The following is a 72,089-nucleotide window of genomic DNA, read 5'->3' on the forward strand; positions in this document are numbered from 1 at the left end:
AATGACCAAATGACTGGACGATGACTCAGCATTTCCTACCACTTCAATAGGCCAGGTCGGCTTGGGTACCACGAGCACTTGGGCCAAGATCGAGGTCCGAGAATCTTGTGATGGATTGACCTGCCAAGGTGCCACATAGCCCACTTCTAGAAGCTAGCTAGTTGTCGCCGATCTTTTCGGGATCAAACCGCATGCCTGCGTACCTTATCCTTATCCCGCCCAAATCGGATGGACTCGATAAGGCTTATCAGCTCACACGAAGTCCATCTCCAGGTGTGAAGGGAACTCTTGGTAATGTGGGCCGATAATCTTGGAGGTGTTTCATGAGGCCTACGGCAGCTCGCCTATATAAGGGCTTTACTTCCAACCTTAGAAGTTGCGCGCGATATTGTCTCTCTAACTCTCTCGTTTACAAAGCCCTTTAGCTCACACAACACTCTTCGCTAACTTAAGCATCGGAGTGACCACACCGAGTAAGCCACCCCAGGTCCTCTGGTCGTGTTCTCTTGTAGTTTGACCAGCCAGTTAAGCAGACTGACGTACGAGATGCCACCTAGGTAGGAGCGATAAGACCAAGAAGCTTTAAGCATATGGGCAGTTCGAGTGCATCTTTATTTATGCCTTGTTGGCGCATAGGCAATTCAGGTTATATCCCTTACCGTGCCTAGTCGCCTCAACTCACATTCACTCAGGGTTACCTCATACAGTGGCATTATCCTTGGCTTCATCGGTCTCCATGGGCTCCTTGGTAGCAGTAATTGGGTTGTCTTTCCCCACAGCGCCCTAGTCAAGATTGCCATCCTCCTCCTCAGAGTCAGGGTCCTCATCTGCCTTATCCAGCATGGCCAATCACAGGTAGAGCTTGAGAAACACCTGCCTTGACATCCACCGGCAGAGCTTGAAGCCCTTGCAAAACTCTATGGTGCCTAGGGTCTGCCTCTCCTCGTGAAATTCTGGTGAAGACTTGTATTTCTTAACATCCAACACCTTGGCATTTTTTATCCCCTTAAGGAGGATAGCCTCGTGCTCAATAAAGGCAAACTTCTCCTCCTTAGCTTCTTTCTTCAACTACTCGACCTCTTTCCACAGTTGGTCTATCTCAAGCGCCTGCCTTTCAGATTGCTCGCCCTTCGCTATCACCTCGCCCTCTAACTTGTTGATGGCATGCATGACCTTTTCCACTCTAACTTGGTACTCTGCCGCTACCATGACCTGTTGCTCAGACTGCTTCAGGAGTGCGTGAACTATGGAGTTGGTCTTCAAAAGGCATAAAATTCACTAAGTACTGGAGATAACATCCAAGTAACGACACAAGTAACAAGATCGGGACATTCCACCATGAGATAGCGTAGCGCCTTCACACCCAATTCATGAGTTCGCTGCTCGGCAAGATGGGAGGCCTCCTCAAGGAAAATATCCTCCTTGCTCTTTCTGAGGCTGGTTCGGAAGTCCATGATGCTTCGGCTCTCCTCAAGGCCCCCACCTGAAGAGCCGGCCCTGGGATGGTTGGACCGAGGCTCGGAAGACTGGACCACCTCTAGCTGACAGGGTGGTGGCCTCCTTTCTTGGTCCTCCTCGACCAAGTTGATAATTGGGACCTCCTCAGTCTTAGCAAGGGCGGCGGACTTAACTATCAGTTCACTAGTAAAATCACCTCAGGATGCTATTCTCTTCCTTTTCTTCATATCGTAGAAGAGCCCCTTCATGGAAACATCAGCCATGATGCCTGTAAAAGACGAATAGAAAGTCAATCACGGCAACATAAAGATGAAGTAATAGGGAAATAGGCGCCCACACCCAAAGTAACAACCTTCCCGGACTCAACCCAGCCTTAATGAGCTTCTCCTCGGCCAAGTAATCCTCTAATTTTAGGCTGAACTCTGCCAAGCCATGCATCTTTTTCCGCATTTTTATATCCATCCGATCCGCAGGGTCCTTAACGCCTTTCCTCCAGTGTATTGGGAAAGGCCACCCCTGTCAACAACAAGAGTAAAGTATCTCCTCTTCCAAGCCAAGACCTTCGAGGGGAACTCATGAAGAAGCTTGTATCCGGGTCAGAAGGACATATAGTAGCTAAATTTATCCTTGACCGTGGGACTAGTCGGATTTTGTTTTATTTGGCCTATCGAGCTAAAGGTGTTTATATATAAGGGGATATCGAAGTCATGGAAAAGGGAAATGGTACTGATCAAGGTACGAACCGAGTTTGGGTGAAGTTGATCAATGACAACGTCAAAAAACATTAGTGCCTCAACAATGAAAGGGTGAAGTGGAAAGCAAATTTCGGCCCTCAAGTGCTCCATGAGGACAGTTATCTCCACGTCATCATGGTCCCAGGGAAATAGTGGTCAGGGAATTTGTGCCAAGCAGCTAGAACATGGATCTGCTCAGCGGACATCGTGGAAGGACCGAAGCGGTCTGGTTCCCTAGGCGAGCCACACGATGGGAAGACGAAGCCTTCTTATGATAGTCTTTCTGGTCTTGAGCCGAGGTGCCCTCTTCGGCTGGACCCAACTCTAGATCATGAATTGAGGTACCCCCTTGGCCTGATCAAACTCTACCTCCTCGCTAAACAAACTACTACTACTCGACATTAGAACAAAGAAAAAGAATGAACTAGAACAAAGAAAGATGGCTTACCCAAAGGAAGAAAATCGAAGACCAAAGACAGAAGACCGACTTGGAGACAACGAAGCTAACGTGTGACCTCCAAACACAAGAGCTCAAAACAAGACAAAGGAAATGGGACCCCAAGTCCCCTATTTATAACCAGTATGGCCGATTACAAACGGTTCAAATCAACTTGATTCAATGGCTCCCAAGAGGACGATTGTTCGACTTTCGAGGTCATATTTGGTTGAGTGCGCGTTTGACATCCGCACATCCCTGAGGCACGCTCTAGTTCTAAGGTTGAGCCAGTTGGATCGGTCAAGTTTGACCCATAGACAAAACCTCCGCCAAACCAGAGATTGGGCCAAATCCATACAGACTCATCATGAACTCCCGTCCCGAGTTGGACACCTCTAGCACGGGAGTGGGGGCAAATGATGAGGGGTGATTTGACCTGACCTATTAGCATGCAGACACCTCAATCAACCTGATGACTAGACAACAACTCATCACTTCTTGCCACCTCAACATGCCAGGTCAGCTCAAGTACCTCGGGCACCTCGACCAAGATCGAGGTTCGAGCAGCTAGTGATGGCCCAACTATCAAGGTGACACTAGGGGTGCAAGTCGAGTTGGCCCAAGTTAATAGTTTACACTATTTCGAACTTAGGCTTCGGGTTGGGCCTATTGAAATTTTGACAAAATCCCAACCCTAACCTGAAAAAGTTGCACCCCTATGTGACACGTATTCAACTTCTAGAAGCTAGCTATCCATCTCCAACCCTCCTGGGATTATGCCACATGACCACAAGCATTATCCTTATCCCACCCAGATCAGACGGACTTGATAAGCCTTATCAACTTATACGAAGTCCACCTTTGGGCGCGGAACGAACTCTTGGTAACGTGGCCCAAGGATCTCGAAGCAGTCTCATAAGACATATGGCAGCTCGCCTATATAAGGGCTCCAACCCCAACGATACAAGGTATGCCCGATTATTTGCTCACTAGCCTTCTAGCTAACTAATTTTCCTGCTCGCAATTTTCATTCACTAACTTAAACATCGTAGTGCCAATACTAGGTAAGTCACCCCGCGTTTTCTGATCGTGCTTTCTTACAATTCAACTAGCCAGCTAAGCAAACCGACATTCGAGTTGTCCTCCAGCTAGGAGCGACCAGATCGCACACTATCAATTTATATCATCAATAAAAACAATTATTCTTTGTCATAGTTTTTTTTCTTCAATATGGTTAGTTAATATAGGATTCAATGAATTAATAGGAGTTAATATCCTATATAAACTTAATAAAAGGGATTTGAATGAAAATAAATGTATTAGTTCAATTTACACTTTGTGCCGTGAGAATTAGAGAGGGACCAAATTCAAAAATAGGGGTATTCTATTTAAGAATAGGATTCAATGAATGTTAATGAGAGTTAATACCTTAAATATAAGACTTAATGAGAGGGATTTGTATGAGGAGAAACTAACTATTCAAATTACATTTCTATACTTACAATTAGAGAGGGACCAAAATAAAAAATTAGGATATTTTAGTCAAGCAAAATTTCTACACTTTAATTCACACTTTAATAGTAGTATAGATGCTTTGTACACTTACTCAATACTAGTAATTAAGCACATGCGTTGCATGTGAGAATTTTTTTTCATATTAATTACTTGAATTTTTGATATATAATATTTGAGATGGAAATTGAAAATTAACAAAAGTAATAATATGATTAAAAATAAACTTAAATATTTATTATTCAATTATGACATCCTGAGTTTCTTTGAAAAGTTGGATCATTGATGCACCATATAGATAAGAAAACAACTTTGCTTTTGGATTAGTTTTAAATTAGGAAAACCGTAATCAGAGCCAGCTTTACATTTAAAATTAGGCTATAAGTTGGTCCATAAATCAACAAAACTCTCACAATCGGCTCTACATTTTAAATGATAAAAATCCTCGCCATGTCATCGAAGGCTTATGTGGTTGTTGCCAACATGGGACTCTTAATCCATGTTAGACACAACAAAAATCTTATACTAAAATTGCCCTTTAATGTTGGGTGATTGGAAAAAAAAAAGGTTTTTTAGTTTCTCAATCTCCCTCACAATCTCACACCCACAACCATCTTTATTTTCTCAATGACTATATGATTTGAAAATAAACAAAAATGGTTTTTAGTTTCTATATTTACATTATCTATATCAATTTATCTCATTCTATCTCTACCTATCGTTCTCCCTTAATCTCGTTCATTCTCTTTTTCAGTCGATATCTCATTCTCCCTTAGTTTCTCTTTCGTTCCCTCTCTCTTTTTTTTTATTTTCTTATACACTTATTTGGTATTAATTAGATCATATAAAAGAACATGTGACCAACTTGGTATGCTTTAAAATTTATAATACCAATTTGATAAAAATTCACAAGAAGCTCTTGGCTATGAAAGTTACACCAACTGGAGAACGATAAAGATTGAGGGAGAAAGAGATATTGACTGAGAGGGAGAGTAAGGGAGAAGAATGATAAAGATTGAGGGAGAACAGTAGAGAAAGAGGATGGGAGGGAGAGAGAGGTTTTGATTTGGTTACAGACCAAAGCTGAGAGAATGGGAGAGACAAAGGAAGCGAGAGATCGAGAGATGACTGTAAGAATGAAAGAGAAGAGAGGGAGACTAAGAAACAGAGGGAGTGGGAGAGAAACTGAAAATCTATTTTTGGTATAGGTTTTTTGTTGTGTCCAACATGGTCTAAGAGTCTCATGTTGGCAACAACCACATAAGCCTCTGATAACTTGGCAGGGGTTTTTATAATTTGAAATGTAGAGTCTGTTGTCAGAGTTTTGTTGGTTTGTAAACCAACTTACAACCTAATTTTAAATGTACAACTAACTTTAACTATAATTTTCCCTTTAAAATATATATTTCATTTACATTATATAAAATATTTTTTACTTATTACACTTAATTTTTGTTTGTCTATGGTATCATTTGACTCAAATCACTAACCCACCATCTAAAAGTAAAAATTGTTTGATTTCTAGGTTGACATTAAATTTTGTATTACATTTCCATCATTGATAAAATTATTTCTTGTATAAAACTTATTTTTGTTCAATATAAAAAATACATAATATTACAGATGTACCCAATAATTTATTTTTTATAAATATATGACATTAGATATGTGCCCAAAATTTTCTCTATCTTTTTTTAATTTTGTGATTCTTTATATTTTCTATCATTAAAAATCTTTTCATTTGACTATGACATCATTTCATTTCTAGGTAGATTTTGAATTTGGCATTCCATTTTCATCATTAATAAAAATATTTCTTACATTTCATAGTTATTTATTTTAATTTTTTTATTATTTAATTGGTATTATTTATTAATCCATTTGACCCCAAATGGTCAAATTGCTTACCCACCATCGAGAGGGAAGAAAATGGTTTTGTTTTCAAAATATTTATTTCTATACTATTAAAATTAATATTATGGATTTAGTGACAAGAATTTAATGACGAGAAAAGTATATCTTAAATAAAGAATTAATGAGAGAGAATAGGAAAATATTTTATTTCCAATTGGTTTTAAATTATACATTCCATTTCCATCATTAATAAAAACATTTCTTATTTATCATACTTATTATTGTTTAATATGTATGTTAAAAATGTTCCCAATTTTTTTAATTTCTATTTCTTTCATTCTATCTATTTTTTATTTTATTATTTAATCATGGAAATGTGGATTAACTCATTTGACCTAAAATGATTTAATTTCTTACCACCACTTAGATGAAAACACTATTTTTGCTAGGCAGATTTTAAAAAAGTATAAGCTTTTATGTTATTGGATTCATTAATTTATTAAGTATGTATTTAATTAATAGAACTTAATGATGAGAAGAAACAAAAATGACTTAAATATATGATTCAATGAACATGAATGCAAGTTAATATCTTAAGTGTTGGATTTAATTAGAGAATTGAATGCATTGAATATCTTTAAATTACCTCTTTTCAACTCATTTAATATGAATAACCAATTACCTTATTTGCCCTTATTTTTTATCAATAAATTTAAATATAGAAGGGTAAATTTTGTCCTTAGAAAATTCCAGAAATATTCTTGAGGTCATTCGTGCTTTTTAAACTAGTATAGGTGGATGCATCCTTAATTCTTATTCACCAGTTTGAAGGAATTAGAAAGGGAAGTAAAAAACGCTTGGACTTACCATTTTGGTGGTTTGCTCCAATTCTAAATATGCAATACACTAACAAAGATGATACTTAACCACATGACCTAGCATTTATTAGAGGTGATCATGGGCAAGGCCAAGCTTAGCACATATAATAAGGGTTATAGCTTGGATCTAGACCTTGAGTCAGGCCTTGAAGTCTGATTTTAAATACAATAATACAATGTGCTAAAAATCTATGATGTTGGAAAGACATGATATTGAAAAGGATTTGACCAATCAAAGCCCCTCATGAATTTTGATGAAAACCCACCTAATTGGTTACTACTTTTATGATGCCTATTGAGTGGTTATGATACATATGAACTTAGAAGTCAAGAGTTTCTTTCTATGTTTTCTTCACCGAAAAGCAAGTCTGAAATAGGGCTGCAACTTGGGCTGGCCCAACCTAGCCCAAAATTGTATACAAGCTGGGCTTGGATTTTCAAGACCAAACCCAAGACTTCAAACTTTTTTATTTTTTAAGCTAGGCCTTGGTCTGGCCCTTAGGTAGCCCAAACCCAACCCGAGTCTACCCGATGTTTTCTCTACTCAAGTCCAACTTCAGCCCAACTCAACTAACACATTCATACATACATACATACATATATAAACACATGTACATGAAATTTTAGAGTGGGTTCATTAACCAACCTTAGCCTAGCCTAGGCCAAGCCCAACCTAAGTGAATCAAATTATGGTGTGGGTTGGGCTTGAGTCGAGAAGATCAAGGTTGGCCTCTAGCTTGGTTTAGGGTCAGGCCTTAGGCCCTAATCTTAGGTATGGACTTGAGTTGACCATAAATCCAATCTAGCTTGCCCAACTTGCACCCCTATCCTCAAAATCCCAGTTCTAAGATGGGAGAAAAAAGGCCTAAGCAAAGGAGCACTACACAAGCTCAACCAATAGCTTCAGACTCTCTCTTATAAGAAACTACTCCTACTAAGTGGAGTCTCAGCCTTCTTCCCAGTCATTCTCGATCTCATGATTGAAGAAAAAGAAGAAGAAGAAGAAGAAGAAGAAGAAGAAGAAAGGAGTTGAAAAAGAGTAAAGGAGGGGGAATTAATTGTAAGTTAGGTTTGTGTTTCACAATTTCAAAAAGGAGGAGTCCATGGAGGGATAAAACTATCACATATAAAAGGCTATAAATGTTTTACTACCAAAGGGCCTATTTGTGTCAAGTGGGTCTACTAATAATGTATATTTAATTAACTTTGGAGACAAAGTATACTGAAGTAGTTTAGTAAAACTAGAGGATATAGTTAAATAATTTAAGCCTTTTTTTTTAATTCATTGTGAAACCATTCAACCCACTACTAAAAGGGGGTAATTTATAAAATTTAGCCGATTTGTAATAATAAAAATACTGCTATTTAATTAAAATTAAAATATTAATTAATAATTTATAAAATTTGAAGATACACATCAATTTTAAATTATAAATTTTAAGTATTAAGATAATTATTCTATTATTAACATATTTATTTGTATAAATTTCTTGACATTAAAACCACTTTTTGACATAAATGTAGATTTATAAATTTATTCTATTAGTTTACAAAATAATAATTTTGATTATTATTTTTTTCATCTTTAGTTGAAGTTGTTAAACATAAATATATATTATTTATTTGAATTACATTTACACGATTAGATAAAATTTATTTTACTTCATTAATTATCATAAGACATAAGCTAACCTAGTGGTTTAAAGCTGCACTTGAAGTGCATGTGCCAATGCGGAAGCAGAAACACGGTCAGTATTGTATTGTATCATATATCGCATTATATAAGTTGACATTATATAATAAAATTTAATTTTTATGACTTGCACCAAAACCGAGGCAAATATCCATGTTAATAGTATAGATATAAATAATTTTCTAAAACAGGATGTGAGTGTCTAGTGGCTACTATTTTATTATTTGTCACCATAATAACCCATAATATGCATCGTACACTTACTCAACAGAGGTGGATGCATCTAGAGATGTAAAATGGGTTGTGATGCTCGTGGCTTGGCACAATGGAATGTAGGTCATGCTAGGCATGGCACAACCGTATATGTCGTGCTGCCCATGGCCCATGTGTCGGTACAACCTACCTAAGAAACTAGTCATTGGGGGCCCTCCCCCCCTCCTCCAACAACTAATTTTGGCTTTTGGGGGGGTTTACAGAAATACCCCTTAACAATTATAAACATCTTTGTAGGGGTATTTATGTATTTTGGATTTAGGGGAGAAAAATGACAACAATGCCCCTCTAACAGTTATATAATAGCTAGTATGGGGGTATTTGGGTAAAGTGATAAATGACTTTATAATGACCAAAAACATATCTCCCAACAAGTAAAAAATGTTTTTTTGGGGGTATTTTGGGAAATTCAATTATTTTCAATTCTTATAAATAGCCATATCCCTCACCATTTTCATAGCACTAATTTAGCAATTTTCAAACCCTCTCTGTCTTTCTCATACAGTCTCATACTCTCACAACTCTCCAATTTAGCAATTCTCAACTTTGCAAAAATGCCACATGCTATTATACTTGAGGAAGGCTAAAAAATAACAATTTGTATAAAAGAGTTTTTGCAAAATTTTTATGATACAACTAATGAATTTTTGGGTGTTAATTACCTAACTAGTTGTATTTTAGCTAATCAATTATTTGTGGTTAGTGTTTGTAACATATAGAATAAATTCACAATTTAAAAATATTATTGAAATACTAAAAGGTACTTGGAAAACATTTATCCACTTTATTGCTTAGTTACAGTATTAGATCATATCATTAAGAAAGATGGTTTAAATATTTTTCTTGAATAATATTATGAAAATATGAATATTGAAATTGAAAATAAAAACAAAGAAAAATAATAGTTTATTATTTCAAATGTATAATTTATATAACTACAAGAAAAATCCACTTTAGCAATGGATAAAACCGTTGCAAAAGGATACCAAAAACCATTGCTAAAGAATATAGCAACGGTTTAGCCACGGTTTTTTGTTGGTGACGGATATCGACGTGGCTAAAACCTATAGCCACGGAGTACACCATGGCTACAAATATATGTATAACAATGGTTTTAATCGTTGCTAATAAAAAAAAATTATTGCAACGGATTTATTTTGTACCGTTGCTACAAATTTCTATAGCAACGGTTTTAGCCGTGGCTATAGATGTAGGCTATTGATGAATAAGAAGAAATAGCAATGGTTTTAGGTAAAACCGTTGCTAAAAGTATTAACCATTCGTTTGCCCGGGCCAATGCTATAGAATGGTCATCACAAAACATAACCGCTTCTAAAGTTGTTGTATGGAACCTTTAGCAACGGTTTTATCAAACCATTGCTAATAGTGCAGTTCTCATTTGATTTTTTGACGAATGCCATCACAAAAAAAAAAAAAAAAATTAATTAATTTCACATGTTCATGTATGATAAAACCTGTACAAACTTATACAAAATATTCATAATAATCTTTGTTCAATACACACTTTTAATACATTTTTTTCATCACCAGAAAAAGAAGAAAATTAACAAAATTATCCTTATTGCATCTAAACAGTTGATTATATGCACGTGCATCATACTCAAGACCTTCGCTTTGGATCATAAACATCGGTCTGTCATGTTCAACAAAAATGAATACATAAGGATTGATGTCAATAATTAGATATATAAATTAAATTGTAATGTAAGAGTTTTATATGCATTATACATTACCATTGATTTAACCCATGCGATGTAAGATCCAAATGCATCTCCAAGAAGTTCTTGAGAAGTGTTCATTGGTAAAGGACCTTGAGATGCTACCCTTTGGTGATCTTACTGAAGTAGGAGAAAGAGGAGTTAATCTTAGTGGCGGTCAGAAGCATTGTATTCAACTTACTCGTGCATTGTATCAGAATGCAGACATTTATCTTTTAGATGATCCATTCAGTGCTGTTGATGCACATACTGCTACCAGCCTATTTAATGTAATTTCATATTCTATTTTCCATGAAATTTATACATTTATGGCTACCATTTGTATTGATATTTGATTTGAATTGTTTCAAGAATATGTAATGGGAGCTCTGTCGGGGAAAACTATCTTACTAGTGACCCACCAAGTTGATTTTCTTCCTACATTTGACTCTATTTTGGTTAGTGGAAATTCAACTCATGTATTCTTCTTTTATAAATTCGGGGGAAAAAAACTTATAATTACCCTTTATTGTGAACCTAAGAGCAAATTTAGGACTAATCAGTTTTTGGCCTCATCTTTTGTTGCCAAAATCCTAGATAACCAAAAAGTTTGTTGTCTTTTGTCTATCAAAGGTGAGAATTTTTATATATGAACAAAAATGTTATTACTATTAATTGAATTGGTAAAAGCGCAATCAACTTGTGCTTTCCAATCAATATGACATAGCCCTACCAATAGGCTTGCCATGATTACGTATAAAGGAATTTTTAGGGAGTATTGGTCAAACTGAGTTCAAGTTACATATCTACTGGAACTACTTTATGAGATAAGGGCTCAAAAAATGCTTTATGTTTCTTTATTGATTTTGATAACTGGCAGTGCAATGTTGCATAGACTCTTGTAAATGGAAAACATGTCCCTGTCAAACACGCATTGGATTCCAACACTCCACATATACCTGAAGGACACTTCTATGTAACATTTCCTTTTCTTCTACTAGCTTATTTGACATAAATGAACAGATAATGTACAAAATGAGTGTCATTTTTCCTATAAAACATTACTTAGTAACAAAGGTAACATTCTAGACTCCTTTTTTATAGTTATATAATGTTGAAATTCAAATAATATGAACTATTTTAATAGTATATACTTCTCTATAAATGTCTATAAGTCCATGTTTTCTCATTTTGCCAAGTTGGAAATAAGTCAGGTTCCAACTCAATTGTCCAAGTCCATGCAACACTGAAGTAGTATAATCTGATCTTTAGAGTCACTGAAGTTATTTATTTATTATTATTATTATTTTTTTTTTTGAAGAATACAACTTGATTCTCTTAATATGTTAACAGTCCTAAACTGAAGATAATAGAGCAATTCAACAAAACATCCTAAATGAGATCTTTATTCTACTTGGCCAGTATGCAACAGATCCAAAACCAAACCTCAAAAGTAAACACGAAATGACAAGAGATTAAAACTTCTTGAGCAATGCAGCGACAAGGAGATGAAGCTAGCAAATGGCCCTTCATGTTTATTCCAACTTAGATGCTAAACTAACCTAATATCATCTCTACTTTACAAATTCAATAAAAGGAAAGGGGGGACTGATGTTACCAAGGGATTATTCCAATGCAAACAAACTTAAAGAAAATGAACTAAAGCTAATATGGAGCAACAAATTCAATAATGGGAAACTGAACTCAGTATGGATTTATTGGTTATTGATACCCAAACAACTTTAAAAATAAAGGAAATGGTTGACCAAAGCCACTCTTGAGACCAGCATCCAAAGCTAACATTCAAAATACAGATTAATGACCAATTGTGAAACAGGGATCAAACTGAATGATCTGACTGGAGTTCGAAAACCTGTCGTCCCAATCAGTAAACCGACAATTTGTTAAGTGCAAAATTCAGAGACATCCTCATCAAGACAAAAACCAATGGTTAAAGTTAAAGATCCTCAACTTGTCTTCAAGTCTGAAATGCTCAGAAAGAAAACCAGTGACTGACCTGCTCCCCTGAAGGTCAGCTCAGAAGGGGATGAGCTATGCCTCATTATTTTTTCATTTCTTTTAGCATTTTTTTGGGTGTGATTTTGTAGTTCCTGGAGCTGCTTGTCACAAAAATCCATCATTCATGTGTTGCCTTTTCATGGCTTCTCTCCACCCCCCAAACAAAAAAAAATGCAACTGATTGCCAGAAATCACTAAATTGCCAAGTTGTAACTGAGAAGTGACCTAATGTGACTGATTAGTTTAATAAATTGTTTTTGGCTTAACATGTAAGTGGTAATAGTGGTGGAAGGATGTTGTATCTGTACATGAACTGATGTCAAAGCAATTTATGAATGCATATTGTGAAATAATATCATTTTCCTTTCTTCAGCCTTAATCTCAACTATTTGGGATTCATTCTCAAAACAATTCTGTAGCTACATGAATCCTTTCCTTGCAATTTGCTCCATCAAAAGTCATGTTCTGTCAAATTATAATTTCCTAGATTATATGCTACTGTATGGTGTATTTTAAAATGAACCTATCATTTTCACAGTTAATGTGGGGAAATCCTGCGTGCTGCTACTTATCACCAGCTATTGGCCACTAGCAAAGAATTTCTGGACCTTGTCAATGCGCACAAGGAAACTGCTGGTCCTGAAAGGTTGGATGGGGTAGTTTCTTCCAAGGGACATGAAACTTCTTCTAGAGATATAAAGAAGACATACCAAAAAACAGTTAAAAGAATCAGTACAAGATCAGTTGATTAAGCAAGAAGAGAGAGAAACAGGAGATATGGATTTCAAGCCATACATTTTGTATCTTAGTCAGAACAAGGAATTCTTCAACATTTCTCTTGCAATTCTCACTCACCTCATTTTGTGGCTGGACTGATATCACAGAATTCTTGGATAGCTGCAAATGTTCAAAACCCTCATGTTAGCAGATTGAAACTAATCCTAGTATACTCGACAATTGGATTTTTCTCAGTTTTCATTTTGTTCATCAGATCTCTTGCTATAGTAGCTTTAGGTATCCAGACATCCAAGTCCTTAGTTTCTCAGCTATAGAACTCTCTTTTCCGTGCACCTATGTCCTTTTACGACTCTACACCTCTGGGAAGAATACTGAGCCGGGTAAGCATTTATATCAAAAAATAAAATAAAATACTGAAATCTATGCTTTAGGGATTTGTCTAACTTAACTCCATGCTTCTTATATAGGTCTCTTCCGATTTAAATATCATCGATCTTGATGTTCCATTCAGCTTAGTGTTTACCTTTGGATCTACCATTAATTCATATGCCAATCTAGGAGTACTGGCTGTTGTTACTTGGCAAGTCCTTTTTGTCTCTATACCAATGGTTTATCTGACAATACACCTACAGGTAATAAGATGTGATAGGAGGAATACTTTATAGCAATGGTTTATCTGACAATAGCAGGGCGCAAGGCTCCCGCCAATGTGGGATCTGGGGAGGGACAGATGTATACAGCCTTACCCCTGCTCATACAAAGAGGTTGTTTCCAAGATTTCAAACCTGGTCACCCAAGTCACAACGGAGCAACCCAACCGTTGCACCAAGGCCCACCAAGGTCACCCAGAAATTGTATGAAGCAGCATGTTTCCTACCATACATATAGCTTCCGAACTTGAATTTTTGGGCACTATACTGTGGCTAACTTGGATATGAAACTGGTTCCTGGGGTCCAATCATACTGTCACAACAATCTAACATAACCCACCTGGTTTAAGCGTGCAAAGTGCAGGGGCAGGAAGAACTGAAAGCTATCCATACATAAATACATATATAACAGAAGCTCCCCTGTTTCTGCCACATGAAGAGATGATTTGGCAGATCCAAACCAATCACCAAGTAGGGGATCCTCTGGATTAGCCATGTGTTCAATCTTCATGTTACATCAGATCTATACCCCACCCTATTTTGAATTTCCCCAAAATAAGGGCTTATTGTGTACATGTGGCAAGTATTTTGGGGCTGAAATTTGTCCCATGAGCAGAGCCCGCAAGAAACACATATGGTGCCTTTTTGGTCGTTTAGGGAAGCTCACTAAATGACTCAACTAGCAAACTCACTCACTCCCACAAATATAATTGTTATAGCCTTTTCATCAACAACTAACTCTTTAGAAGTTAATTTTTAATCCATAGAGGTACTACTATGCTTCTGCAAAATAGTTAATGCGGATAAATGGCACAACCAAATCTTTGGTAGCAAATCATCTAGCAGAATCAATAGCAGGAGCCATGGCAATCAGAGCTTTTGATGAGGAAGAACGCTTCTTCGCTAAGAATTTGGACCTAATTGACACAAATTCTACTCCGTTCTTCCACAACTTCGCAACCACTGAGTGGCTGATTCAACGTTTAGAAATGCTGAGTGCCACTGTTCTTACTGCCTCTGCACTTGCCATGGTGTTGCTTCCTACAGGAACTTTTGGCTCTAGTGAGCATTTGCTTTCTTCTTTCTGGTGAAGATGGAAATGCAGTAGAGCTCCTGGAGGAAATCCAGGTTTGTAGTTGAAATTGGTTATTTAGGTTCATTTTTTGTTAGTTATGATGCCATTTTATTAAGTGAATGAAAGAATGGGTTATATATATAAGTAAAATGGTAGGATAAAAAATGGTAGTATCAGAAATGAAGTCATTTAAAGGAACCTAGGAGTATTTTAATATCTCTAAATACCAAAGCATTCAAGGCAATCTAGGTCTGACCTAAATCTAATGAATATAGTTATGCTTGAAAAAGAAGAGTCTAATAGCATACACCATTTATCAATACAGGCCCAATCATAATTAATAGTAAACAGTCAGGAGATTTCTATTTATTTTTCGATCCAAAACCATCTAATACCATCAAAATAAACAACCAAAGCAATCAAACTTTCATTTGCCGTTTACAGTAATAACTAAGAAAATTATCATCTAAGCCTTGCCCCAACTATATGGGGTTTAGCTACATGAATCTTATTTTTCCTTTCTGTTTTGTTAAGTGCCATATCTGTTCTGTCTGCAATTCTGCTAACAGCATCTTAAGATGTTGTTTTGAAACCCAGAAAACCCGATCTTTGTGTATATGAGTCTACAAGACAATGATATGCTGATCACTTGATTGTCAATGTCCCTGGAAGTTTTAAACCTAGGTTTAAAATACCAAAATATCAGGCCCTACAATGCAGATTCCAGACTTCTTTTTTTATCATTATGATAGTGGTAGTTACAATTTCTACCATTCTAGTGAAATTTATCACTAAGGTATAAATATTATTAATGGCCAAACCCAAAAGTAACTGAAAACATTCACTAAAAATGAAATATAACTGTAACCAACACATTATTTTCCTGCTTCTCTTTTAATGATTTACTTTCCTGGTTTCCATGTAACAATATGGCATAATGATACCAGACATTTACAGTTCTAAATCTGGTTTCCCCTTTCTCGCTTAGTCCAACCTGGTTCCATCAAATCTGGATGACTGGTCCTCACACACACCACAGCACTTGCAGCCGTGCATTTGGAACATCTCCCCATGAATGAAAAATACAAATACAGGAGATGCTCTTGATGTGCAGCTACAAGTGCTGTGAGGTGGGTGTGATGACCAATTCTGTGAGGAGGAAATGTGATTTCGGTTCCATCATCACAACAGGTCTAAAATTGATGCTGGGATACATCCCAATACCCCAAAGCATCTGTGGAATCTTGCCCATAGGGACAAAACTGACTGAAATAATAGGTGGTTTGCAGTCTCCCCCTAGTACTGACACCACACATCGGAGTCTAGTATCATCCTTCTCCAAATCAAATTACTTCTTGTCAAACATTTACCTAGCACAGCTGCGCAAACCACACAAGCCACCTTGGAAGTGATATAAGGAAGCCACACCTTGGAGCTGGGAAAGGCATAGAGAGTCTGCCCCTGTAGATGCTCGTAGAAAGACTTCACTAAGAATCTTCCCAGGTGGTCAAATTTCAAGATTCTTCGGTCCTCTTGGTTTGCATTAACTTCAGTTCTTGGAATCATGGAAACCAACTCCATCATTTGGTCAACCTCCCAATCATTCTAAATGTAGGGTTCCAAATCCAATCCACTTGGTTGTTTATAAGGTGGTAGCAATCAGCCACTAAAGCATTTCTGTCCCTGGCAACCAGGTAAAGGGATGTGAACAAATCCATAAGTGGCCCATCCAAAAACTGTCTCCATCCAAAACCTCACCCGAAGTCCATTCCCAACATTGTATTTTGTACCTGAGCTGAAACTGATATAGCTTTTTTCCACCCCTTTCCATAGGGAGCATTGATAGCATTCTCTAGAGCTTCCCAGGTCCCACTACATGTTTCTTGTGCCATACCTTGCTGCAATGGTAGCTTTTTTCTCCACAAGCTCTTTCTCTATTCATTGAATTGCCAAAACCACTTTCCAAGCAGATTCACCAACCTTAATTTCCTAATACCCAAGCCTCACCCAGCTTTTGGAAAGAAAAATCTTATCCACTGCACCAGCACCAAATGAATTTTCCCCTTGTCAGTCCAACCTCTACAAAGAAAGTTTGTCATCCTCTTTTCCAGTTTGTCAGCCACTGGAGCTCGAATTGAAAAGAGGAAAAGGAAATAAGTCCCTTAAAGGCTTAAACCTAAAACTCTCAACCAACATGCAGTAATCTCGTAAGTACATTTCATAATTTCCTACTGTCTATTATTTGATTTCAGGGGTTCTCAGAGTATCATTTCTACACTATGGCAATATAAAAGTAGTCTGAGGTTCGTGTGAGGACAAAAAAAATCTGTTTTACAAGTACACTATTTAACATAAATTGCTGTTTACTCACAATTTCTATCAATCTAAGTCACAGAAAACCCAACTACAATAAGTTCTCTAATTAGGACATAACTGGATCATGCTAAATTTGGGGAAAAAAAGATCCATGGAACTGAAGTCAAGGGTCCCTAGACCTCTCCTTTCAATGGTGCCCATATGCCATTATAATTGCAAACGTTCTCATCTTTCCAGGTTACCAGAAAAATATGAAAGGGATAGTAAATTGCAGAAAGATACCAGTATCAGTGATTTTCACTAGTATGGGATTAAATGAATGCCAATGCATTATGAACATAATATATATGTTTATGGCATACAAATTATTGGACACACTAACAGGTGACGATAAAATATACAGATTATAAACAAAGACAAAATACCTGCATCCCACATTCTATAGAAATGGTACGAGAAGTGGATTCACCAAATAACATTTTTGAAATCCAATAACCAAGAGCAAATGCAGTATCATGTAGAATAGCTACAGGAACTATTAGAGCAATAATGATCTATTTTTTAATCATTAATGTAATTATACTATGAAGTGAGCATCTTTTGATTACCTCCAATGACAGTTGGCACCAAAACAGCTTGGAAAGTGATGAGGACAAGGCCTGTAAAGATGAAACAACTGTTTTTAGGCTTAAACTAGTAGACAAAAGGCAATTATCAATGATCATACCAAACCAAACTTGCTTGTAAGAGATAAAGGAAAATTTATATTCAGTTAGGAAGAATATAAGCACACTCCACATACTGTTTGATGAGGCCCAACTAGGAAATTCTTTACAGTAAAAACTGAATTGGAAGATTTAACAGTTTCTCTTTCTTCCTTTTCTTTCTAGTATAGGCTTGAGCTGACAGAACGGACCATCCATTTACAAAGGATAAGCTTAGTGGACAAAGCCCACAAGAAACAAAACCCAGCTAGCTAGAATTCTAAGCTTGTTCAAAAAAATCCCTACTCAAGGCGGTGCATATCTGTCACTTGAATCTTAATATTCTTTGCCAGGTGACTCCAAACATGCCCACTAGCTAGAATTTCACTTTTCTCATGTCTGTCGATTTTTTCTCCATCATTACAATCAGAACACATGCTTGTTATATCAATGAGTCCAGACACATAGAAATACCCTCTTTATCGTACTCTTGTCAACGGGCGTCTGAATCTGCAACCGTTTTGTTTGAATAAACAGAAATTGATAATTTGTGATTGCCAGTGACTAACGTTGAACTCCAGCTTCACTGTTGAGTTTATATTTTAGAACGCACAGAACAGCATAATCATCCAGTTCGGATTTGCTGGAACCAGTCCAACACAAGCCTATACTTCCAGTGGAGAACTACCCCATTGAAACCCCAAATACAAGTCAGATCCATATTCATAAGCCCCTTCTATCCAAAAAACTTACTAGAGTATTTGTTAATCTTTGAATCAGAGAAACTACGTCGTGATTCATAAGCTCCTTCCATCCAAAAAACCTACTAGAGTATTTTCTGATCTTTGAACCTAAGCCTGGAGTTCGCTTTAACACTGCCGAATGCAGAGTTGTAATCTGGTCAAAGTGAGCATAAAAAAATGAATAGGACAGAGAGAGAGAGAGAGAGGAATACGAACAGAGGAAGGATAGAGAAGAAGAAGAAGATGGATAGAGAAACTCGCCGTTGCTTGAAGAGAGATACACCAGTAGAAGCCCGAGGATTTTCAACTCACCGTCGCTTCACTCCTTGAACACCGACAACCTGAGAAGCACGAACAGAGGGAAAGAGTGAAACAGAGACGGAAGGAGTGAAGCAGAGAGAGAGAGGGGGGGGGGGATAGAGAAAGACGCACAAGAAGGAAGGGGGGGATAGAGTGAAGCAGAGAGAGAGAGAGGGGGGGGGGATAGAGAAAGACGCACAAGAAGGAAGGTATGCGCGGGCAATGCTTATTTTCTTTTGTTAGATGATGAAAATTTGAGGAAAAACCCGCGCAAACATGCAGCCACGGTTTCAACAAAAGTAAATATGTATTGCAACGGTTAACTTATAACCGTCTCAAAAGTAAAGCATGTATTGTAACGGTCCATAAAACCGTGGCCAACCTAAATGCGAGAATTGAACATATGGACACAACAAAATATTCGGTTGCTATATGTGATTTTTAGCAACCGTTTTTTTGTCCGTTGATGGAAAAACCATTGCTAAACATCATTTTTCTTGTAGTATGAATTTAAAATGATAGGGAATAGGAAATTTGCAATTTGTACATGTACAATTTCCACTTCTAAAACAATTAGTTCTTTAGTATAAACCAAAATGTTTGGTCTCTAATAAGTAGGAGTTAGAAATCTAATGCCACTTCATCAACAAGTTTATTTATTAAACTTAATTTTTATGTACAATCAAAATTTTTTAGCTTAGGTGATTCCTTCAACTCGAATGAAAATGAATAATTTTGATATTTTAGCTTGGTGGAGTGGATATAGACAAAATTATCCAGTCCTAGTCCTTGCCACTATGGCATGTGATCTACTAATCCCTCCGATGTATACAATTCCATCAAAGCATTGTTTTAGTACGAGTACTAGGGTGTTGAACGACAAGAGAAGCTACATGAATGGTGAAAGTTTGGAGATGTGCATATACTTTAAAGATTGGTTTGATGCTGAAACTAGATTACAAGACAGAGGGGGGTGTTATGTTTGTGCCTATAAATCTTTATGGTAACCTGCTTCATATACACTTTGAATTAATTTGAGAAAAACCCGAAGGCAAAATTTAATAGTGGTTTGTAGTGGAAGCGTAAGGCTTGGGCCTCTAGACCTAAGTTGTAGCCCATCACAAATCACCATTGGGCGTGTGGGGGTTGTGCCCCTACAACGTTATGGACCCGATCCATATTCATCTTATAGGTCTGAATCGAATACGAATAGATATATTTCAGGGGTTTCCTCTCTTGTGCATAAAGTCTTAGTCTTGTGAGATAAGAGTTAGACATTGGGTGTATTTGGGGCTTGGGGTTTTCTGTGAGTGCAACTTTATATTTCTCATCCATTGCCAACTACATAGTGGATTTATGTTATTTCTTTGCCTGTGAACAGGCTATAAGCCGAATCATGTAAATCTGTGTGTATTCTTTGCCCTTGTTTATCTTTATCTCTACTTTTACTTTCAATCTGGGTGTTATTCGAATCTATTTTCTTAGGTTTTTCCACAACAGAGGGCATGACACTACACTTGATGTTTCACCTGAAGCAGATAATCAAAGTCAAGAGATGGAGGTGCAAGTTGAATTTAGAGAAAAATGATGAAGTAATTTTTTTTGTATACTCAATAATTGTGTAGCATTTTTTTTAATTTATTTTAATTTTGTTTTTCAATTTTATTTAAATTATTCATTATTTTTTCAACAATGTAATTTTTTCTTTTTAATTTATAATTATATTGTGTTATTTTTTTATATTTTATTCCATATTCCGCTCATCCATTGACCATTGTATTGTTTAAATTGAAATAAAATAATATTCTTATTTTTTCTAATTTGTTGTCCACTCTGTATTTTGTTGAGTATTTTTTATTTCTTTGTTAGATTTTTTTTTCCAATTTGTTTCCAAAGACCCAAAGGAAAGTTAAGTATTTTAGTTTATACTTGACAAAAAGTCAAAATGTCAACAAAAAAAAAATAGTTTGGCTCGGTTCAGCCTAAGCTCAAGGCCCAACTTGTAGCCTAACCCTAGCACAATCTACAATTCACCTGACCCAAGCTTGTGGTACAATCCAATGAAATATCCTAGCGGGGGAGAAGCACCACCTAACATGGCCCATTCCATGCTATTCCAACACAACTTGATTTACACCTCTAAATGCATTCTTAGTTCTTAGGGGTTTTTACTGTTCGGTCCACCTTTAGAAATCTTAACTCCATCGTACAAGTAGAGAAGGTGATAACTGGGAATTGATGCCCTAATATTTATACATTAATGTTTTTTTTATTTTGAGAGAATCACGGTTTAGCCTAGGATTAGAATTTTTAAGCCCAAAGTACATTTATGGCACGTATCAGAATTGATGCCAATGTACAGAATGGGGGTATTTGACATTTTGAAATATATCCACGAGTGTAAATAAATTATAAATAGAAGTATATAAGTGGTCTACTCCAATTTTAATGCAATAGATTGATAAAGATGACACCTGATGACAAGATTAAGCATTTATTAAGGGTGATTATTGGCACGACCGGCCGAGCTTAGCACATGTGATAAGGGCTATAGAGTGGGTATAGACCTTGGCTGGGATTTTTGGGTTGTGAATTTAAATACAATAATAAAATGCACAAAAGTAAAAATTGATGATACCGAAAATGCATGATGCAAGAAAGGATTTGGCCAATCAAACACTCCGGTGGTTTTGATTAAAACCATCTGATTACCACTTTTATGATAATATATTTATATTTTTATGATGTTTAAACTTTATATAATTAAAATAATACACACGTGGGTGTGATATATGCATATAAATGAGATCCAATTCAATCCAACTCCTTTTTTTTTTTTTTTTCTTTTTTGGTAAAAAGTGATTTCATTACAAAGAATCCTATCCAAACCCAACCCACCAAAATCCAATTTGATTAGATACAAAGAACAAAAAAATCAGACACCAATTATAGCTTGATCCAATCTATTGCCTTTATTTAAAAACTAAAAGTAAAAGAATAAAAGAATGCAAAAACGGTAGGAGCTTGAAGTGAACCCTGTACCTTCTTCCCCATTATTTTCTCTATGCTTGCATGCTCACGAATCCCTTGAAGCTGTACTCCACTTGTAGATTTGGTGTCACTTTTCTCAAATCTGAAGTTGTAACAATCAAGTACCGAAACCATTCCCTACATTGTTAGAGTTGTCAGAAAACAACCCACCGATTGCCTCACCACCAAGAAATACAAAAAAATAAATAAATAAATGAAAGAAACAAAGTTGAATAAGAAGAAGGGTACCATTCTTACCCTTCTTTCTCTAAAATTTAATCTCTGTTGATTGATTTTTAAAAAATTTTAATCTCATCTTTCCATTGTATCAGTTTATTGTTAATCACAAATCGAATAAGCATACAAAACTGGATTTTGAACTTAAGGCTGTGTTTGGTTGCAGTGTAATTTCATTTGCATTAGTACAATGTGCAAATGAAAAGAATACAAGTTCTGTATCAAATCTTATTTTACTTTATTTGTATTAAAATGATAAATTTTGAAATAAAAATAATCATAATTTGCACCAAAATCAATTGCACTACCATGGTTTCACATCAGTGCAAATATGCTTTGCAACCAAAAACAGCTTAATTGTCAGATGGTCAAATGACACCTATACAGGTTAGCTGTGGTATGGCTAAATGGACCTCACGTTCATTCTTCTCTGCCCCACCCCCAATTTCTCTGTACCAAAAACGAGCCGATCCAATCCATTGGATAATGACCTAAGTGATTGAACCAATTGACCTGATTGAGTAAATTTGCCTCAACCCGATTTAAAATAGTGGCATTACAAACCCGACCCGGAACATCTCATCTAAACGGGTTGGATTGAATTGTGATGGCGTTTCCATTTCGTATAATCGGGTCGGAGTACATTGGGTCAGACCAGGTTGAACCAAACCCGATCCGGTGACATTTCTGGTGAATTGTGAGTAAATTCCTTTCTCAATTCTCACCAACAAAACACACTTTACAAAACGTACTCGGTACAGTTTGTCCCATTATACGAAACTTCGTAAAGCAATAAAATAGGCGATTCCTTTTAGACCACCAGGTGACAAAACATACAAGCACTATTTCCACGGTTGGATCACCATCTTCATCTACGGACAGAGCAGCCCATGTTTCTCACTTTTGTTAAAATGTTGTGGGCCCATGTTTAAATCCGTCCAACCGAAGCGAGAAATTTTAGCGAACAGCGAACATATGCAATTCTTTGATACCTCACCTCCGGATACGATGGGACTCGTGAAAGATACACTAGAGAACAAGTTTTAGAGGGAATCCTCCCTTGTCGGTGGGGTTGTCTATCAAGAGTTGCATAATGTCGTTGCTTAGTAGCACTTCTTATCTATTAGTTTATTAGTTTATGAGAAATGTTGACTCATCGACGACATGGATTTCTGTAGACAGATTGGTGGAAGAATCGCATTCGGATTTCGGGCATTCGTTCGGTTCCCTACCGACAAAGACATGGAACGGAAAAAGGAGAAGAGCTTCATTCACAAGTCGCAACCGTGGACAACGTTGACCTCCCCAAGCGCCAAGAGGACGGAGACTACTATCTCAGCCGTCCAATCGTAATCCCCTTGTATCCGTGTGTCACGAGATTTAGGTTTTCTCTCTCTCAGAGTCTGTACATCTCTCAAAATTAGATTTACCTTACCGTCCTTTCGATTCTATCAGTCAGTCCTGCGCTGCATATGCAAGTCTCTATGGCTATGTGGTGATGATGTACGATCTGGATGCTCTAGTTGGAGGGTAGTTCGGATGTATATTTGGTTTGTTGATCCCTTGAATTGCAAAAGAATGACGTTTAGAGGATTCAAAGTGGTTTATCCGGTGTGAGTGTTTTGATTTTTAAGTTAATAATCTAGTATGCGAGTTAAAAACTTATATGCTACAAGGCTGGTGATCTGCCGTAGGTTTTATGAAACATTTCTGAAATCATCGGCTTGTGCTATTAGGAATCCATTCCTCACTCGAAAGTAGACTTCGTATGAATTAATAAGACTTATCAAATCTGTTTGATAAGGTTCATAGATGTATGACATGATCTCAGAAAAGATTGAAGACAACTAAATAGCTAACTTTTAAAAATTGATTGTATCACCTTGGTAGGTTAGGCCATCATAAACTATTTAAACCTCAGTCTTGACCGAGATACCCAAGATACCTAAGCTGCCCTCACCTGCTGAAGTGGCGTAGAATACTGAATTATCATCCAATCAATAGATCAGTTCCATGTGTTCGGGTGTTGATAAATCGGACCAAGTTATCCCTCATCAGTGGGGTTATCAAAATCTTGAGGGTCTTTTTTGCCTTCTTGTCTATAGTGCATTGCACGTAAACCTGACTTTTATTCTAACACATGAAAAATGTTGTCAGCTCTAGCTGGGGGCGCAGAATCCAAGATTTGCATAATTGATTTGTTATTGCATTCTTTTTTTTTTTTTGTTAAAATTAAACAAATGCAACTAAACAAGTTCTTGCAACTCCTTGAATTCTTTGCACATGTGCGGCCCATTAAAAGATTTTTTCCCTAATTTTGACATAAAACCGCCTTTTCTAGGGTCGAACAATTCTGTGTGGCGATGCATTGCAAGAGTTGAACTGAGTGTAGTTCTCAGCACCCCTGTGTTCGGTTGTACTCACTTCTCACTTATTAATTACCTTTAACTTCTATCGGAAGGAAATACACACACACGAAGGTGGTAGTGGGGTCCACTCTACCTTCGTCCCACGTCCAGGCTGTGCGTTGGTACGTCTGCTGAACGCGGCGTTGTCTTGTCCGGGTATGTCAATATGTCATATAAAAGGAGGATATGCGTAATACGCACTGTGCGTATTTAAACCAAAATCCGGATTAAATTAATTAACTAACTAATTAATTAAAATAAATATAAAATAAAGTAAACGAATTGCCCAGTTCGGTTGCTTCCATAGTTCCATTTCCTCTGTCTTTCGATCTACAAATTTCGAAAAGTTTTCGTTCTTGTCTGCAACTCGTCTTTCTTTACTTCTCCCTCTCTCTTTCTCTTCCCTGCAGCGCCGTCCGATCTCCGAAAAGCGCACTCAAGGTTACTTTCGATCTCCACCGTCGCTTTTCCTCCAAGATCTACTCCTAGCGTTGCTTCTTTCTCTATTGCTGCCTCGGAGCCTGGTAGATGACAATGGCGGGGAGGAAGGATGTTAACTGATGAATTTGTGTGGCCATGGATCTAGTGAAATGGACGGTGAAGAGTTTGTGACCGAGGGGGTGCAAGGGTTTCAGTCATGGCGGCGGAAGGGTCTCGTAGCTGGATGGAGTCTTACAAGGGTATGTCCTCAGACAACATCAAGGGTTTGGTTCTGGCACTGTCGTCGAGTTTCTTTATAGGTGCGAGCTTCATTGTGAAGAAGAAGGGCTTGAAGAAAGCGGGGGCTACCGGAATTAGGGCAGGTAAAAAAAGTTGATCCTAAACGAAGTCATGTTTTTAGTTTTTCCAATTTTATTGTTTTTGGTTCGACTTGTTGGTCGTGTAATTACTGCAATTTGGGAATCGGAGTGATGTAGGTTTTCTTTATTTTAATGGTTCCTGTCTAATCGTCGAAAGGTTTGATTTTGTGGTGAATTTGATGAACTATAATGCATTCTTTTGACGGTGTCTGTGGCATGTAATCTGTCCAGCAAAAGTGTTTGCATCCTTGTTTTCTACGCTACTGATTAAAAAATAGAAGATTTGGCTTTTTAGGAGACTACACTTCTACATTTTATGTTCTGGCTGTACAGATCAAGTCAATATTTAACAATTCGCTATGTTATTGATGTGAAAGATGGCGTTTGTTTCCTTGAGTTGTCAGATTTATCAAATTTTGCGTGTGGGGGCGTGTAATAGTCCTGGATCATGGGGGTTGCGAAGTGCAAAAAAGTGTCCAATTATGGCATTATGTTGCCCATGATAAGATGCGGTGAGAACATGGTGCATTATGTTTGCTTCTATATGCAGGGATTGTCTGCGAAGTCAAATATGATTGTGCTAACTGTGGAGGCACTAGGGTTTTCTTCTACCTTGTATTTCTAATTTCTCATATTTAGTCCCCACAGCTACTTAGCTAACAAGTTGGTTGAGATCTGACTGAATGTCATTCAACGTTCTGGTTAGAGAGACCATTTTATGATACCATTACCATACAGGCTGGTCAAGCTTGAGTTAGCCCAAGAAAAAAAAAGGAAAATCATCAAGTTGTGGTGATACAGCCCAATGATCAAGCATCAGAAGGTTTAGTGCATGAAGTAATAGTATGAGTATAGGGAAAGGGGTGGAATCACAGTAGTGTATATAGTATGGTATCACAATGACAGTGAGTTGTTAGGTGCACTATTGAGTTGGTTATATACATTTAAGCCATTCATTTTCTTAAGTTGGAGTTATATTAACAAGTGAGCTGACCATAGTTGGGATTAAGGTTTAGTTGAGTTTAGTTGATCATTAATTAAGGTACTTAGGTTGTTTCTTAACCAACAAATGCATGAACCTAGGGAGTCTATACGATTAATAACTGTAGGAGAATATTTAATCTAGGTCTATGTATACTTAAGATATCCAATCTGTATAACACAGTGTTATCGAAGTGTCAACTAGTCAGATGAGGGCCAAACCTACTGCATCACTAACTAGTCGGTTCTTGGTTGTTACTCATGATGTGATTGCCTAGGACAACTAGTTGATTAACAGCTAGTCAACCACAAAGTCATTTTAATGTTTGTTTGTATATCTAATTATTAGAAATAATATAGAATATATCTGTATTTTGTTATATTCATTCTGTTGCTTAAAATATTTGTGATGGAACAGTGTTGGATAATGGCATATAAAATAGAAAAAGGCATAAAATAAAAGGAGGCAGTGGAGGAGCTCTTTTAAGTTTTCTTCCAATCAGTGATATGTTCGTACAGAGTTTTCATGAACAAAGGGCATATCAAATATTCAAGGTTGCACTCTTTCTCTGGAAAACAAAGTCTGTGATCCTAATTTTTTATTTTTTATTTTTTATTTTTTTTGTTTGCAGAACAAAGACTGTAAACTTAATCATAGTTTTCAAGGTGCAAAGGCAAAGATGGGCGACAGAGGGGCACCTAGGCATTGAGTTCTTAAAATAAATAAATGAAAATCCCAGGGTAATTTCCTAGGTTTCATAGTAATAAGCACTAATCTTTTAAGTTTTAACTAATAATTACCACAATCCTCATAAAAGAAGTATAAACCCCATATCAAAACAAAGAAAAACAAAGTATCAACATATTTATGAGAAGAAAAACAAGAAGGTAATGAAGATAATGATGTCCCATTGGTTGTTATTGTGTTCCAATTGGATACGATCTTCAAGTTATTTCTTACTTTTCAGTTCAGGTTTTAAAGCCTTAAAGGGCTCAAACTGTGTTACTGACTTCTGTGTCAATTGAACCCAAACAAATAAGAAAATAATAAAAAGAAACTAGTATAAGAATAATAATATTAATACTATAAACCTATTAATCCACAATATTATGTGGTGTCTTTTATTAGATAGAAATTGTAGTTCAAAGGGACCCCCTAAAGAAAACACCTTAGCAGGGGAACAACCCAATCAAAACAAGGTTACAAATGCCTTAAGCTCCTAGAATTCAGCCTAGCCCCGAACTGAGAAGCCTGGAGACCCTTCGGTGCTGACTCCCAAGAAATCATCTTTTCAAATGAAATGGATATAAGATCCTCCGGGTCTTTGTAGATGTTATGGAAAAGCCTTTTGTTCCTTTCTGCCCAAATGGTACTGATTACTGCAGCCAGATTGGACATCGACACAGCAGAAGCAAGCTTTGACAACACCTGTAACACCTAGCTCCACAACATCTCCTTCACTGAGGCTGGCATAGCCCAAGCAAGACCCAATGAAGAGAGATAATGATTCCAAATTCTAGCAGTAATAGGGCAGTGCAGAAACAGATGGCTGTTATCTGCCATTGCTTGACCACACAACACACAGCTCTGATCCTGGAGTTGAATCCCTCTCTTAGATAGATGGGCTTTGGCTAAACACCTATCTAAAGCTGCAGCCTACACCAGGGCATTGATTTTTGAGGGAGAGGTTGGGTTCCAGATTCTGGAAGCACGCATGTCTTCTGAGTTACTTGCCGACAGATGAGTGGCAAAGGACTTGACTGAGAAAAGGCCATCTGTTCTCCAAGTCCAGATCCAACTATCTTCTTTGAGCAGATCCAGGGGCTGGAGAGAAATCAGCTCAAGTAGTTCAGTTAGATTTGCGATTTTCCAATCCTGAAAATTCCTTCTATATGGACACCATATTATGTGGTGTCTTATAAATACATATGTAATTTGTGGTGTCTTATAAATACATATGTAATTTGGGCAAGGTGGCCCTCCAAGAGTCCCTTATTGCCTAGGCATTGCCTTGACAACTATGAAATACCAGCCTTTTTCTTCCATATGTAGTCTATATTGACTTATGAGATTGCATCAATGCGTTAAACTTAGAAAATATCCTTTTTTATCAACTAGTTACTTAGTCAATATCTCACATCGAGTAGAGAAGCCAAAATGACTAGTCATTGCTTCATTGCATTGATAAACCTGGTAGAAAGGTGCTGTATCTTGTTGGATACTTCAGTTTTTAATTTAAATTCCATATCAGCACCTTGTTCAACTGTGTCCTTACTGTATTTGGGTAATTTAGCTATACCTCAAATTATAGGTGAGAGGATAAAAGTGAAATGTTGTTTTCTGGTGAGTTTTCTCTAATTTGAGAGTTGAATAATTTATCTCTTGGGGCTCAAGTGATTCCCTGTATTTTAAAAGCAAGGTGCAACTAAAACCCTGTTCGTTTCCTCTCAACTCTTATCTCTTAAGAGGAATCTTTTAACTTTAAGAGAAAAATAGGTGTTCGTTTCCTCTTATCTCATATTTCTTAAAGTGCAATCATACAACTTTTTGTTTTCCAATGATACCCCCAAAAAGACTAACAAAAGCTCTCATATATGGGGTCAAAATGGATATTTGATAATTTTCAGAATTCAGAACAACATTCTCTGCATTTAGAGTTCAGAGGAAAGAAAACTTCACCAATACCAATATACCTCTTAATGTAATTATTGTACTTTTCAGATGTTAGACTTCAGAGCAAACAAACAGGCCCTAAAATGCAGGGGGTTCCTAGAGCTTGAGGTGCAAGGCCCAAGGTGAAGCACATACCTGAATAAAAGCAACACTTTTGAGGAAAAGACAAAAGAAAGGCTTAATATATAAGAATATGCAAATCTAATTTTAACCTATAAGTTATTTTTGAAAGAAATAACTTATCAAGAAAATTTGAAAGAGATGAAATATTTCAAAAAGCCTATTCACTTTATTGGTTATAGTAGTGTCTTGTTGACACAAAGGTTGAAGCTTGTATGTTGAACTCCTATATAGGTTAAATTGTTACTCTAAGCGTTGTACTACAGCCTATGGTATGGTAAATTGTTGATTCAATATCAAATTCTAGTCTCCCACTCAAAAAAATTCAATTTCCCCACTCCCCCACCCCACATTGACAACTGTTTTTTGATTAGCAAAGTAGAATTTTATTGAGAAACCAGAAAAAATATGCTTGATGTACAAGGTAAACATGTTTTTGTATGTAAATAAGACCCATAAAGTAACAGTAGAAAAAGCACTTCACATTCCTTGCTTCGTTAAGAGCTCCAACAATACTACAAAATTGATCCAATGAATACTCTCACCAACATAGTTGTTGTCTATCCACCCCTTCAATGGTTCGGTAATCTGCCATACAATTTGCAGTTCTTGGAACCCAAAAATTTTCTGCTTGTATTCTTTGGCATAATTGTCTAGCAATGTCAGGGGGGGGGGGATTCCAGCTAGCTCCAAACAAAATAAAGAAATGCTCCAAAAGCCCCCTATTTGCTAATGTTGCTCATTCATTCATCTTAATAAAAGATGTTTTTAAAAGTCTCTTGAGTTATAAAACATTTTTTATAGGGTTGAGAATTTAGGACCCTGATATGGACTAGTTTGGGCTTGCCTCAAGGGGCTTGGTACAAAGGCGGCTTGTAGAATCAGCAATGCATAATGTTTGGCATCACATTAGCTTTTGAAGTAATGCAATTGGGAAAAAAATAAAGAGATTGAGTTTACATGCTTGAATATGTTTTTTATGTTATGTATGATTTTATTTTTAAATCATTTTAATTATGTTTTACATGTTATGTTTATGTATTTTACTTTGAGATAATAGGTTTTTTAAAATATTCATTTTAAAATTTAAGTCTATATTTTTAACTAATAATGTTTTTAATATTTTTCATGTTTTCGATTTTTTAACATCTTCTTGCATTTTTGTGTCTTGCTTCAAAAAGGTGCCCACTTCACCTTGTGCCTCACACCTCGGGCACAAAATGGCCCTTGTGCTTTTTTTTGCGCCTTGCTCTTTTAAAACACTATATACATGATAATCTTAAGAGTTGGAGGCTATTCTTACTTATATGAGGTACATGATCTCATTCAAAATTAATTCTTGCTTATTTTTTTACAGGAGTTGGAGGCTATTCTTACTTATATGAGCCACTGTGGTGGGCAGGCATGATAACAAGTAAGTTCACCTTATTCTTTATGTTAGATAAATTGCAAATTACAATGGGCCTTTGATAACTTTTAGTTATGGTAGAAGGAATTTTTTTAATTATTAGTTATTAGAGATTACGAAGGGGCAATAATTTGGTGCATTGTTAAAATCTCAGGCTCACACACCCAAGATATAAATAGTTTTGTAATGTTAAGTCCTTTAGTTTGTTGGACTAGGAGCAGGTTATTAAGATACTCTCAGACACAGCTTAAGAAAATAATAATAAATAAGAAAAATGACTTTCTTATAAGCCCAGTCAGTCCTATTGGTGGGCTGAAGCTTTTTAGTAAAGAAAAGGGCCTACAGTCCTGTTTAGTGAACAACAGGTTCCAAGTTAATTGGGCTTGTCTGTAATGCAATAAGCATTTAATGGGCCTGCAATAGAGCCCATTTAATGGGACAACATACCCTAAAAGAATTAAATTTATATTAATTAATTTTCTTGTGAGGTGTCCCACTGCCACTTGTCCTATTCTCACAAGAGGGCTATTTTTTCTCCTTTAACCACTTGAGGGGGGGGGGTATGTCACCCTAGGAGAGAGATGTGAAAAAAACCCAGTTATTGGTCTAGTTGGGTGAATTATATTATGTGATAAATTATACTAAAAAATTTACCACTAACATGTATATAATTCTTGTATTGTACATTTTGATATTTCTTTTGAGAAAATGGGTGATGATTTTTAAACTAATGCTCATTCAATCTGTGCTGTTCTGTCATATTGCCTAGTTGTGCTTATAAAATTGCGATGTGATTGAGGTTTGAGAAGCAACTAAATAGGTTTCCTAAAGAAACAAACACAAAGATAAGGAAAGGTAAATAAAAGTAAAAATAAGAAATGGAACAAGGGAGAATGTAATTGAAGGAGAGTCCAAGATTGTTATGGGTTGGTTAACAGATCTGAACTCAGTCATTTGGTGCTACATTAACCTCTCAAAGAAGGCCAACTGGTTATTAAGAAATATGAATGTTAGTGTTGGGTTGGCAGTCTGCAAATGCTGTGGCAGATTATCTTGCTAAACAAGGGTTTTTAAAGGAACATTTGTACTTGGCTACCTTGTAATCCTTATCTATAGTGCTATGTGGTTTTCACGGGAGGTCGCACCTCGTGCCTCTCAATGGATGCTTGTAACAGTTTTCATATTTTCTTAATAAATTCCTCTTCAATTATCAAAAAAAAAAAAATGGAACAAGGGAGAATGGTGAGAAGAGGGAAATGAGTTTGAAATCATTCCATCTATAGGTATTAGGTGAAGGGTGTTTGGTATTCTTCAAATTAGGGAAAGGTTGTATAAGGCCCATAATGCTTATAAAGGAGAACGATGAGAAATGGCTTCAAATACAACTCTTGTCAGAGTCATGTTGCTATGTCAGAGTTGGGTTTGGGGCTTAGTCTCCTAGTTCTCTCTCTTAATTTTGTCTTATTGTGCCCAGTTTTGTTCTCATTTTTTTGATCAATAACTGCATGATTTCATTAATATTTTTTTGATAGGAAACGGTAACTTTCATTGTTAATAATAGTTAAAGATTGCAACTGTCACCATCCAAAAGGCCACACGGAAGACCCTTAGACAAAGTCAGTTTTACAAACAAGCCCAGAACAACTCCTGCCTATGGTTTCATTGTTTCAATGGATAGATCATGATTTTGTTAATATTTTAAAAAAAGGTAGAATAGTACAAAGAGATATAACAGAGAAGTAATGAGAGATAAAACCTCCTACCTTTCCCCAATACAAAGCCTCTCTCTTAAGTTGTGCCCAGAAAAGAGTCTCTTGCCCCACCCCTTGTTTGGCTAGCAAAAGATTTAGCACTTCCTTACACGTACTCAAAATTACTTCCATGCCTCTTGTTAGTCAACTGAATTTCTTCTTTCATTATTGTATATCAACATCTTCATTTCCTCACTTTGTAGCCAATTTATAACCAACTGTTAGTCCCCTTCCACATTTAGCTGCCTAATGTTCAATGTTCGCCCTTTGTATGCCTTCCATCAATGCCAAAACTTCTGCTCTAAGAGCCCCCCCCCCTCTGCCTGTCCTGAGTTTAAGAGCAATTGTTTTTCCCTCTTCATCCCTCAATACACCTCCAATTCCTGATAGTCCAGGGTTTCCAGTGCTACTACAGTTAAGTTTGATGAATACCCTCTTTCTGGTGGAGACGAAATGTGATTAATGATAATCTTGTCTGGAGCAGAAGCTGCCACCCCCGTCCAGCTTTTAAGAATATCATCAGTTGAAATACTTCTACCAGCCGTGGAAAATACTTCTACCAGCTGTGGTACCATTTCTGGTTTCACCCTTACCAACTTTACATTTGCAGCATGGAGGTTGGAGACATCCAATAGTTCCATTTCTCCTCCACAGAATTTTGTGGTCTTAGAGAAAACTTCTTCCAACAAGGCATGGAAGGGTAAATCCAGAATTCTCAGGTTAGTACTTACTGTTGGTTCCAGCCTTCCAGGACCTTTTCATTTCTTGAATAGGTCCATCTATGTAACGTGGCCATACCTTGCTTAGTCTTCACCGAGATTTCAGCAAACTCTGGCAGACTTTGTGGAAGTACAAGCAGAGCCTTGTTGCCTTCAAAAGGTAAAATCTCCATTTTACCTGTAACCGTTAGCACCCCTTTTAACTCTTTTGCCACACTCCTTTAGAGCCATTGGTCCATATTTTTGGCTTCTCTATCGTTGTAACAAAATGAGTGCCCCCTCCAGGCTCCAGCACAGTCATTTTCTTTAATCTTCTTGGATTAATAAGTGACCTTTGTGCCAGTTCCTTTTCTTCTCTTTTCTCAACTGCAGTTTTTTGTGTTACAACGTTAATCTTGGAGTATTCCTGTATGGCCTTTGCTACCAGCATCCACCCTGAGGCTTCTCTTTCTTCCAGAAAACAAGTAAATTGTTTCAAGTCTTCCCCATAATACTTGTACACCCCAATAAATTTATAAATCAACCTTTTATATTTTCTTTTCTCTCTGCAAAATATTTCCTGCCCTCTTCGATATGGCAGTGCTTCCAGTCCTGTCCTGGTTCTGCTCTTTTTGCTCCTTCCAGTATCTTCTGAAACCATGCAATAGCTCTTCCTGCTAGTATCAGTGAGGCTTTTCTTCTGCTGATGCAAAACTTCCTTCGTCCATTGGTGGAAATGAAGATTTGTTTTTGCAAATTCTAAGACATTTTAGAGTATATTGCCCTTATCAATGCCAAAGGCGATCTATTTCTTGGCCAGGACCTCTATGAAGATTGTCCAGGCTAGTGGAATCTCTAGGAGCCTCTTGGGCTCTATGCATGAATATTCCTGTATGGCCTTTGCTACCAGCATCCACCCTGAGGCTTCTCTTTCTTCCAGAAAACAAGTAAATTGTTTCAAGTCTTCCCCATAATACTTGTACACCCCAATAAATTTATAAATCAACCTTTTATATTTTCTTTTCTCTCTGCAAAATATTTCCTGCCCTCTTCGATATGGCAGTGCTTCCAGTCCTGTCCTGGTTCTGCTCTTTTCGCTCCTTCCAGTATCTTCTGAAACCATGCAATAGCTCTTCCTGCTAGTATCAGTGAGGCTTTTCTTCTGCTGATGCAAAACTTCCTTCGTCCATTGGTGGAAATGAAGATTTGTTTTTGCAAATTCTAAGACATTTTAGAGTATATTGCCCTTACCAATGCCAAAGATGATCTATTTCTTGGCTAGGACCTCTATGAAGATTGTCCAGGCTAGTGGAATCTCTAGGAGCCTCTTGGGCCCTATGCATGAATAACCTTTTTTCTCAGGGAAGGTCCAAAATGCATCCCTGCTTCTGTTTACTTCTTTTTGGTTTGCATCACTTCTAAAGAAGTATTCTTCTCCCAAGTTGTGTTCTCATTTTTTTTTACCATGAGTTGAGAAACTTTTTTTTAGTATTCTATCTTCTCCACTATTAATGTTTACATTTACTGATAAAAAAGGTTCAGTTTTAATTTATAAGGAAATAACTTTGAATAGGTACATCTGATGTGTTCATTAGGTGATTAACTTGATCATGGGCATTCCCTGGTTGGTGTTTTGCAATTGACCTTGGGGTACCATCTTCCTTGGGCACTTCCTAGGCAATGGAAGATTGAAATGGCCTATACTGTGTTGACTATCATTGTTTACTTAATATATCTGGTCAACTATTTTGATATGAGGAACATTATGGCTTATACATGAATGTGGTCATTGTCTGAACTGTTCCAATCATCAAGGGCTTGTTTTTGAGGGGACCATTTCAGTCAACCATATGAATTACATTTAGTGTAGAAGAATTTGAGGTAGAAATGATGTGAATTCTAATGAGGTGCTTGTTATTGCAACAGTGATTGTTGGGGAAATTGCTAATTTTGCAGCTTATGCATTTGCTCCAGCTATTTTGGTCACCCCTCTTGGTGCACTCAGCATTATTATCAGGCATGTCTTCAAGTCATTTTCTCCCTCCTGTTTCTCTTTTATAGGTTCTGAATATCCATATTGCTTTTCAGTGCTGCACTTGCACATATTATTTTACGGGAGAGGCTACATGTTTTTGGTATCCTTGGTTGTGTTTTATGTGTTGTGGGATCAACAACAATTGTCCTACACGCTCCTCAAGAACGTCAGATTGAGTCTGTAAAGGAAGTATGGGATCTTGCTACGGAGCCAGGTATTGGGCCCAATACAAACATTACATGTTTGGCACCTGTTGTATGTTTTTTTGTCCTTTCCCTTGTTTTTGATAAATATTTTGTCCTTTCCTTTTATCAGATTTTAACACATTGATCCATGTCTTATGCAGCTTTTCTTTTGTATGCTGCTTTGGTGATCACAGCAGTTTTTATACTCATATTCCATTTTATTCCAGAATATGGTCAGACACATATAATGGTCTATATTGGGGTTTGTTCACTTGTCGGTTCTCTGTCGGTATGTATAGGAATTGGTCTGTTCTTTTGTTGTTATTTCCTTACTCTTTCTGGTTTTTTGTTGTTACCTTTTTTAGTATTTGATATGCTCTGACAGGTTATGAGTGTCAAAGCACTGGGAATTGCTTTGAAGTTAACATTCTCAGGAATGAATCAGTTAATATATCCTCAAACATGGGCCTTCACCTTAGTTGTAATTACTTGTGTAATTACTCAAATGAACTACTTGAACAAGGTAATGGTTTACCTTTTTGTTATTTTTTAGTTTGTTTTTCCATAATAATAGCTTTTCTTCAGCTTTTGTAAATGATATGAGCAGGTACCATACATCCAATGAATTAAGTAATGTGATGTATATTTCCTTATTTGAATAAGTTGACCCTTTTCAAGGTCTTTAAAGAAGGCATTGACTGCTTGTAATTTTTGTGTTTTTTATTAGTTGCTCATAATTAATGCTTACAGTAAATGGTTATATTATTTCACAATGTTTAACTAGTACGTGGTATATATATGCTTAGGTTATATCTATTAGGGGCCGTCTGGTAACAACTGAAGTATCTGAAGTGAATGATTTATTGTCTTGTCTTTTATGTATAATATAATTAAATAATAAAATATTTGAGGATAAAGTACTCAAACCCAATTTCACCCTCAGCCATAAAGAGCTCACAATATCCTTTATAGCTTATGGCAAAGTAACAAGTCATTTCAGTTCAGCCATTTCAGCTGTTACCAGAAGGGTCCTTGGTAAACCACTGAATTAATTTATCATGTAGACATTTTTTCCTGATAGGTTACATTCGTAATGTATATTCTGTTTTTTATAAGCAACCTTAATAGCTTATGTTAAAAGGGAAAGCAATAAGCGATTCAGTTTAGCCATTTCAGCTGTTATCAGAAAACCCCTTGGTAAATAACCTTTACCAATTTCTGTTTGTGCAATTTATAATTTCTGATTGGCAGGGAGCACACATAGATGTGATTTTAAATGTTAATGATTCCTGTATGGCCTTGTTCACGTCTCAGTAAGTCATTTACCTGGGAAACACTTGCTTCGGTAAGTGCATTTACCAGTGTTCCTTTTTTTCCCAAGGTAAAGTTGTACAATGACTGTTATATCCAAAAAACGTGACATTATTGAAGGGACAATATTGTCCCATAGCAATTTTCTATGGGGATGGGTAAGTGATTTACCCAAGTCTCATGAGGGTATTACTTGCTTGGGTAAATGATCCGCTCGGGAATTGTTCTATTCCATGGGACCCACTAATACTGAAATATGAATGCAGGTTTCTTTCTTTTCCATGGGACCCACCAACTTAACCCCGCCCTCACTTTTTGGAAAACGAATGAGGTCTATACGTGATGGATGCATTGTGCTTTGTAAACTAGTCATATTTGTTATGTATGATTCTTATGCTTATTGTTTATGGCCTGGTCTAGTGTTATTCTTTTCACTTGGATTTGGAAGTGCAAAGTAGTTCTTTTATTGTGCCGACTTAGTGTTAATTATTATTCTTGGGTTTGAACCTGATTTTAGGGGTCTTTGATTTTATTTATTAGCTATTGATGTGTCTTTTCATTTTTTCCTTCTCTTGAGTGATTTCTTATTATAAAAAATGGATTTTCATACTATTTCATGTAAATTGTTGGTTTGGTTGGTAATATTTATTTTAGTGCTTCCTTAAGTTCCATAGGCATCTGTTGTTTCAACATAGAAGGGGAAAGGGGTTTTTGTTCACAAGTATTTTGGCTATATTTTCCATCCTTGTATGAAAAATTGTTTTTCTATTTGGGGTTGGGGGTGGTTTGATAATTGTCAGACTTTTTTTTGATGAATAATAATAAGTTTATTGATTCATAAGCAAATTAGAGTGAGTTCATACATCATCCCAACGAGAGGCGCGAGCTGCAACCCCTCCTTGAAACTTACAAGTAAACTAGGAAAGAAAAACAAGAATCACAACTGAGCCCAAAATAATTCTTCCCTATTTACCCCTTTATTAGCTAACACATCGGACAAGGTATTTGTTGATCTCCCCACCTACTGTACAGTGACCAACATATTCCTTGTCAATCAACTAAATTTCTTCATTTCATTCTTGTACAGCAGCTAAAAGTTTTGCCCTGATGGAATTCCCAATTCCCAAAGGACCTGAGTAGAGCAACAAAATCTCTCCCTTCTCATTTCTCAAAGCACCCCCCACTCCGGATAATCCTGGATTACCCATGCTGCTTCCGTCAAAGTTCAACTTAATTGAGCCTTTGGGTGGAGGAGACCAGTTTGTAATTGACTTGGCCTTTAAAGATGAACACCTTGCTACTGTTGACCAATTTCTCCAAATGTCATTAAAGGAGAATTGATGAAAGATTTCCAAGGTCTTCAGCCAATGTATTACCCTGTTTAACACACAGTCTTTCAAATCTTGGTTGTTCCTTTCCTTATTTTGAAAAATTCTGAGATTCCTTTCTTCCCAAAGAGTCCAAGTCAAGGCAGCACGAGCACATCTCCACATAGTTCTCCCTATTTTTGTAGGTCAATAAAAGATAGAATGGTTGAAGAGCATGTGAACTTCTGTTGGTAGACTCCAACTACCCCCAAACAACGAAAGTAGCCAAGCCCAAAGGTCTGCAGAAAAGGGACAAGATACTAATAGATGGTAACAATCCTCACTGTGAGCTCTACGGAGGATACACCAATTAGGAGAAATACAGAGAAAATGTCTTCTCTTTTGTAGGTTGTCTAAAGTGTTTACTTTCCCATGGAAAACTTCCCAACAAAAAGCCATAATTTTTGGGGGAACTGGCTTATACCAAAATTTTTTTTGACGGAAAGGGTTGGTGAGTAGGAAGTTGAGAGATGGACTTGAAAAAAGAAGCACATGTGAAGGTTCCATTGGGTCTAGGAGTCCAAACCCTCTTATCTGGCTTGGAGGGATCCAAACAAACCTGATTAAGACATCCAAGCAACAAAGAAAGAGACACAATTTCAGCATCCCTAAGTCCTCTATGAAACCCAAAATCCCAAGTAGGATCTAAGGGTGTTCCCAAAGGTGAGACAAATTTTGAGACCACCTCTTTTTTGTACAAAGAAATAGAAAAAAAAGCGAATGGAACAAATCCTTTAACGGTGAGTCTCCTACCCAAATATCCTCCCAAAAAAGGATAGAGTTGCCAAAACTTTATACCTGATAAAATTGAGGAATTGAGGAAGGGTGTTGTGAATAGCCTTCCAAGGTGCTGCTAGGTTAGCTTGCCTCGATACACCAGCATCCCATCCATTCTCTGACCTCCCATGAATGCTTCCCACCACCTCATGCCACAATTTCTCTCTTTTCAAAGGCCATCTCTATAACCATTTCCCTAACAGAGCTTGATTCTTTCTAGTTACCCTCCCAATTCCCAAACCCCCCTCTTCTTTACTTTTGCAAACAATTTCCCAATTAACCAAATGATCCTTTCTCTCTTGTCCTGGCTCCCATAAGAAGTCTCTCATCAACTTCTCCAGCTTCTTAGCTTCCCTAACTGGTATCCTAAAGACATACAAATAATAGGTAGGTAAGTTAGTCAAGGTAGCTCTTCTAAGGGTAATTCTTCCTCCTAAAGAGATATAGTTCTTCCATGAGACTAATCTCTTCTCAAACTTTTCTAACACTAGGGTCCAAAATCTACTCTCTCTAGGATTTGCCCCTAAAGGAAGCCCTAAATATGACATAGGCCAAGTTGAGGTGGAACACTCAAGACACTCCGCAATAGCCTCGACCTCCCCTACCTCCAAATTTATACTTGCTACGCAACTCTTTTCCAGATTTATTCTCAAATTAGAGACACTTTCAAATCCTTTTATTAGCTCCTTTAGGTTTGCTACCTTTTCACTAAGACCTCCTTCACAAAAAATCATTAGGTCGTCTGCAAACTGAAGGTGGGTGACGGGGACTTGGTGTCTCCCTATTCTCCAACCCCTAATGGCATCTTCGCTGTCAGCCTTAGTAATGATCCTACTAATCACATCGGCTACTAAGGTAAAAAGGAAGGGTGAAAGTGGATCCCCTTGCCTAACACTCCTGCAAGTTGGAAAAAAATCCCTCACCGTACCATTACCTAGAATAGACTAGTGACAAGTACTGATACACCCAAAGATCCAACTACACCACTTGTCCCCAAATCCACCATTTCGCATAACCTCTAATAGAAACTCCCAGTCCACCAAATCGTAGGCCTTTTCAAGATCCAATTTACAAATGAATCATTTCCTACTAGACCTTTTCATTTCCTCCACACACTCATTCGCAATTAAAATCTGATATGTTATTTGTTGCCCTTGAATGAAAGCCCCCTGAGTTTCAGTAATGATCGTAGGGAGGACTGTTTTGATCATTAATGAGAGCACTTTAGCCAGATTTTTATAGATGCTTGTCACCAGACTAATAGGCCTATAATCTTTTGGGTGGTTGGCATCATTCTTCTTAGGTATCAAGGCCAAAAAGGTGGCATTAATTCCAGGGCTTATAGTGTGATTGTCTGCAAATTCCTTAAAGACTTCAGCTAGATCCTCTTTCAACACCTCCCAACAATCTTAATAAAAACCCATTGTAAAGCCATCTGGACCTGGAGCCTTGGTTCTGTCCATTAGAAAGACAACTTTCTTAATCTCTTCTTCCTCGAAATCCCTTTCCAACCACCTTGCCACTTCTTCATCAATTCTTGGCCAATCCACCATTTCCATGATTGTTCTCTCACTCAAAGGCCTTCTATAAATCGATTTGAAGTGGTCCACAAATTTTTTGGCTATGTCATCCTGGTTGTTAATCACCTCCTCTCCTATCTTTAGCTTGGTCACAAAATTCTTTCTTCGTCTCCCATTTGCCAAATCATGGAAGAATCTAGTGTTCCCATCACCTTCCTTAATCCACCTGTGTCTAGATTTTTGTCTCCAACTGGTTTCTTCCCTCAATAACACTTCTTCCAACTCCTTTTTTAATTGTCTCCTTAGCCCTCTGCCCTCCTCGTTCAACCCATTGTGAGATTCCTTTACATCCAAATTCTCTATTCGAGAGATTAGGCCCAATTTTTGCTCCTCAAATCTATCAAACTGATCTCTATTCCACTCTTTTATTTTGGCTCTCAACCTTTTCAATTTCTTATGGAACTTGATCCCCTTCCATCTTACCCCCCTCTCCTCCTCACCCCACCACTCCTTCACTTTTTTCACAAAATCTGGATGGGTAAGCCACATATTTTCGAATCTAAAAGGTTTGGGTCCTATAGGAAAAGACTCAGTTCCTATTTGGATAGGACAGTGATTGGAGGTGACCCTGGGTAATGCCCTAGCAACCAAGTTTTCCAAACTTTTCTCCCAGGCAAGGTTAAAAAGGAATCTATCCAACTTCGAGCACAAAGGGGTTTCCTGAAGGTTGGACCATGTGTAACTGGCTTGCAACAGAGGTATTTTCTTCAGTTCACAATCTTCAATAAAACCATTAAATTTCCTCATGCTTGTTGAGATTACCTATTGGGGATTACTGGTTTCATAAGAGAATCTAACGTTAAAATCCCCCCCCCCCCCCCCCCCCCCCCCCCGCACCAAGGACCATCCCATAGACCCTTGATTGCATATAGTTCCTCCCACATATCATTCCTCTCTCTATAGGAATTAGGGCCATAAACATTGGTTAAGACCCATACACACCCATTTTCTACATTCTTGCACTTAATAGAAACTAAGAATCTGCTTATCAATTCTTCCACTACTTCCACCACATCCTCCCTCCACAGTGTTACAATCCCCTTCGAGGCTCCCCAAGAAGGAGACGAGCTCCAACCTAAACCTCTAGACCTCCAAAAACTCCTAACCCATCTCCCATCTAATTCCATCAGTTTGGATTCTTGTAACATCACAGTATTAGGTTTTTCCCTTCGGAGTAGGTCTTTGATCGCCCTTCTCTTCCTTGCACTCCCTAACCCTCTTACATTCCAGCTAATAATTTTCATCGATACAAAATAGCAAAGGAACCCAATAAGAGGCCATATTCTCCTCATTTTAGGCCCTTCCTCCTATCCCCTCTACCATTGAAATCTAAATCCCCCTCAATGTCTGAAATTAGCCTTTCCACTTCAGATATGTTTTTCTTATTTGTTTCTCTTTCCCTCCCCCCCCCCCCCCCCTTCCCAATTTCTCCATCCTTTCCAGCCAATGTTTGAGAAAGAATTTTACCCTTCTCACACTTATTTTGACTACAACATCTTTCTACGAGTCCTTCCTTTTTATTTTGTTCCTCCATCATTGTACATATCATCTCCCATATTCTATCCGCCTCCCCCTTACTACTTCCTTCCAACACCCTCTCTCCTTCCACTATCACCCTCTCTCTTGCATCAGAAACTACTGGATGGGAAACTGGGATATCTGTTACAGGCATAGCAAACAAGTCAGTACCTAAAACAGAATTGACACCCATACCTGAAAGAACGGGGGTAGGACTAGAATCACTGGAAATGACTTGCTGACAGTCGGCAAATGGTTTTAAAGCCGTTCCCCTTTTTGGACAGGGTTGTCAAGTAGACATGGTGAAAGAATCACTTCCTGACGACCTACCCACTTGGAAAGCCTTTCTCTGTGTTTTCGACACTGGAATACCCGCATCCATCCTCACGGCCGATTCTTGTCCCTCTCCACCAACATCCTGTAATTGTCAGACTTCTGCATAATCATTTTTTGCTTAGGGGGTGTGACCTCTACTAGTCTAGAAAGTACATAATATAAAAGAGTAAACTACGTTCTGCCAAAGGACTACCGACATGCATTAATTTTGGTGAAAGTAGAAGCCTCTAAAAGAGGAAGTTGAAGACCAAAGAACATGTGGTACGAAGTGGCAAGATGGTGGGATAGGACTCATGTAGCCACACCCAAATAATTGGGAGTAAGGCTGAGTTGAGTTGAGTACTAATTTCCATCATTATAGATAGGGATATCTGTTTTTTTTTTTTTTTCACAGAGAATGTACCTAGTTCATAATAGGTGAAATTGCTGCATCTTATCTAAAGAGAAGTGATTGTTCTCTGCATCTTTTCCATGCATATTTTATGACATTGCATGTCTTTTAAACTATTTAAAAGACAGTTTCTTTACTCTAATCAATTTGTGGCTTGTCAAAATTCATTAGGCGTATTGAGAGGGGGAACTAATGGACCAAATTGAGAAGTTGGATTTGAAAGAATCTCAAAAGGATTTTCTGGAGGATAAAGATGTCTTGGAGACAGAAATCGAGGTATAAGTGGGTCAAAGAAGGTGATGCTACCACAAAATTCTTTCATGCAGTGGCTAATGGAAAGCACATGAAGAAATTTGTGGCTAGTATGAAAGTAGATGGAGTTGTCATGAACAAGCAGGAGGATATCACCGGGATCATTGTGGATCACTTCAAGTCCATATATAGAAGGCCCTTGGCTGAAAAGCCTTTGGTGGAAGGTTTGAACTGGCCCAATTTGAGTAGGGAATCTAAAGAAGAACTGGAAAGGAAATTCGAGCTGAAGGAGATTAAAGAGGTTGTTTTTTCTATGGATAAGTTGAACGCCCCTGGGCTGGACAGTTTTATAGTGGCATTCTATCAAGACGGTTGGGATATATTGAAAGGAGAAATAATGGATACTTGAAATGGGCTTTTTAATAAGGGGATCATTAATCCAAGACTAAATGCTACCTTCTTAATTTTGGTTGCTAAAAAGCATGGAGCTAATCACCCTAAAGACTCCAGACCCATCAGATTGGTGCATAACATCATCTATAAAATCATTATGAAAGCCTAGTTGATTTCTTGTTGTGGATTAAGGTCCTTCCAACACCACACGTAATCAAGGAGTCTTTGTTCAAGGTTGGTAGATTATAGACCAAACCGAGGTTCAAAGTATTGGAAACTCAAGGTGTATTGGAAAGACAATTTTAAGAGACGTATCAAGATACTCTTTGGATACGCATGGATACAAGTGAAAAATCAAGATATGCATAAATATGCTAGGAAATTCAAATAGATCCTAAAGAAATATATTACCAACAATAATTACAAGTTTTATATGATTCTAAATAAGTCATTTAAATGTAAAAAACCATAACTTTATGATTTATATAAAGTGTAAGATGTTGGGACACAATTAGTAACCGTTGAAAAATGATGGAATAACTAAAATGTGAGAAGAACAAAAGAAAAACTAAAATGTGAATGTATATATATCAATTTTCAAATAACCAATATAATTTACTTTAGTATTTATTAGTATATAAAATTTAATAATCAATTCTAGCATTCTTTAATAAACACCCACTAAGAAAAGAGAATATTTACTTAAAAATAAAAATGCATATAATCATGACAAGCAAGTGGGTTCGGCTTGTTCGTGAACTTATGGCCGTTAAAATCTAGTGACCAAGGTTCAAGTCTTGCTATTGCCTAAAGTTTGTAGTTTTTATACTAACAAAATGAAATTAATGAGAGAGAGGATCATTAATTGATGAAATTAATGAGAGAATTTGAATTAGGCGCTAAAATTCAAATTCAAATTTAAAATTGTCTTGAGTTATTGGAGTAATTAACTAATTAATGAAAGAGAAGTTAGACTTATATATAGGAGTAATTAACCAAATTAATGACGGAGAATTCAGTATTAAATATAGATTAAAAAGGGGACCCAAAACGATCAAGTGTATCGGATTGTTTTGGGTCTGTGTCGATACAGACCCAAAAGAGCCCGATACAGGCCCGTATTTGTGCTATATATATGAAAAGAAACATCACAAATGATTTTCACACGTTCCGTGTATCGGGTTCTTGTTGGAATGATATGTATTGGCCAATATGGCCCGATACGTTGCGATATTTTGAACCTTGGACCAAACTTTTATAGCAAATGAATGTGTGATCTTTAAGCTAGAGAGAGACTTGTGATTTGGTGGATTGGTCTTTTCTAATGGAAGTTCTGAGGAGATGCGGGTTTGGGGATAGGTGGTGTAAATTGATTTCAGGATGTATTTACACATGTCATTACTCAGTGTGAATGGAACGGTGGAGGACTCGGGCAAGGTGATCTCTTATTTCCTTTCCTTTTTACACTCTTGGCAGATGTGTTCAATAGGTTAATCCTAAGAGCAAAGAGAAGACAGTTGATAATATGGTTGGGAAGTCAGGAGAGAACGTGTGGTAGTCACCTATTTACAGTAGACGATATTGTAGAGAACACTGATGTGGGCCCCACAGCAGTGGTCCCCACTGTGTTCGTAGGACAGCATGTGTAGTTATTTGTTTCAGTTATAGTAGTGTCAGTTTGGGTCAGTTTGTTAATTCAGTTATTTATTTACTTTATTTATCATGTATGTACTAAGGGCAGATCTGTCCTTTCCATTATGTACTGAACATAACCTATAAATGCTAAGAGAGTGGCGGCGGCAGATGTGTTAGAATCTGTCCCTCCTTTCAACTCCTTGTGTTCTCCTGTTTCTCTTCTCTTCCTTCTCCTTTCTCTCACTTTTCTTCTGCTTTTGTAAACCTAAAATCTATGAGGATTCAAGACTGATTATAGTCTTGATCTTCTACTGATATCATTCTTTTTTATGATGGGAATGATGTATTCTCAGTTAGGAACCTGAGGCCAGTTATACAACCTTTGAAGGAATTTCCAATCTCAAGGTCAATTTTGAAAAGAGTTGGTTAATTGGGGTGAATGTGGAGTAGCGGGAGGTAGAAGACTTTGCTATCATTGTAGGTTGTGAGGTATCTTCTTGGCCATTAAAATACTTGGAACTTCCTTTAAGTTCTAATTCAAGAGAGCATAGCTTTTGGGCCCTAGTTATATAAAGATTTTCTACAAAGTTGGCATTGTGGAAGAGCAATTACATTTACCTAGGAGGCAGAATCACCTATTCACCTTAATAAAGTCCACTCTAGCCAGCCTTCCATTTCCTCTTGATCTTCAAGATTCCTAGGAGGGTGGGAAAAGGGTTGGAAAATATAATAAGAGACTTTCTTTGGGAACTAGGGGGGATAAAAGGGATCATTTGGTAAATTGCAAGGTGGTCTACAAGAGTAGAAAACAAGGAGGCCCAGGAATAGGGAGCTTAGACGGGGAATTTGGCCTTGCTTGGGAAATGGTTATGGAGATTTCTGATGGATAGGGATAAGTTGTGGCATAAGGCAATTCTAAGCATTTACAGATAGATGGACAATGAGTGGGATGTTGGAGTGTTTGCCAGGGCAACTCAAGCTTCCAAGTTTCCTCTCTTGTACCAGGTATGTTGTTTGTTCTGGTAACCATGTAAAATTTTGGCAACATATTTTGGATAGGACAATCACCTTTGAAAGACCAATTTCCATTGTTGTATGCTCCATCTTCTTTCAAAGAGGAATTGGTGTTAAAATTCATCGCACCTTCAAAATGGCATTCTGGTTTTGATTGAGGTATAAGGGGCTCTGAACTTCCAAATGTACTTAGACTCCTTCAAATTCTTGGGAGGGGCGTTTTTGAATCCCTTGAACCTGACTCTAGGATTTGGACTCCATCCTCCTCTTGGTCTTGTGCGTCCTTCTGTGAGGTTCTCTCACACTCATCTGTAACCACTCATCCTTTCCCTGTGAAAGAGATTTGGTGTAGACCAATCCTTTTGAGAGTTGGGCATTCTGTTGGGAATCTTTCCATGAGAAAATTAACGCTTGTGACCTACAAAAAAGGGGACCTAAGATTTTACCTTTCTCCTTCTTGGTGCTTACTTTGCAAAGCTAATGGTGAGACATGCTATCACTTGTTAGTATCCTGTCATTTTGTTCCTTGCATTTGGAATTGGTTTCTATTTATTCGGTTACAGGTGGTCAAATCCTTCTAGTTTGTTAGATCTCTTTGCACTTTCTATTTTCAGGTGGCCAAGGAAGAGGGGGAGAATTTTGTGGAAATGTACTGGAGCAGCAACACTATGGATAGTTTGGGAGGAAAGGAACACTCAAATTTTCAAAGAAAAAGAAAGAGCTCAAGAAGCAATAATAGTGTATCACTATCAGAGTGGCTCATTGGGCCAAATCTTTAAAGAGCATCTCAATTGTTTTGGTAGAGAACATTATGAGAAAATGGAGAGAGGTGGTGGGCACTTCTACAAAAAAAGAATCTGACTTACAAATTCTGGACTCCCCCAAATGAAGATTTGATCAAGCTCAACTTTGATGGCAGTAGTAGGGGAAATCCAGGACCTTCAGGGATTGAATCCATTTTTAGGATGAGAGAGGGATTATGATGATTATTTTCAGCACCTATTAGAGTAGGAGATTCTTTAAGTGTGGAGGTCATGAATGTTATGGAAGGGGGTACAAAGAGCAAGAGTGATGAACATAAATAAGCTAATTATTGAGGGTGACTCTAAATTGGTGGTGGAGTGGTTGAAAAGTGGGGAGGCAACCCTATAGCAGTATAGAAATGAGATAAAAAGTTCCTATGACAGGCTAGAGAGATGGAAGTGAGACTTCAATGGGTTCAAGGGACAGCCAACAGCATGGCTGATGAACTAGCCAAGCAAGGGGTGGGGAGAGGGAGCAAATCTTTTGGGTACAATTGTAAAGGAAGTTGTATGGGGAGATAAAAACTTGTTATCTCTCCCACTAATGCTTGTAATACGTGTTTATTAATTTGCATTAATAAAATGCCAAGTTATTTATCAATAAAAGAAAGTTTTGGAGACCTAAAGGTACCTGAACTGGAAAATGAGGAAAATGGGCATTTTTTTATACTTTATCTGAAAATGCGCATCTCTACATATGGCTAAATTGCCACTATGAAGTTGGGCAGTTGTTTTATATGTTACTAAAACAAAACCTGTAAGACCATAAAGTGTTGAAGTGGCCATATTGTTAAATTTTCCATATTTCATTTATCAAAAAAAAAAATCCATATTTTGTTCAGCTCTGATATTCAAAACATGGTCAGGTGGAGTACTACTTTGAGTGCCTAATGCTGCTTTTTAGACATGTTGTATGCACATCTGTTTTCGGTGGTTGAATCCTCTAAATGGCCCTTATTTTATGGCAGGCCCTTGATACATTCAACACAGCAGTTGTATCACCTATTTACTACGTCATGTTTACGTCATTAACCATTTTGGCCAGCGTGATCATGTTTAAGGTAATTCTTTCTGCTAATTCACGTGCATCAGCATTCAATGCTACTTGCTTTGCTGTGATGTAATACTTCAAATGCTCAATGGATTAACTGAGTTTAATGGCAAATCTGCAAAACAATATAGTTTCTTCTGGTCTGCAACAGTTGCAAGAAATATGTAGTAACATAGCAGCAGATGGCATATGGTGCACTTATTTGTGGCAACTCATAACTTGATTGTTTCTGGTTGTAACTTTGGACTCCCCACCCAGTGTTTTTTCTCCCCCTGTCCCTCCTATTCACTCTCTATGTGGTGGATTTGCTTTACTTACATATATATATATATATACATAAAGAAAACACAAAACGTGACATTTTCAGCAACCTGTTGCTTAAAAGGCTAAAGCAGAATAACCAAACAATTCTATTTGAAAACAGGATTTAGCCAGACAATCATGATGCCTAGATACAGGGATATGACTCTGTATTTCCCAAAATTTTTGGTAATAGATTCAGGTATGGGTATCTTATATAATATGCTTATATCCAATGTTCAGTGAATCGGACCGGGCATAGAACCGGAGAAGGGAGAGGTTCATGGGTTAGAGGTCAAACTGGAGGTCGAACCATGATGACCTGGCATATACATAATTACATATATATACTACAGGTCATATGAATACTATATAATATATTTTACAACTTTTAATGTACTTAAATATGGTGGATGGATGGCAAGCTTCTTAATTTTTAAAACAAATGATTAGGGTTCAATCCTTTTAACTTACATTTTCTTTAAAATACATGCATAATAATGCAATATGTATAATAAATAGTCATTAAATATTATAAGAGGTTGATTAGTGGTAATTCTTGTTAAAAACATTTTAAAATTTCACTTATGTATGAACCCGAGCGGTTTCATGAAACCGGGACCAGTTCACCGGTTTTCAGCGTGTTTTGAACAAGTCCAATTATTGGGGTATGACTGAGTCAGGGTCTCGAGTCACGGTTCAACCTGTTCAACCGGCTGGTCCGGTCTGGTTTTCTAAACACTGCTTATATCATAATCTTTTGTTTATATCCAGTTTTTGAAGTTAATGCTATTCTTCAAGATTTATGTCTTGCAAAATTTAATTACATTTTTAATATGTGAAGATAGTTTTATAGTATAATTTGTTAAAATATTTGTTCAAAAAATTTGTTAAAATATGTGACTTTCCATATTTTTCAAGTGTTAATTCTATAGAGCATATCTATCTATGCTTATCTGGAATTGCATCTGATAAGTATTGGGTACAATTTGGTATGCTAGCTAGGCATGTTCAAGTATCTGGATTTCATAGCGGACAACTTTTCTCAAACTTAACAAACAATAGTCCACCATCCACAACTACCTTAAGATAGGACTATTGATGGACTGGGTTTGGGTTCGGTCCAACCCGAATTGAATTGGACCAAAACCTGGTTCATTGACAGCCCTACCTTAAAACATACTCCATATCTTCCAACTTTATTGGTCAAAATTTAGCACGTGCATAACATAGGACAAATAAGTTCCAGGAAATTGCAAATAGATCTATCTCACTTGCATTTAAAACACAACTCTAAAAAGTAAAAACACCCTGTATTGGGTAATGGCTTTTTTGTTAAAAAGGCCCCACATGCCTTCCAAGCTAGTATTCTTTAAAGACTGATAAAAAACTAATATTCTTTAAACATAACATCTGCTCACATATCGAACCTTGATTATTCAAACATGCATCACATACATGATACATTACAAAGTTGAGGCCAAACTCCAAACAAAATGAATTATACCTAAGGAAAAGAAAAGTACAGAATAATTTATGAAGTTCTGAGTTCTCAGTTTGGGCTCTTGTTCTTCAATCAGCTTAGGTGAAATTTTGGTATGTGGTTCATATTCTCTTTATTCAAATCATGACATTCAGAGAAGTTGTTCTTAAATTAAAAAGGATTGCTGCGTTTTTACTGTAGTCTTCATTTTTAGTGAAATTTGACAGAAAACTTTGGTAATATGGACAAAATAAAAAATGTAAAATTCTAATTCCACACCTAAATGGAAATTAAAATTTTACACAATTTTTTTTATCCATTGAACAGTCTGATGGTTCTCTGCAGTATGGCCACTAGGCTTTGTGTGCACCCTACTCTGCCCCACCCCCAATTATCCTGTAATGTGTAGCATGTAATATATATAAACAAATATCAGTCTGGTGGTTCAATTAGATATGGATTGGATGGTTCTGGGCAAGGATCAAAATTTCGATCATAGTTTTCAAGGCACCATGGCGAGGCAGGCACCTAGGTGACGGATTTTTTTAAGAACAAAACATGTATCCTAAGGTAGTTCCCTAGGTTCCATAACCATATTTCCATATTAATTATCCATAATTTTCATAAGAACAGTACAAACTTCATGTTAAAGTATAGAAAATCATCATATTCCAACATATTCATGAGAAGAGAAAGAAGAAAGAAAAGAAAATTAAAAAAATATAGGGGCTGAACCCCTATTTCTGTTATAAATTGTGTTGACTAGAAAACATTTTAAGTTCTCCTTATTGGTTCAGGTTTTGAACTCTTTTGAGTGTTCAATGCAACATTTAGCAATGCTTGTGTTGATTAAACTCTAACAAATAAGAAAATAATAAAAAGAAATTAATATATAAACACACAAAATGAATATTTTAGTTTAATAATGTCTATTTTATAATTATAATCACAAAAATTTAAGAATATAATTTTTTTTATAACACACAGTACAAAACTGTTTGGCGATTAGGCAAGGCAAGCCCCCGAGGGCACCTTGTCACTTAGGTGTCGCCTTGATAACTATGAGTTTGATATGATATGCTTCGTATCGGGTGTATCGTATTGTATCTTTTGGGTCCCGAAACACCTTTTGGGACCCCTCTTTTTTTTTTTTTTAATAAAAAAAAATATAAAAAACTATCTAAAAACCAATTTTTGAAAAACAAACTAAAAAAAATTTAAAAGCGCACTGTTTTTAGTATTGATCATGGATTAAGGTATCGATATTGGGCAATTTGGATATGGATATAGATACACTTTGGAAACACATGGATACGGACGAGAAATATGGTATATATATTTTAAGACTAAAATAGTCATAAATAGTATTTAAATGCATAAAAATGCATATATTAATGGTATATATGATGAAATATATTACAATTAATATACCGGGATGCGTAGATATCATAAATTTTATTTATAATGCATCAATCAAGAGTCCAAGACACTAAACATATTCACCTATTATATTTTAATTTTTATATCAATTATTGTTTTATTTTATTATTTTATCATTAAAAAATAAATAAATATTGAATTCTCAAATGCAAATTAAAATATCAATTAATAATTTATAAAAATATAATCTTAACTTAAAGTATATCAAAATTGTTAAAATTTCTAAGATATATCAGATTCAAATTCATAATTTTTAATTAATAAAATAATTATAGTATTATTAATATTTTTATTTATATAAATTATATTAAATAAAATTTCATTTTTGAAATAAATGTAGACTAGTGGATTTGATTGTTTCAATATAATATTATATTTTTTAATATTTTTTGTAAACAATGAATATGTTGTTATTACTTATTAATGTAAATTAAAATATTAATTAAACATTCGTAAAATTGTATAAAAATTTTTAGATGCATATCATGTGCAAAGTTATAAATTTTAAGTCTTAAAATAATAATTATTATTAGTATTTATTTGTATAAATTTCTTGATATTAAAAATCATCTTTTTATTAAATGTGGATTTGATAGATTATTTGATATTAGTATATAAAATACTATTTTTGAATATTATTGCTTTGAATAGTTAGAGTTAAATATAAACATGATATTTTTTAATTGCATGTAGACACAAAAGGTCATAAAATTTTATTTTATTTTTCATTTATTATTGCAAGACGAAGTGTGGTTTAAAATCATGGCGAAAGATTGACGTTCTTTAGGTGACCCGAGTTTGAGTCACCATATTCCATTTTTACAGATAATAGAGATCCGAGGTATTTACGTGTATCAATCCGTATTGGTTTGTATCGGCCGATACAATTTGTATCAGTTTGGTACAAATGATTTACAGGATACACTTCTATTTGTAGCATATCCTGTACCATTCATTTAAATATTAAACGTTTCCATTTCTTGTTTCTTTAATAGGTAAGTTAACACTCAAAAGACATTATTTAAATTTATCGCCTTGAAGGCAGGTTGGTTCTGTTTATTGGTTTGCACATATACAAGCCAAAAACCGATCTGACTGTTAAGGTTTTATTTTTTCTTGAACCGAAATTGATCATTAACATTTGAAAACCAACCAAACCGGTTTGTCGTATTGGTTTGATTCAGTTCATGAACAGCCCTAATATACCATTTTCAGTTTTTGGCATTATCATGTGTGTTTTCTGTCTAGTAAGCTAATTAATCTACACCAGCTGTTTAAATTTCGGTTTGGTTGGGAATAGGGCTAGAATTTACATTGTTGATGTTTGGTGTCTCTTATCTGGACTAGGATTGGGATCGGCAAAATCCGACACAGATCGTCACAGAAATGTGTGGGTTTGTGACAATCCTTTCTGGCACTTTTCTTCTTCACAAGACCAAGGACATGGCTGATGGTACGTTCTCCTATGCGTATTCCATAGATTCTTGATGACTAACTCCCAAATGATCTTGTGGGTCGATATATTCTTCTCTTTGACAGTAAAATCTTTGTATTTTTTTCCTATTTTGGATGAGTCTTTGGTAGCAAAACAAATAATAACAATTGATGGTCTTTGTACAGGTCTGCCCACTTCTACTTCCTTCCATCTTAAGCACACCGATGAGGATGGTTTTGATCCGGAAGGAATTCCTCTTAGACAGGAAGTCTTCTGATCACTGTGATGCATCATTTTTGTTCATCCATCAACATTCATATACTTTTCCGGGGGAGGGATCTCACTACCTTCAACCTGTATTTTATCATATACATTTGACCAACTACAGCATATTCTTTTGAATATGATCAAAAACTAGGCAGGGGAGTTTTTTTGGGATCGAAACCACATGATCGTGTTTAGCCATTGCGCGTTTCCCTGCCTGCCTTCCCTCTCTGTCCGCATGAGACACTTGAAATTGTAATCTTGAGCACATTGATTCTATATATAGTTGTGTATTTTAGATTCAATTTGGCAAGAAATCAAGGACCTTTTCACACCAGTCAGGAATGAGTTATGCCATTTGTGCAAACAATTTGATGATTCATATTCCTTTGGAAAAGGATTCACAAAATAAAGGAATTCGTGTAGAGGAATGGGAAGTGCATAATCATGGAAGTTGAGTCCTAAATTGCAGAGTCTACGACATTGAAAATACTATTGGGTATCCTCCTAACCAATTTTGACCTGAAAATTAAGTTCTTTAAATGGTTCCTGGTTTTGATCAGATTGCCTCTTCAGAGGATACATTCCGTATCCTGTTAGGTTCTTTACAAAATCCGTTACGAAAGGACCTCTTTTGTACAAGATCCAAATCCGGCTGATATGGTTCCCTCCACGAGATATATACATAACAAAATACAAAATTGTGTATACCTCTCCCGTCTCCTGAGCACAATTGCCGTTTGCCAATGAAATGATAATTTGGAGCCTTTGTTGTGTCTTCATCTGAATTTCAGGTCTCTCTCTCTCGTCATGGGGGTTACCCATCCCCCAACCTTGTTGACAGCAGGATTTGATCCCAAGTCTGCTGCTACAATCAACCAGAGAACTTACCACCTGAGCCACCATAAGTTGAACGATTTGAATTTCAGGTCCATGCACAGGTGAAGTTGCTGTTTTTCCTTTCTAATCCTTGGTTATGGTTTACTGGTTAATTTAATTTGTAATGTAAATGATGAACCACTGAACCAAAAAGCGGAATTCTGGGGTTTATGAGAGCCCTAGCCTCTTATGCCAGGCTTTATGCAGAAATGATTTGCTCAGTTGCTGTATCCACTCAACCTTTAAAAAAAAGGCAATTTTAAGAGATGTAGTGAAAATTTGGGATACAATTTTTTAGTGTAAAGAACTAAGATGTGAATTATGGAAATTTAAATTAATTCCAAATAAAAATATCAATAACATATCCAAGCAAAAAACCATCATTTACTACTTTTTTGTGTTTCAAAATTATCCCCCTTGCTATCCAATGTGCTGGACTATGTAAATATTCATTTCGTCTAATATAGTTTATTTATCTATAAAAAAGTCTTCAGAAAAGGCAGTTTTAGAGATGTATTGAAAATTTGGGATACAATTTAGATAGGCATAGATATGATGGAAAAAGATTAAGATATGAATGGATACACAAGGAAAACTCAGGGTCTGTTTTGTAGTTAGAATCAGAATCGGAATTGAAATTGAAATCCTTTGGAACAGAAATTGGAATGATCTATTCCCATAATCTGTTTGGTTTAGGCAAGAATGAAAATGAAAATTGAAATCAGTAGAAATAGAATTTCATTCCCAAGGGAGGGGGAGGGAATGACTATTCCTTCAAATAAGAGAGTGTCATTTCACCAGGAATAAATACGATATTCCTATTCTGTCCAACCAAACAGTTGAAATCGGAATAATCCATTCAAATCCCAATTTCTGATCTCTATTCCTATGAATGAAATGGGGCATGCTAATTGTAAATCTTAGATGGTCATATCACACTTTAGTTTATGTGAAGTGTGAACTATTGGGATGCACTTAACGTTGACACCATGTTTCAAAGTATCAACATGGTTGATACCATTTTTATTTTCAATATTTAGGCATTCAAAACATTGATGCATTATGCTTATTTTATACTCTTTCACTGAACGCACATCATTCCACCATCACTTGACACATGGTGCCACCATTTAATCTTATCAGATGTATATAGTGTACTGGCAGCCTTAAAAGCTGATGCATCATATCATAAGAACAGTGTATGTATTGCCTTGAATCATGGTTGAAAAATGATAGAGCAAATAAAATTTAATCAATTTAATTATTGTTAATATTTATAATATATAAATTTTAATGATTAATAATCTTTAATGATTTAATTGACATGCAGTGAGAAGGAAAAATGTCCAAAAGTTAAGATTTATAATTTATATAATTATGACAAGTGATTGGTAGTGGGACGGTGGATTTATTGTCTTTCGACTAAAATATTCGAAGTAGGGAAGTGGGAATGAGTGTTGAGTTAATAAGGGTTAATGATGTGAAAAATTTTGAATTTGACAGAATTAGAAAACTCATCAGACTGTCCGATTCACGGTGGATGTTAAATTCAATGTGAATCAGAATCAGACCATTTCCTCTTTTATAATTAGAGGTGTAAATCGGGATGGCCCGGCCTGAATTTGGACCGGCTTGGTACGGGATGACACGAGGACACATGGGCTGTGTGAGGTCCAACACGATGGTCCGGGCTGTGTTAGGTCTGAGGTTCTAGGTCCATGAATCGATATGGCACGACATGATTGTATGTGTCATGCCACCCGTAACCCACATGTCGGCACGACTTAGCTTGTAGCATGGCACACGCCATGGCCCATGGGCCCGTAGCAGGTTGTGCTTGGTCCACCCGATGAGCCGTTGGGGGGTCCCCGATGGCTAATTTCAGCTTTTTGGGTTTTTTTTTTATAGAAATACCCCCAATAGCTACAAACAGCTAGGGGTGGATTCGAGCCGAGCCCAGCTGAATAGTATGAGGTTTGGGCTCGTTTCGCCAAGGAAGTACAAGGATTGAGCTCGAGCTCGAGCTTGATTCGAGCTAGAACCTTGAGCTTGAGCTCGGCTCGGCTCAAGCTCGACTTAAGAAAAAATGTTTTATAAAAAGTTATATATAAAAATATTTTTTATTTGATATTCAAAAAATTAAGAGTTATAATAATTAGTTATTATTATATATAAAAATAAAAATATTATTATTTTCTATAATTTTATAATTTATTATTATATATTATTTTCTATAATTTTCTATATTATTATTATTATTATTAATGTAGTTATTCGAGCTCGGCTTGCGAGCTTTGCGAGCCGAACTATATTAGGCTCGAGCTTGGTTGAAACCGATCCAAGCCGAGCTCGAGTAGCTCGTGAAGAGTTCAACTCGTAGCCATCCCTACAAATAACTATATAGGGGTATTTATGTATTTTGGTTTTGGGGGAGAAAGAATGACACATATGCCTCCCAACAGTTATATAATAGCTAGTCTGGGGGGCATTTTGGGTAGTGATAAATAACTTTATAATGACCAAAATACCCCTCCTAACAACTAAAAAACAACTAGTTTTTAGGGTATTTTGGGCAATTGAATTATTTTCAATTCCTATAAATAGCCTTATCCTCCACCATTCTTATCACACCAATTCAACAATTCTCTTAATCTTTTATAGTTATCTTTCAAGTCTCAGTCTGTCATATATTTTTTGATTTTCCAATTCTCAACTTTATTGAAGTTTCAACAAGAAGAAGGCTTGCTCAACAACTCAAGTATCTTAAGTTAGCATATTGGGAGGCATAGACTTTTGGAGTTGAAAAACTTCAACCATTGAAATCAAGTTGGGATTTCGAATCGGTAATTCGGGTAAGTGCAATTAAATTAATTTTTATTTTTTTAGAATTTAAAAAAATGGTTGGCACCGCTTGAAACCAATTCCCCAACATGTTCAATGTTGAAGATATTCAGTTGCAATATGATAGTGTTAGTACCGATATGGATGCTGTTGATATTGACGGAACTTCCACCCCTAGTAATGATACTAAAGGAAGGAAAAAGAAGGCCACTAAGTTGATTAACTCGGTTTGGAAAATATTTAAACTAGAGGAGGTTCAAGGGAAGGGAAAAAGAGTTGTTTGTAAAAAATGTAGGAAAAGACTTTAGCTATTGTAGCAAGGGTGGTATTGGCCGTTTGGGCAGACATTTGCTCACCCATGAGAAAGAAGGAGAAGAAGGGAGAGAAACAATACAAATACAAATTGGGCGAGGGGGAGTTGGTACTTTTAAATATTCTCAAGAAAAAATGAGGTAAGAATTAGCAAAATACATTGTACATGCTGAACGACCATTTTTGTTAGCTAAAGAGACTAAACTTGAAAATGGTTACATAATTCTGTAAATTCACAATTTAAAAAAATTTTTAGGAATACTATTTGGTCAGATACTTAATTTTTTTTTATTCATATAAACAAAATTTAATTTATATGTTATCAAATCTTAATTCTAAAGTTTCAATTACTTCTGCTTTTTGGACTTCTAAATTTAACATAAGTTATATTTGTGATACTGATCATTTTGTTGATGAAAATTAGCTTTTAGATAAAAGAATTTTAAGTTTTACTATAATGATCACATACTGGCCCAACTATTGCTGCAAGTATTTTAAATACTTTACATGCTTATGGAATTAACGATAAATTATTTTCTATTAGTTTTGATAATGCTAGTAATAATGATTCAACAATAAATATTTTAAAATCTCAATTAAAACCATGTTTAAATGGTAAATTATTTCATATCAGATGTGCATGTCACATCTTAAATTTATGTATTCAGGATGTTTTAAATATTATTTCTTCTCATATTTCTAAAATTAGAAGTTGTATTATATATATTAAAAGTTCTAGAGCAAGAAAACAAGAACTTAAATATTTATGTAAAAAATTATGGTTTAAAATATAAGCATTTTATATTAGATGTTAAACATAGATGGAATTCTACCTATGCTAAGTTAGAAAATTGTATTTCTCACAAACAAATTTTTAGTGATTTTTATAATGCAAAAATGCCTACTGATATTATATTTGAGTAAGATTGGGAAATGGCAATTTGTATAAGAGATTTTTTTAAAGCATTTTAATGATGTAAGTAACGAATTATCAGGTATTTATTATCCAAATAGTTGTAATTTAGCTTATCAATTAATGATTATTAGCAATTTTTTTTGCAAAATATAGAAATGATCCACAATTTAAAAGTATTGTTGAAATAATGGAAAATAAAATTAAAAAATATTGGGAGAACATTTCTCCTCTTTATTTTTTAGCTACAATATTAGATTGTAGGATTAGAAAATATGGTTTAGATATTTTGCTTGAAACATATTGTGAAAATATGAATATTAAAATTGAAAATAAAAAAGAAGAAATTAATGGTTTATTTTTTGAAATGTATAGTTTATATGAATTTGAAGTAACATGGAACATTAAAAATTCTACAATTTATACAATTGCATCTTTTACTTCTGAATTTGAGTTTAGTAGTGGAAGAGAAAAACTTTTTTATTTAATAAGTAAATGGTAGAAATCCATTGTCTCGACAACAATTTCATTTATTGAACTTAAATTTTATTTAAAAGAAAATATTTCTACTTTAGGTGATTCTTCCTTCACATCGGAGGGAACACATAATTTTGATATTTTAGTTTGGTGGAGTGGACATGCAAAAAATTATTTAGTTTTCGCCACCAAGAAACGTGATTTACTAACTCCTCCGGTGTCTACAGTTCTATCAGTCTTATTTTAGTGCATGTACTAGGGTGTTGGATGATAAGAGAAGTTGTATGAATGATGAAAGTCTAGAGATGTGCATTTGTTTTAAAGTTTGGTTGGATGATGAAAATAGATTACAAGACAAAGGAGGGCATGACACCACACCTGATGTTTCACCTAAAGTAGATAATCAAATTCAAGAACAATAGGAGAAAATGATGAAGTCAATATTTTTTGTATACTCAATAGTTGTATAGCATTTTTTCAAATTATTGTAAATTTTGTTTTAATTTAATTTAATTTATTTGATAATTTTTAATAACGTAATTTTTTATTTTCAACTTGTAACTATATTATATATTTTTTATATTTTATTAATTTATTATATTTTCCAATTTTCTAGTTTCATTAATCTAACCATTGTATGCTTTGTATAATTCAAATTTAAATGAAATAAAATTCCTATTTTTCTTTTAAATTGTTATTTACTTTTGAGTCTTTGTCTCTTTGACTTCTTATTTAGTAAAGTATTTTTTTTCATTTCTTTATTTTTTAAATAGTTCCAAAAGAAAAGTTAAATATTTTAAATTTACTTAGCAAAGAAATAAAAAAATAAAAAATGTCAAAAGAACAAAATACCAATATGACCCGATTCAGCCCATGCCCAAGGCCCGGCCTATGACCCAGCCTGACACAACTTACACCCCTCCCAGCCCAGGCCTATGGCACAACACGGGGCCACACAGGCTTGGGCCGTGGGCCGACCCCCCAAATTATTCCTGGGGAGGGCGGCACGCCCATGACGGCCTGTTTTACACCTCTATTTATTATATCTTTAACCAGTATCAGCCAATACAATGGATACAGGTGGAAGGAAACAAAGTCTTGGCCATTGCCATTCCACCAATGCCGTTTGCTGATAACCCTGTTGATACTTCAAACCTTGACTGTACCAGTAATTTGTGGTTATCTTCTGGGTTCTTGTCTACTCTTTGGTTAATCTTTTGTCTTCCCATGGGGAAACGTGGGATCTATTGAAACAATGAATGGTTAAACTAAATCCGTCTCATTGTCATTCCTTAGTTCGACCAATTGGGCTATTCTCTGAGTTACATTTCTTGGGGAATTCATCCTTCCACAATGCAGCACAAACCGTTGGTCTTGTTGCAACATCTGCTTGAACTTTAGTGAGTAGTGAGTGACAAGCCGTTGCATGGTCCAAAGTGGTCCAACCCTACGGTCCGGTTTGAGTTTTAAAATTTTCATTCTGGGCACTCTTCTATTCTATGGGAGACATTCGTCTTGAATGATCCTGATCATTCAAACTGAAATTCGTCCAACTCCAACCTGACGATTACCTTCCGGTTTCTGTTTGTTCATTCATGCTCAGTAACTGTCGAAAATCAATTTATTGTTTTTGGACTGAAATAGCAATCATCAATTAATCTCACACAAATCAAATTTCTATTGTTCCCAGGACCAAGACCCATGATTAGTATCATTCAAAGGCCAAACTCCAAAGCCATTGAAAGATGAAAATCGAAGCTCAAGCTGCTCAACAATAAGCAAATCTGACAAGTGAGAAGTGATTTATTGTTTTTGAACTGAATAGCAAACAGCAATTAATCTCACACTAATCAAATTTGTCTTGTTAACAGAACCAAGATACATGATTTGTATCATTCAGAAACTGACAAGTGAGAAACGACTTATTGTTTTTGAACTGAATAGCAATCAGCAATTAATCTCACACAACTCAAATTTGTCTTGTTCCCAGAATCCAGACCCATGTTCAGTATCATTCAAAGGTCAGACTCCAAAGCCATTGAAAGAGGAAAATCGAAGCTCAATAATAAACAAAACTGTCAAGTGGGAAGTGACCCATTGCCCCATTCTTTGTCATGGCCAAACCCTCACCCTATGTCCCTTCCTTTGGTTATTATTGTATAAAGGCGTAAAGGGGTTGTGAAATCTTTGCTAATTTTTCCATGGATAATTGGAGATCTGGTCCACACTTTTTTCTTTCTTTTTTTTCCACTACAAATGATTAAGGAGAGAGATTGCATTATAAGGCATTGGAAATGAGAGCTCAGTTGAAAGCACAAACATCCATCAGTCACGTGCAGATCACGTGTCCGGCCCAGGCTGCTGACTTTTGGGAAAGAGAGGGTATGCAGGTTGTAAAGACATACCTTCTCTGAGCAATGGTGCATCTCTGTCATGAAAAAAATTTGGCAATCTCATTTTTTTTTCTTTTTTCTGTTTTGGTAGGCAATCTCAGTTGGGGTTGCCTCAGAATTTAATGGGTGTGAGGACTACAGTCTATAAAGCCAGAATGATTTTTTTTTTTTTGTGGGTTGGGGGGGGGGGTGTTGTAGGAGTGAATGCTTATTTATGGGCGAGGGGAATCTCTGATCGAGTTCCATTAATGGGGTCAAACTAATTCTATGAGGCAGAGAAATCTTCAACAACATTCTACAGTTGACCCTCTAAATATAATATTGGGTCTAAGCCTTCAAGAAGCCAACTTGGTATTATAGGAAATAATTAACAGCCTCTAGTATCTACTAATTAATAGATCTCTCTGAATTATACACCAGATTCTTCTCTACTAATACTAATAGAATACCATGTGTACTTGATGTCATGTATAGCTGGTATGTTGATCATTGACTGTCAAATCTGTACTGTTGAATAAGTAAAACAAAGATGTTAGGGTAGGTCAAATTTGGCTCTCCAATGCATAATTAATAATCTCAAGGTCTATTAATCAATAATTCTTCACTAAATATAGTAATATTATTAGATATACTAATATATACTAATTAATATTTCTCAAGGTCTATTAATCTCAAGGTTTAATAATATATACTAATTACTATTTCTTGTACTTGTAGTACATTACATGGTATAAAATAGATTTTTCTGTATATGACTGATTCGCGTCAAAATATATTATATATAAATTTCGTGTAGAATTGGTATTTTGACAGTCTAACATATAATATTTAACAAGCTAGTTGTCTCTAATTATAAATAATTACATTCAATGCTTGGTCCAATAGTGCATAATAATTACTAATAACTTATTGATAATTAAGATATATGCTAACAACTTATTGATAATTAAGATATAGATTTTGCAGTATAATATTGGATATTAAATACTTCTCTATTCTATATTATGACAATATATCATGTATATTTGGTTCATACACACACATTTAATGAAAACAAGGGGGTTATTTCTCTATGTTTGTAATGATAGTTTTTTTTTTTTAATATTTGTGTGTATGTTGAAAAGACATATGGAGAACTTAAGAGGACATTTTTTTCCTATATGGTTGCCTAAGGTTCCTTATAAGGTTTTTAAAATCGAATCAGACAATAAGCCGGTCAAGCGTTTGGTTCCCTGGTCGAATAGTCTGACCGTTTGAATCAAACAAATTACTCGTTCTAACAAAAAAAAAAAAAAAGACCAAAATAATTGGACAGTTCAAACGGTTTAACCACCTGGGTCAGCTGTTTGTTGATTAAATCAATGGTTTTTAGTGAAATAATGGTTATGGGGTAAAACGAATCCGGTCACTTAACCAATTCCCGATTTTTCCGGTCTGACTTGGTTTTGAAAACCCTAATTCCGATCCGGTTTTGACCAATCAACGGTCTTTCATTATGAAACTTCGAGGAATTTCCACATGTTCACATTAACTGGACCTTTTATAAATTAAAGAGATATTAGAGTTGCCCCCCATTGTTCTTCTTTAAAGCATTTGTCTTTGATTATATGAAATTTGAGTAGGGGCTTAAACTTTTCGTCAACAGACTTATAACCACAACGACAAATGCAAGAAAGAAAGAAAGAGAAAAAGGTAAGGAAAAGAAAGTAGGGAAGAAAGACTTCCCTTGAGCAGAGGAGGATAAAAAGGGGAACAGTTGGATCCCTACTGGACTGAAAACTACTATTTTGCTACAAGTAATTAAGATTCTTGTTTATTTAATTTCTAGATCTCCTACTCCAAATTATTCATCTTAATCTCTAGTGGGTCAATTCACAAACAAACTCTACATTAGATCTAGTGGGTCAATCAAGATATAAAATATCTTTGTGAAGGGACCCAGCTCCCTGTATGTTTGCCACATGGACAGATAGAATAATGATCTACCCTAATCACTAATTTGAGAGAATTGGTCAACAGAACCATACTATATCACTAAAAAGTTGTCAACTACAAATCCACCCAGGAGGTTTAATTTGTCATTAAACAACCCAATCCAGCCAGCATTCCACTGGTCCCCTAAAAAATAGAACCACTCATTAATTGAGTGGAGCCGACTTGGATTGGTCCCACTTGTCTGAATAACCATTGACTTGTTGACTGAAAAGTTTCAGCAGTTTCAGACTACTAAATTATGAAATGTGTAAAAGGGGAATAACATATAGTAACTGTATATTCTCTTCTCTAGAAAGGTAGAAGTCTGCCGTGTACTCCACTTCTTCCCCTTCAATCAGGGGATTGCTAGCCACACAAGTCACAAGCTGGGTGCGCTATTAAAAGCATAAAACATAACTAAAGCTATTCATTCCTGTTTTGATTAGTATATGGGGTTTAAGAATTTATTAACCCAGACAAGAGATTAGCTTTTTGTCTTTTGGTGCTTTTAAAGGCTGCACTACTTAGAAACTCATGTGCTTAGCATTTCTAACTGGGTCCTTTGTTTGGGGTTTATTTAATAATTTATCTATTCATTTATTTATTTAGTTTTTACTTTTGGCAAAGTTAAGCTATTGATTCCAGCAATAATTTTGCCAAAAAATTTACATCTTAGAAAAGAATAAATTTCTAAAAAGTACAGCCAGTGATCTGACATCATCATCATTTTTTGGAGCAATTTTCCTAGAGTGATCATGAGCAGGTAGAACTAATGCTTTGGATGATGGAAGCTCATGTAAGCGTGAGGTTTTTTGTGTTAATTACAATCAATCAATGTTCTCAGATTTGGGCCAGACCAGAGTTGGACCGGCAGAACCCGGACCCAACAGCTACAGTGATTTTTTTTTTTGTTGCTCATTCGGATCTTTGAAACTTTGAAATGTTAATTTGTTCATATTTAATTGCCCCATTTGCATGTTATGTGCATATCCATGAAAGCTAACCTATACCTATTTTGATTTTTTTTTAATTTTTTATTTTCCACATTTTTATTTGACTGAATCTTACGGTTAAACCGTTTGATCCATGATTCAATTACCAAACCGGTCCGAATCTGATAACAGTGTTGATTATTATAGAAGCAATACATTTTTACAGATGCCTTTTACCTTTCTTGCTTTGCACCACAGAGTTGTGTCGACATTGCATTTGCATCATAAAGGTTTTCATGCTAAAATCCGATGTGACTTTATGCTGAAGCACATGAACCTAATTGCAAATTAAAAAAAAAAAAAACTGCAAGAGTATGAGGTGCAACTGAATGTACCTCGAGGTGCAACTCCCAGCTTCACAATGTGCAAGTTACTGGTTTGGGAGGGTATTAAACAAGCGGTAGCCGGCCGGACCCACAGAAAAAGCGTTGAAAGAAAGAAGAAATTAAAAGGAAATTAAGCTTTTAAGTAAATGGAGCCCTCAGCTCACCAACCCATGTCGCAGAAATGGTGGATTGGGCCACCGAATACTTTTCTTTGGACAGTTTGAAGCCTTGAGCAAGTGGACGTTGTAGGTCTCTTTCACATATAGATCAAACAGTACGTGGTTGGCTGTGAAGATGATTTCTGAGGCCTTATCTCGTCCTCCGATCAATCCGGCGGTGGTTGAGATGTCCCAACTGCCATGAAAATCAAAAATTAATGGGGACCCACCATTCCTGATGATTCTTAATTCATTGTTTCCTCTTCTTATATTTATAAAACCAAACCAAACTCATTCAGTTGAGCATTTTTTCCTACCAAAAGCTAGCATACCAGGTCTTTGCTCTCTTCTCTTCCACAGCAACCCTTTTTGCACAGAGAGAAGAAGATTCAGGAAGAAGCCATGGCTACAGATGATTTCAGCTTCCCAACAATTGCAGAGCCTGTTCCTCGCTTCATGGGGTCTCCATCTCTGTGGAAGGCTAGCTCTAGAGTTTTGCCTGAGCCTTGTCTTGGGGATAGCGGAGGAGGAGGAGGAGATAGAGAAGAAGCAGAAGATTGCACTGGTCTCAAACAAGATGAGCATTGCAGAAGAAAGAGCTTCTCATCAATTGAAAGCGTTGTGAGGAGAGCAGACGCTGGTTATCTTAGTGAAGATGATGAGGAGAGGATGGACATGTTGTGGGAAGACTTTAATGATGAACTGAAACGAATTTCTTCCATGGGAAAGACTGAAGCAAAGAGTAGATTATCCAAATTTTCTGGGTCATCAGAATCAGACTCGGATGCACAGGGAGAGATGGTGGAGATGTACTGTGTTCAGGCCCCGAAGATGTCCAAGACAAGCAATGCTATTCTCTCTTCTAGGAGATCAAGCTTGTTGATGTTAATGAAGGTCTTCAGAAAGATGTTCTTGCTTCACAATCATCGCCCCAAGGGAAGAACACCATGATTAATTGCATTTTCCTGGTGCTTGCCTTCAATTCAAGCTTCATGGTTGGGCAGAATTAAGTGCAAATTAAGCAGCTTAATTCAGTCAAGGTTTTTTTCAGAGAAAATGGTAATGGTTAGCATGAATGTGTATATGCATACAGCCATATTTACTGTGTATAATATATAGGAGAAATTTGGAGAGGTTAATTGTTGCTTAATTAGTATCTGAGACATGAATCTTTTTCTTTTTGCTTCTTGATGAGTGGATTGAGAACTATATATAGTGTGAATTGACTCAATATAATCAATTAATTAAGAGATAATCTTGTTGAAGATGTATAGGAGGGAGAAGGGTATCTCCATTTAATTGCAGAGAACATTTGCTTGATTTTTCTATTAATTTCTTCAGAAATATATTATTGTTAGTCATGAAGTTTACCATGCTTTGGGAGTGATTTAATTTGGGCACCACCAAACTTTACTAAATTTGATGCTCCTTAATGGACAAGGATAGAAGTCTGGAGTGTAGTAGCTTTTATGAAGGAAAGCCCTCTGTCCATTAGAATAGTGATGCTTTTGTTGGGTGAAAAGACAGAGAGAGAAAGATAGCTGTCCTTTAATCAGCTCTCACCCCAATCATTCTATTTGTAGGTAAAGAATCAGCTTTCCATGCCTTCATTTTTGAAACATTTCATATGAGATGAAAACGCCCCTTTTCTTTTCTTTCCATCCAGTTTCTTTTTTTTTAATGACGAAATTGCCCAAGTGACACAGCCTTCTTTTCAAATCCCAATTGGACCCTTACCATTCCTACTTTATCCAAGTGACACAGCCTTCTCATCAAATCCCAATTGGACCCTTACCATTCCTACTTTATCCAAGTGACACAACCTTCATTTTATCTTGATTTCCTTTTAGAGTGCGAAATAAATTGCTTTCAGAATCAAGACAAAGCATTCCAAGGGTACGGGATTATTTCATAATTAATTGGAAAAGCACTTAATAATTACAAGCATCATGACACCATCCAGAATCAGTGCCTTCATTACGTAGCAATTGCTGGGAGGTGGAGCTAGATATTTTTGCCTAGCGTAAGTCAATTGGACTGGACTTGGTCCAATCCAATCCAGTACTCCAATGAGTCTGTTATAAATGGAGCAGGTCTAATCCAATCCAATGTATGTTTTCGATGAATTTAGATCGGTCCAATTCAATGTCTAAACTATTTAATCGGTTTAAATTCATTTTGATTTAGATCGGTTTCAATCCAGTCCTGGTCTATTGACACATATTCTTATCTTATATTAATAGATCAGATATTGACTTAATCTAATCCAATCCAATATAAATTTATTACGGACAGACCTGGTCTAATTCAATCTAATAAATATTTTGGACCGGATTGGTCCAATCCAATATGTCTTATTGGTTCATCTAATCTGTCCAAATTGATTTTAGACTGGATAGGGCCAATCCGAAACTGGTCCATTGACATCTTTAAACATACCCCAGGCCTATTTCAATTTAGCTTGGATTTCCCTAGCCTGGGTTTTAGTTTTAGACCAGGCAAGCCTGCCTGTGCAATAATTCAGAATGAATGCCAATGGCCAATCAAGATGGTCACTTGGCACCCCTCGAAATGAATCAAGATTTCCTCCTCGCAGAACCCACCTCACAGCAGTTGCAGCTGTGCAGACCTGTGAGGACCAAATCCAAACTCCCTCCCAATAGTAAGTGAGGATCAAACCCGCAATACTGCAATCAAGGTTTTTAAAACCAGACCAGACAGGGAGCCGTTCTGCGGTCCGGTTCTCGGTCCAAACGGATGGCCAATGAGCTTCACGTGCTCGCTGCTTTATCCCACCCAGCTATGTACCCTTCATTTTCTGTAATATGTAGTATGTATGTAATACAATAAATAAATAAATAAGTAGACCCCCTCTGTTAGAATCCTCTAACAAGAGACATGAAAATGTTTAAAATATCTATATAGGTTTAGTATTGAAGCTGATTTTTAAGGAAAAAACAATACAAACTTTATAAACAATTAAAAAAAAAAGAGAGTTTAAAGTTGTATCTTTACCTTTGAATGATTGATATGAAGGGCAAATATGGAAAATATAATATTTTGGCCAAAAGTATTGCATGGATACATTTTTATAACTCTTAGAAGATTTTAAGAGAGGGGATATACTTAAAACTTTAAGGTAGATGATTGCAATTATCAAACTTAAGAAAATATTATAAAAACAGACAAAAACTTCAAGGGAGGTTTTAACAATTTATCAAAAAACTTATACACCTGACTATTATTTTACATAGTATGCTTTTCCTTATGTTGACCGGTTACAATAACCTAACCAATACCGGCGACGCTACATTTTTAAATGATAAAAAAAAAACGTATTCTTTGGGTTTCTCTAATAATATAAATGTATTAACTTGTACAATTTGCTTATTTTAACCAACTGCCCTCCTGTATTGAATTTGTAATAAATTTATTTAATGTAATGCGTTTTATATTTTGTTTTTTATTTGGTATTTTGAATAGACTGTTTCTCTTAGTTTGGTGGTTATGGTTGTAAGATTTTTGATAATAACATATACCCTCTTTGGATTTCTAATATTATAGTTATGTTTTTGACAAGGAAAGGAAAAATAAATACACAATGACATAAACACCCCCAACATTTTGCATATTTGGTAAATTCTTATTCTCAAATCCCACGTATGCCCCAATTTGTACATTACAACTACTGCCTCCATTTTCGTTTTAATTTGAGATCATCTGAGCAAAAACTCAAAAAAATTTAGGGCAAAATGCATATAGGTACTTTATCCTTTGGGGTAGTTTCATTTTAGGGGCTTTAACTTTCAAATGTAACACTTTAGTTTCAGAAATATAGATTTGAGTTTACATTGATAATCTAATGTTATGCTTAAATTACAAAAATGTCCATGTTCTGACTTTTTTTTTTTTTCATTGTCCATCTATTTTCTACCTTTGGACTTTCCATGCAAGTCAATGGTAACAGAGTAAGCATCCAAAAGTGAAATTGCCCAAACAAACAAACTGGGTAGAGCTTACTTTACCATTGCCGGTTTGCATCAGAAAATGCACATTTTTGTAAATTTACCCCTTAGTTGAAAGGAGTTAGACTTAAATGTGAACTTGTGAAAATTTAGGTGCTAAAGTGATACATTTAAAAATTTATTCTCTAAAATGAGACTATCCCAAAAATACAGGATGTTTATCTGCAATTTATGCAAACGATTATTATCTAATTGAAGGTTAATTTTTACCAAAGTTTCAATGGGCCGAACCTAAAACCCGAAATGAAAATAATGTAATGCGTTTATGGGCCGACCCCAAAGCCCGGCCAGAGAACAGGTCCGTCTACCTTTAATTACTCAATTTGTGATATTGTTCTCATAATTCAAGAAAAAAAGGGAAAAAAGAGGAGTTTTTAATCTAAACCATCCAAACAAATACCAATATTCAGATTTTTTATTATTTTTTTTGTAAAGCATTTGATTTTTTATTTTATGCCAAATTCAACTTAAGTGTATTATTGATATATTTTGGTATCCAATATTTGATTTGGACAAATACAAAAATAAAAAAAAAGAAAAAGATTTGGACATTCCAAATCAGATGATGCGGTTGATCTGGGTCCGCATGACTTGCAAGTTTATATGGTTGATCTGGGTCCACCAGAATCACCAGATGGTGTGGCAAAACCATGTATCAATCTAGACTTTTAAGGGTCCATTTGGTTTGGTTAGTTCACAATCGGAATTGAAATTAGAATCTAAATTGGAATGGTATATTCCTCTACCTGTTTGGGTTAGATGGAAATTGAAATTAGTTGGAATGACATAACTATTTCTTGAAATGGGAGAATGTCATTCCATTAAAAATGAGAATTAGATGTTAATTCTGTCCAATCAAATCAGTTAGAATTGAAATAGATCATTCTAATTTCGATTTCAAACCTCCATTTCCGCCATGATTTTCAAAATCAGATCGGACTGGATGGTTGGACCGAAAAAACCGAGATTTGGTCAGGTGACCGGTTTCATTTTATCCCAAAACCGTTATTTTACAAAAAAACTGTTGATTTGGTCAGCAAACCACTGACCTGGATGATCGGACCATTCAAACCATTTGAACCATCTAACGGTTTTGACCATTTTTTAAATTTTTATTTTTTTTTGTCAGAATGAACCATTTATTCAATTCAACCGGTCGGACCGTTTAACTCGGAAACCGGACCTTGACTGGTTAGTTGTCAGGTTCGGTGTTAATAACCTTCCCGCAAATCAAATGGATTCTAAATTTAATACCAATTCTTAATCCACTTTAAAGTGACAAAGTGGGGGCTGGGATATGCTATCCACGAGCTATTCTCACATCTCTACCCAAGTGATATTACAGCTGCGTATCGGGAATATCTTCCCTGCCTTCAAGGGGAGATGTTCCAAATACATGGCGATGGTGCTCTGCCATCTCTGCCATCCAGGCTAGGGCCTATTAAATTGTAGAAACCCAGTACCGGCCCATGTTGATGCTGGCTCTAAAATATACGCAAAAAGTGACGTTTGGATTTTGTTGAAGGTTGGTTTACGCAAACTCGAGAACCGATCGGGGCTTCGGTCTTCCACCAAACTTAATATAAATATTCGAAGTTGGACTTCTGGGCCGAGGAAGCCATGGCGCAACAGAGCAAGGAGCCGTGCAAGAAGGAGGCCTGCGACATTCAAGCTTGCCTCTCCAAGAACAATTTCATCCCTCAGAGGTGATTCTAATTCCTTTCTTTCTCCTTGTTCTAACTTTTTTTTATCTCGAATTTCCATTTTTTTGTCCTTTTCATTTGACATATTTAGATGAGAATGCACATTACTGTTTTCATTGATTGGGAGATTTTGATGGTTAAATTCTTGGATAAAATTTTGATGCTTTTCTGCCTTCTTCTTGCGCTTAATTTGGGGAATTACTCAATTAGATAAAAGCTATACATTTTCATGTCCAAAGTAGAATACAGATTCATTTCCGTGTCTGTCCCGTTAGTTTATTTCTTACCCAATAAGGTCAAATTTCTTAGTTCGTCGCACAAAGTTGTGAACTTTGTGTTACAAGTCCTCTGTAGCAGGAGAAATGGATTCTTCACCATTGATCATATGCTCTGTCCAATGACGGCTTATACAGTTATACTTGATTGACTCTTGGCTTTTTCTGCTGAAAAATTGAAAATGGGTATCAAAATGTAACGAGAGTAGAGATCAAGATTTTTTTTTTTTTTTTTTTTTTTCTTTTTGCTTCAATTATTGAGGGCGTATATGGAAGAGATGCAATGCTACAATCTACGTCACTTGCACAAGGTTTTATTCCTGTGGACAAAAACATCTGAAACATCCAGCATATATACCTTCTCATATTAGGGTCTAGGGAATACTCTTTCCAGGCCTTATTTGCCCCCAAGAATGTGGTTGTACCACTGGTTGATGCATAATGGGTAGATAAGACCGACTGTGTCTTTGTTGTTTACCATCTATGGTATTCTTTTGTCCTGAGGCTACCATTGTTGTTTCTGTAATTTATCAATTACGGGTGTGTATCTTTTTTAATATTGCTTTCTGTCCTTGCAGCAGTATTCTTGCCATCAATTCTAAATGACTGATTTCATGACATTTCTTTTTAATACTAATTTCTCGGTTTTGCAATTTATTAGATTTGAACTTTTCAATCTTTAGAGTGCTTATTCTTATGCCACCTTTCAGAACCAGAACCTCAATTTCTATGTTTTATTAGATTTGAAGTTATCGAGGCTTTTCAAAGTCGGTCACTTTTCATTTTCAGTACTCATTTCCTATAGGCATTCTCCATCTACTTATCTATATGCTGTTTTCTGTTCACTTTTTGTATTGAGCATTCTCTTTAGCACAATGGCCTTTTTATTAGGCCCCATTCATTTTTACTTACCTGGGTAAGAGCGTTTACCCAGGCAAGTGTTTCCCAGGTAAAACTTGCCTGGGTAAGCATGATTCCAGCGTTCTTGTACACTAACAGTTACCCGGGTAAAGAGAGAGGTGAGAGGGAGAGAGTGCTTACCAACGTGATTCAGCGGATGGGTAATGGGACCCAAAATAGCAGAAAACAAACACAGGTATTGTGGTCAACTTACCAGTTGACCAACTTACCCCCCGCTAAATACCAGAAAACAAATGGGGCCTTAGTGGTAGATCAACCAAGTGCTGAACTAGCTCTAAATGATTAGGCAATCTATCATGAAAGCTGACCCAGTTACTGGAGATGGATATCAGGACTTGTTTTGTGACAGGGAATCCATCATCAGTTAAGTGATCATACACTATGATATGGTTGATGCCTGGATACCTCTACATGCCTAGCGTACCACTGTTGGATACCAGACATTGCATGGATACTCGTTGATGTACTTTATAGCATTAACACTTTTAAAATATGAAAAGTGGTATGTTTTAACAAATTTTACTATAAAAATATCTGTACGTGTTAGAAATTTAATTAAATTTGGCAGGACATAAGTCTTGGAAAATGACATTTAGCTTCAAAAGCTAGATATAAGCACATGTTGTAAACATATTACATTGGATACTGATAACTGTATCCCAGCATTTGGACCTAAACCTAGCTGATGTGCCTGCCCCCAAAATTTGGAACCTGATCTCCCCCTCAAAGGTCAATGCTCTTGACTGGGCTGCGGTGTTAGACAGGTGCTTAACGAACGTGAACTTGGCTAAAAGAGGGGGTGCTAGTCCAGGACCAATTATGTGTTCTTTATGGTCAAGCTTGGGAGGACAATAACCACCTGTTCCTCCATTGCCCTGTGTCTTCTGCCATTTCGTGGCACTTTTTCTCAGCCTTGGGGTTAGCTTGGGTTATGCAGAATAGAGTTCTGGATCTGTTGTGGTGTTGGGATCTTCAAGGTCTTCCAAATCTTGCAAAGTGTGTGGGTATCTATTCCAGCTGCACTTGTAAGCACCATCTAGTCTGAAAGGAATAAACAACTTTTCCAAAATGTCTCAAAAGATTTGGATATTTTAATTTCTTTCACCTTTGGCAAGCTGGTTT

At 36.2% G+C, this 72,089-nt stretch overlaps 3 protein-coding genes and 1 long non-coding RNA gene across 7 annotated transcripts in view; 3 read left to right on the top strand and 1 right to left on the bottom strand.

The window, feature by feature from the left end:
* Window positions 1-10,273: 10,273 nt before the first annotated feature.
* On the bottom strand, window positions 10,274-19,300 carry LOC148852480 (uncharacterized). 2 transcript variants are annotated; one of them, XR_016098911.1, is made up of 5 exons: window positions 19,063-19,300; window positions 17,963-18,013; window positions 13,431-13,472; window positions 10,593-10,697; window positions 10,274-10,492 (listed from the first exon to the last, which is right to left on the bottom strand). It is a non-coding gene; the product is annotated as an uncharacterized LOC148852480 (long non-coding RNA). The 2 variants fall into 2 exon arrangements; XR_016098912.1 differs by lacking the exon at window positions 19,063-19,300 and adding an exon at window positions 18,812-18,955.
* A 5,678-nt stretch (window positions 19,301-24,978) lies between these two features.
* Window positions 24,979-53,115, top strand: LOC148852481 (putative magnesium transporter NIPA4). 3 transcript variants are annotated; one of them, XR_016099073.1, is made up of 10 exons: window positions 25,042-25,579; window positions 30,709-30,765; window positions 35,135-35,225; window positions 35,297-35,457; window positions 35,590-35,717; window positions 35,814-35,951; window positions 37,006-37,121; window positions 47,774-47,866; window positions 52,427-52,532; window positions 52,700-53,115. XR_016099073.1 is itself a non-coding variant. In XM_088943927.1 (9 exons), exons 1-9 carry the CDS (start codon window positions 25,414-25,416, stop codon window positions 52,789-52,791), a joined length of 1,032 nt encoding a protein of 343 aa, XP_088800053.1. In that variant the 5' UTR covers window positions 24,979-25,413; the 3' UTR covers window positions 52,792-53,115. The 3 variants fall into 3 exon arrangements, 1 of the variants encoding a protein (XP_088800053.1); XR_016099074.1 differs by having other exon boundaries at window positions 37,006-37,070; XM_088943927.1 differs by lacking the exon at window positions 37,006-37,121 and having other exon boundaries at window positions 24,979-25,579.
* Window positions 53,116-64,325: 11,210 nt separating this feature from the next.
* Window positions 64,326-65,310, top strand: LOC148852482 (uncharacterized). The gene has a single exon (XM_088943334.1). The coding sequence runs from the start codon at window positions 64,446-64,448 to the stop codon at window positions 64,992-64,994; it is 549 nt and encodes a 182-aa protein (XP_088799460.1). The 5' UTR covers window positions 64,326-64,445; the 3' UTR covers window positions 64,995-65,310.
* Window positions 65,311-69,586: 4,276 nt separating this feature from the next.
* LOC148852483 (Cox19 family protein (CHCH motif)) overlaps window positions 69,587-72,089 on the top strand; it is a 6,028-nt gene continuing 3,525 nt past the window's right edge. Inside the window, exon 1 of the mRNA XM_088947334.1 lies at window positions 69,587-69,774. Coding sequence (XP_088803460.1) covers window positions 69,689-69,774 — 86 coding nt within the window. The 5' untranslated portion in view covers window positions 69,587-69,688. The remainder of the gene's footprint in view (window positions 69,775-72,089) is intronic.

This window comes from Nelumbo lutea, chromosome 5, assembly GCF_056320005.1.
Source record: "Nelumbo lutea isolate HS-2025 chromosome 5, American lotus-T2T, whole genome shotgun sequence".
Classification (NCBI taxonomy): domain Eukaryota; kingdom Viridiplantae; phylum Streptophyta; class Magnoliopsida; order Proteales; family Nelumbonaceae; genus Nelumbo; species Nelumbo lutea.

Coding starts and splice junctions, on each gene's coding strand:
- LOC148852481 (XM_088943927.1), top strand. CDS start 25,414: ATGGCGGCGGAAGGGTCTCGTAGCTGGATGGAGTCTTACAAGGGTATG. Junction 25,580..30,708: donor GGCTACCGGAATTAGGGCAG/GTAAAAAAAGTT, acceptor ATTTTTTTACAG/GAGTTGGAGGCTATTCTTAC. Junction 35,718..35,813: donor CACTTGTCGGTTCTCTGTCG/GTATGTATAGGA, acceptor ATGCTCTGACAG/GTTATGAGTGTCAAAGCACT.
- LOC148852482 (XM_088943334.1), top strand. CDS start 64,446: ATGGCTACAGATGATTTCAGCTTCCCAACAATTGCAGAGCCTGTTCCT.